Source organism: Oncorhynchus nerka, unplaced genomic scaffold (genome assembly GCF_034236695.1).
Source record: "Oncorhynchus nerka isolate Pitt River unplaced genomic scaffold, Oner_Uvic_2.0 unplaced_scaffold_715, whole genome shotgun sequence".
Classification (NCBI taxonomy): Eukaryota; Metazoa; Chordata; class Actinopteri; order Salmoniformes; family Salmonidae; genus Oncorhynchus; species Oncorhynchus nerka.
The window spans coordinates 117,651-189,739 of record NW_027040467.1 but is presented as its reverse complement, the minus strand read 5'-3'; the positions used below and the strand labels follow the sequence as shown (position 1 = coordinate 189,739).

At 42.1% G+C, this 72,089-nt stretch overlaps 2 protein-coding genes across 4 annotated transcripts; both read right to left on the bottom strand.

The window, feature by feature from the left end:
* Positions 1–38,979: 38,979 nt before the first annotated feature.
* LOC135571169 (erythroid membrane-associated protein-like) lies at positions 38,980–45,154 on the bottom strand. Its single transcript, XM_065016957.1, has 5 exons — positions 45,042–45,154; positions 41,602–41,796; positions 41,025–41,198; positions 39,896–39,942; positions 38,980–39,509 (listed from the first exon to the last, which is right to left on the bottom strand). Exons 1-5 carry the CDS (start codon positions 45,152–45,154, stop codon positions 38,980–38,982), a joined length of 1,059 nt encoding a protein of 352 aa, XP_064873029.1.
* Positions 45,155–47,502: 2,348 nt separating this feature from the next.
* LOC135571170 (NLR family CARD domain-containing protein 3-like) lies at positions 47,503–66,268 on the bottom strand. 3 transcript variants are annotated; one of them, XM_065016960.1, is made up of 6 exons: positions 65,313–66,268; positions 50,861–50,977; positions 50,505–50,589; positions 50,152–50,374; positions 47,978–49,770; positions 47,503–47,691 (listed from the first exon to the last, which is right to left on the bottom strand). In XM_065016960.1, exons 2-5 carry the CDS (start codon positions 50,926–50,928, stop codon positions 48,278–48,280), a joined length of 1,869 nt encoding a protein of 622 aa, XP_064873032.1. In that variant the 5' UTR covers positions 50,929–50,977; positions 65,313–66,268; the 3' UTR covers positions 47,503–47,691; positions 47,978–48,277. The 3 variants fall into 3 exon arrangements, 2 of the variants coding, with proteins under 2 accessions (XP_064873032.1, XP_064873031.1); XM_065016959.1 differs by lacking the exon at positions 65,313–66,268 and adding an exon at positions 57,643–57,729; XR_010463667.1 differs by lacking the exons at positions 47,503–47,691; positions 47,978–49,770; positions 50,152–50,374; ... (1 more) ...; positions 50,861–50,977; positions 65,313–66,268 and adding exons at positions 54,368–54,437; positions 55,236–56,208; positions 57,643–57,734.
* Between the last annotated feature and the right edge of the window lie 5,821 nt (positions 66,269–72,089).

Below are 72,089 nucleotides of genomic sequence, written 5' to 3'. Positions count from 1 at the left end.
AGCAGCCTCCTCTGGTATGTACTGTCCTATATGTGAGAGAGATCCAACAAGGAATTACAATGTATGTATTACTTTTAATACCTGCAAATGGCAAATAAACTACTTGAACACCTTATGAATGTCTGCAGCCGACTAGACTGTTGGCGTCTGACAAGAGGTGAAAATATTACAGGAATATTCTGCAAATGTTGATGAAGACGTCACTCAATCCACCCAAAACAACATGCAGTCTTTCCACAAGACTCCCATGAAGTTATAGTGTGACGTTATGAGTTGACGTTAAAGTAACATTCTCAGAACATACTGCACTGTTTTAGATGGATCCTCTGTTTATCATCTTGTTTTATACTGTTTTAGATGGATCCTCTGTTTATCATCTTGTTTTATACTGTTTTAGATGGATCCTCTGTTTATCATCTTGTTTTATACTGTTTTAGATGGATCCTCTGTTTATCATCTTGTTTTATACTGTTTTAGATGGATCCTCTGTTTATCATCTTGTTTTATACTGTTTTAGATGGATCCTCTGTTTATCATCTTGTTTTATACTGTTTTAGATGGATCTTGTTTAAACAATTAAACAATTAAACTCTTAAATGTAAACAATTTAAACAATAACACCGTTAAAATACCAATGTGATCATTTGTTGTATGTCTTTTATGTTGAATAACAAATAGTACAATTATATATGGACATACGCTCCACATACACTGCTGATGTCGCAGAAAGGCCATAAAGATCATCAAGGACAACATCCACCCGAGCCACTGCCTGTTCACCCCGCTATCATCCAGAAGGTGAGGTCAGTACAGGTGCTTCATCACCACCTGAGCCACTGCCTGTTCACCCCGCTATCACCCAGAAGGCGAAGTCAGTACAGGTGCTTCATCACCACCCGAGCCACTGCCTGTTCACCCCGCTATCACCCAGAAGGCGAAGTCAGTACAGGTGCTTCATCACCACCCGAGCCACTGCCTGTTCACCCCGCTATCATCCAGAAGGCGAAGTCAGTACAGGTGCATCATCACCACCCGAGCCACTGCCTGTTCACCCCGCTATCACCCAGAAGGCGAAGTCAGTACAGGTGCTTCATCACCACCCGAGCCACTGCCTGTTCACCCCGCTATCACCCAGAAGGCGAAGTCAGTACAGGTGCTTCATCACCACCCGAGCCACTGCCTGTTCACCCCGCTATCATCCAGAAGGAGAGGTCAGTACAGGTGCTTCATCACCACCCGAGCCACTGCCTGTTCACCCCGCTATCATCCAGAAGGCCACTGCCTGTTCAAGTCAGTACAGGTGCTTCATCACCACCCGAGCCACTGCCTGTTCACCCCGCTATCATCCAGAAGGAAGGTCATCATCACCACCCGAGCCACTGCCTGTTCAGCTATCATCCAGAAGGAAGGTCAGTACAGGTGCATCATCACCCGAGCCACTGCCTGTTCACCCCGCTATCATCCAGAAGGCCACTGCCTGTTCAGCCACTGCCTGTTATCATCCAGAAAGAGGTCAGTATAGGTGCATCATCACCACCCGAGCCACTGCCTGTTCACCCCGCTATCATCCAGAAGGAGAGGTCAGTACAGGTGCATCATCACCACCCGAGCCACTGCCTGTTCACCCCGCTATCATCCAGAAGGCGAAGTCAGTACAGGTGCATCATCACCACCCGAGCCACTGCCTGTTCACCCCGCTATCACCCAGAAGGCGAAGTCAGTACAGGTGCATCAAAGCAGGGACCGAGAGACTGAAAAACAGCTTCTATCTTAAGGCCACCAGACTTTTTATCAGCCACCACTAACATTGAGTGGCTGCTGCCAACATACTGACTCAACTCCAGCCACTTTAATAATGGGAATAGATGGAAAAAAAATAGCATCACTATGCCACTTAATATAATGTTTACATACCCTACATTACTCATCTCATATGTATATACTGTACTCGATACCATCTACTGCATCTTGCCTCTGCCGTTCTGTACCATTACTCATCTCATATGTATTCATGATACCATCTATGTTTATGTCATTCATATCTTTATGTACATATTCTTTATCCCTTTACACTAGTGTATATAAGGTAATTGTTGTGAAATCGTTAGGTTAGATTACCCGTTGGTTATTTCTGCATTGTCGGAACTAGAAGCACAAGAATTTTGCTAAACTCGCATTAACATCTCTAACCATGTGTATGTGACAAATAAAATGTGATTTTAGTTTATTTAGTTGTACAAGTATACAAGAAGATATTGTATGTTTCATATTAAAACATAATTGAAACAAGAAAAGGCATGTTAATTGTGAAACCAATTTCGTTTTTGATTTTACATTGCCTCTCCCAGTCGCAGGTTGATGTTTGTCATGAATCTTGACCTGGAGGCAGAACTGCGTGATTTCCTCCAGATATTAAGAACCTGTTGATGCTAGGGGGCAGCATTTTCACTTTTGGATGAAAGGCGTGCCCAGAGTGAACTGCCTCAAACTCAGTCCCAGATGGGAATATATGCATAATATCATTACTGGCGGATAGAAAACACTCTGGAGCTTCTAAAACTGTTTGAATTATGTCTGTGAGTATAACAGAACTCATATGGCAGACAAAAACCTGAGAAGAAATCCAAACAGGAAGTGAGAACTCAATTTAGAAAACAGTGCCATTGGATGTCCATCTTAGATATGGATGAGCATGCACTTCCTAGGGCTTCCACAAGATGTCACCGTCTTTAGATTCTGGTTGTATGATTCTACTATAAAGGTGGGGCTCATAATAGCTCTTTGAGTGGGTGGTCTGGCAGAAAGCCATCATTTGACTTGTTTCTACGACCTGTAACGGAACTTTTTGAGTTTTTGCCTGGAGGAATTGCTTTTTGAAGATTGAATGCTAGGCTGAACAAGCTAACAACAAGTGGCTAAATTATGGGCTTTTTGGAACTTTATGGAACAAATCAGTAATTTATTGTCGAACTGGGATTCCTGGGACTGCCTTCTGATGAAGATATTCAAAGGTAAGTGAATATTTATAGTGTTTTTTGTAGCTTCTGTTGACGCCAAAATGGCGGCTATTTCTTTGGGTTCTGAGCTCCATTCTCAGATTATTATTTTTCTGTACAGTTTTTTTAAATCTGACACAGCGGTTGCATAGGGGATACATTTATCTTTAATTCTGTGAATAACACTTGCATCTTTTATCAATGTTTATTGTGAGTATTTCTGCAAAATCACCGGATATTTTGGAATCAAAACATTACTGCACCAATGTAAACTGAGACTTTTATATATATATATATATATATATATATATATGCCTGCCTTCGAAGCTAGTGATGTGGGGGTTCGCTCATAACCCTCAGTCCCCAGGTGGGTAGATGGCAGGTTGAATAAAGAGAAGCTAGTGATGTGGGGGTTCGCTCATAACCCTCAGTCCCCAGGTGGGTAGATGGCAGGTTGAATAAAGAGAAGCTAGTGATGTGGGGGTTCTCTCATAACCCTCAGTCCCCAGGTGGGTAGATGGCAGGTTGTATAATGAGAAGCTAGTGATGTGGGGGTTCTCTCATAACCCTCAGTCCTCAGGTGTGTAGAAGGCAGGTTGAATAAAGAGAAGCTAGTGATGTGGGGGTTCTCTCATAACCCTCAGTCCCCAGGTGGGTAGATGGCAGGTTGAATAAAGAGAAGCTAGTGAAGTGGGGGTTCTCTCATAACCCTCAGTCCCCAGGTGGGTAGATGGCAGGTTGAATAAAGAGAAGCTAGTGATGTGGGGGTTCTCTCATAACCCTCAGTCCCCAGGTGGGTAGATGGCAGGTTGAATAAAGAGAAGCTAGTGATGTGGGGGTTCTCTCATAACCCTCAGTCCCCAGGTGGGTAGATGGCAGGTTGAATAAAGAGAAGCTAGTGATGTGGGGGTTCTCTCATAACTCTCAGTCCCCAGGTGGGTAGATGGCAGGTTGAATAAAGAGAAGCTAGTGAAGTGGGGGTTCTCTCATAACCCTCAGTCCCCAGGTGGGTAGATGGCAGGTTGAATAAAGAGAAGCTAGTGATGTGGGGGTTCTCTCATAACCCTCAGTCCCCAGGTGCGGACCATGAATGTATAAAACATTAAGGACACCTTTCTTTCCATGACAAACTGTGAATCCAGGTGAAAGCTATGATTCCTTATTTTTCACTTGTAGATGAAAGGGAGGAGAAAGGTTAACTTCTCTGGGATCTGTGGGACGCTAACGTCCCACTTGGCCAAAAGCCAGTAAAAATGCAGAGCGCCAAATTCAAATAAATTATTATAAAATCAATCTCATGAATTCACACATGAAAGACACCAAATTAAAGCTACACATGTTGTGTATCCAGCCAACATGTCTGATTTCAAAAAGGATTTATGGCGAAAGCACACCAAACGATTATGTTAGATCAGTACACAGCCACAGAAAAACACAGCCATTTTCCCAGCCAAAGATAGGAGTCACAAAAAGCAGAAATATAGATAACATTAATCACTAACCTTTGATGATCTTCATCAGATGACATTCATAGGACTTCATGTTACACAATACATGTATGTTTTGTTCGATAATGTGCATATTTATATCAAAAATCCCGGTTTACATTGGCGCCATGTTCAGAAATTGCAGAGAGCCACGTCAAATAACAGAAATACTCATCATAAACTTTGATGAAAGATACATGTTTTACATAGAATTAAAGATACACTTGTTCTTAATGCAACCGTTGTGTCAGATTTAAAAAAAAATTTGACGGAAAAAGCAAACCATGCAATAATCTGAGACGGCGCTCAGATATAAACAACATTTCTCCTGCATGTTGGAGTCAACAGAAATACGAAATTACATCATAAATATTCCCTTACCTTTGATGATCTTCATCAGAATGCACTCCCAGGAATCCTAGTTCCACAATAAATTGTTGTTTTGTTCGATAATGTCCATTAATTTAAAAAAGTAGCTACTTTTGCAAGCACGTTTAGTAAACATGTCCAAAAACTCGCGCAGGTCCAGGCGAACGTCGTACAAAAACTTCAAAAAGTTATATTACAGGTCGAATAAACTTGTCAAACTAAGTAGAGAATCAATCTTCAAGATGTTATCATAAATATTCAATAAGGTTCCAACCGGAGAATTCCTTTGTGTCTACAGAAGTAATGGAACGCAAGGCGATATCATGTGGAATGTGCATGACCAGGAACTGGCTTTCTGCCAGACCACTGACTCAAACACCTCCCATCCAGCCCCACATCACAGGAGAGGCTTCATTCAACGTTCTACAGACTGTTGACATCTAGTGGAAGGCGTAGGCAGTGCAAACAGATCTATATCTTACTGGGATTTGAATAGGCGATGAGTTGAAAATCGACCAGCCTCAGAATTCTCACTTCCTGTTTGGATTTTTTCTCAGGTGTTTGCCTGCAATATGGGTTCTATTATAGTCACAGACATCATTCAAACAGTTTTAGAAACTTCAGAGTGAAGAACTATTCTCTGGGGAAGTGGGTATCAATACCATAACTATTCTCTGGGGAAGTGGGTATCAATACCATAACTATTCTCTGGGGAAGTGGGTATCAATACCATAACTATTCTCTGGGGAAGTGGGTATCAATACCTTGGAAAACAGTTAATAAAAGACTTAGAGCTGGGAGTGAAGAAGATATAAACACCCTGGACACCGTCAGGAGAGCTTTCAGAATAATAACTACTGAAATGGAGACAGAAGGACCAGATTCTCCCTGTAAAGTGGGACTAGAGGAAGAGAAGAAACACCTGGACACCGTCAGGAGAGGTTTCAGAATAATAACTACTGAAATGGAGACAGAAGGACCAGATTCTCCCTGTAAAGTGGGACTAGAGGAAGATATAAACACCCTGGACACCGTCAGGAGAGGTTTCAGAATAATAACTACTGAAATGGAGACAGAAGGACCAGATTCTCCCTGTAAAGTGGGACTAGAGGAAGATATAAACACCCTGGACACCGTCAGGAGAGGATTCAGAATAATAACTACTGAAATGGAGACAGAAGGACCAGATTCTCCCTGTAAAGTGGGACTAGAGGAAGATATAAACACCCTGGACACCGTCAGGAGAGGTTTCAGAATAATAACTACTGAAATATAGACAGAAGGATCAGATTCTCCCTGTAAAGTGGGACAAGAGGAAGATATAAACACCCTGGACACTGTCAGGAGAGGTTTCAGAATAATAACTACTGAAATATAGACAGAAGGATCAGATTCTCCCTGTAAAGTGGGACTAGAGGAAGATATAAACACCCTGGACACCGTCAGGAGAGGTTTCAGAATAATAACTACTGAAATATAGACAGAAGGATCAGATTCTCCCTGTAAAGTGGGACAAGAGGAAGATATAAACACCCTGGACACTGTCAGGAGAGGTTTCAGAATAATAACTACTGAAATATAGACAGAAGGATCAGATTCTCCCTGTAAAGTGGGACTAGAGGAAGATATAAACACCCTGGACACCGTCAGGAGAGGTTTCAGAATAATAACTACTGAAATGGAGACAGACGGACCAGATTCACCCTGTAAAGTGGGACTAGAGGAAGATATAAACACCTGGACACCGTCAGGAGAGGTTTCAGAATAATAACTACTGAAACGGAGACAGAAGGATCAGATTCTCCCTGTAAAGTGGGACTAGAGGAAGATGAGTTTAATAAAGCCATAGAGGTGATGAAAGAGGAGCTCCAGCATTCTACTAATTTGGCTCCAATATGGGAACAATGTATCAAACTGGATCAAACTGGTCATCATTTCCCTGCTGACGGAACATTCCAATCAAATAAAGAACTCAGAGATGTTGTTGTGGTCTTGTAATGAATTTCCTCCTCCTCCTCCGAAGAGGAGAGGCGAAACGGATCTGAGGACCAATATGCGTCGTGGTAAGTGTCCATGGTTCTTTTTAATGCGTTAAGGTACACATGAACAACTGACTACAAAAACCAAGAAATGTGAAAACTCAAAACAGTCCTATCTGGTGCAAACACAGAGACAGGAACAATCACCCACAAACACACAGTGAAACCCAGGCTACCTAAGTATGATTCTCAATCAGAGACAACTAATGACACCTGCCTCTGATTGAGAACCATACTAGGCCGAAAACATAGAAATACCCAAAACCTAGAAAAACAAACATAGACTGCCCACCCAACTCACGCCCTGACCATACTAACTAAATACAAAACACAGGAAATAAAGGTCAGAACGTGACAGGTCTGGGACAATAAATAACATTAAGCTGGCACACACCAAGAAACATTATGTTGTGTAGAGGTGCTGACTAACGATGAATAAACTATAAACTATTGGGTTTTTACCAATGTTTCAGCATCACTGTGTCTTCTTCAGGGTGATGTCATGAATACTTGAACCAGGTTATGTAGACAAACAGTGCAATTAGTGCAACCAATGTCAATAGTGAGGGGTGTGTCATAATTACTAAACCAATGACAATAGTGAGGGGTGTGTCATAATTATTAAGTTAATTAGAATGAATTAGTGAAACTGTTAAAAAACAATAGTTTATGGCGTATTAAATATAGTAGGCTATATTATATATATCCCCCTCTCCTATTGTTAAATTCACTCAAACAACTTGGTATGAGTCACTGCCACAGTGCTGCTGCTTGGAGCTAGGGTTGGGTTGGGTTAGGGTTGGGTTGGTTTAGGGTTGGGTTGGGTTGGGTTAGGGATGGGTTAGGGTACGGTAGGGTTGGGTTAGGGTTGGGTTGGGTTAGGGTTAGGTTGGGGTTGGGTTAGGGTCTGGGTTGGGTTGGGTTAGGGTTGGGTTGGATTAGGGTTGGGTTGGGTTAGGGTTGGGTTAGGGTTGGGTTGGGTTAGGTTGCGGTTAGGGATGGGTTAGGGTTGGGTTAGGGTTAGGGTTGTGTTAGGGTTGGGATGGGGTTGGGGGTTGGATGGGTTAGGGTTGGTTTAAGGTTGGGTTGGGTTTGGTTAGGGTTGGTTTAGGGTTGGGTTAGGGTAAGGGTAAGTGTTGGGTTAGGGTTGGTTTAGGGTTGGGTTAGGGTAAGTGTTGGGTTAGGGTTGGTTTAGGGTTGGGTTAGGGTAAGTGTTGGGTTAGGGTTGGGTTAGGGTTGGTTTAGGGTTAGGGTTGGGTTGGGTTAGGGTTGGTTTAGGGTTGGTTTAGGGTAAGTGTTGGGTTAGGGTTGGGTTGGGTTAGGGTTGGTTTAGGGTTGGGTTAGGGTAAGTGTTGGGTTAGGGTTGGGTTAGGGTTGGTTTAGGGTTGGGTTTGGGTTGGTTTAGGGTTAGGGTTGGTTTTGAATTTGAGTAGGGTTAAAAGAGACTGATTTGTCTCGTGATGCACAGGTCTATTGATGTGTTCCCCTCCAATCGGAATACATTCTATTGATAAAATACACTAGACTGACTCCTAAAAACCTTAACAAACGTAAGTAGGTTCATATTGCTTCTAAAAATGATAGTCTGAGTGGTTATCTAGGACCATGAAGGGACTAAGATGTTAAAATATACAAAGGATCAAAGGATAGATGCTTTATTAGTACATAAACCAACACAGTTAAAAGCCCATATATCTATAAAAGTGCTATAAGATCAAGTGCTGAGTTGTTAAAACAAATTGAAAAACATCAAAACTAAATGAATAAAACTATTATAAATAAGCATCTGTTAAATATAATAAAAGCCACAAACTTTATTTATTGTGTTTATTGTTTTATGGGGCCTCCTTCTTCCAACTCCTTGAGAATCCTGTAAACAAGTGCTATGTCCTTCAATTGATCCTATCATTCAGACCGCTAGGTGTAATTGATCCTATCGTACCAGTTAAAAACGCTCATTCAGACCGCTAGGTGTAATTGATCCTATCGTACCAGTTAAAAACACTCATTCAGACCGCTAGGTGTAATTGATCCTATCTTACCAGTTAAAACGCTCATTCAGACCGCTAGGTGTAATTGATCCTATCTTACCAGTTAAACCGCTCATTCAGACCGCTAGGTGTAATTGATCCTATCTTACCAGTTAAAACGCTCATTCAGACCGCTAGGTGTAATTGATCCTATCTTACCAGTTAAAAACACTCATTCAGACCGCTAGGTGTAATTGATCCTATCTTACCAGTTAAAAACGCTCATTCAGACCGCTAGGTGTAATTGATCCTATCGTACCAGTTAAAAACGCTCATTCAGACCGCTAGGTGTAATTGATCCTATCTTACCAGTTAAAAACGCTCATTCAGACCGCTAGGTGTAATTGATCCTATCTTACCAGTTAAAAACCCTCATTCAGACCGCTAGGTGTAATTGATCCTATCGTACCAGTTAAAACGCTCATTCAGACCGCTAGGTGTAATTGATCCTATCTTACCAGTTAAAACACTCATTCAGACCGCTAGGTGTAATTGATCCTATCTTACCAGTTAAAACGCTCATTCAGACCGCTAGGTGTAATTGATCCTATCGTACCAGTTAAAAACACTCATTCAGACCGCTAGGTGTAATTGATCCTATCGTACCAGTTAAAACGCTCATTCAGACCGCTAGGTGTCATTGATCCTATCTTACCAGTTAAAACGCTCATTCAGACCGCTAGGTGTCATTGATCCTATCTTACCAGTTAAAACGCTCATTCAGACCGCTAGGTGTAATTGGTCCTATCGTACCAGTTAAAACGCTCATTCAGACCGCTAGGTAAACAAGTGCTATGCCCTTCAATTGATCCTATCGTACCAGTTAAAAACGCTCATTCAGACCGCTAGGTGTAATTGATCCTATCGTACCAGTTAAAACACTCACTCAGACCGCTAGGTGTAATTGATCCTATCATACCAGTTAAAAACGCTCATTCAGACCGCTAGGTGTAATTGATCCTATCGTACCAGTTAAAACGCTCATTCAGACCGCTAGGTGTAATTGATCCTATCTTACCAGTTAAAACGCTCATTCAGACCGCTAGGTGTAATTGATCCCATCGTACCAGTTAAAAACGCTCATTCAGACCGCTAGGTGTAATTGATCCTATCGTACCAGTTAAAACACTCATTCAGACCGCTAGGTGTAATTGATCCTATCGTACCAGTTAAAACGCTCATTCAGACCGCTAGGTGTAATTGATCCTATCTTACCAGTTAAAACGCTCATTCAGACCGCTAGGTGTAATTGATCCTATCGTACCAGTTAAAACCTTTTATGGAGCATGCGAATTTTCGCAGTCTTTAAAAAAGAATCGCGCAACATTTCAGCGCCCTGCTATTCATGCCAGGAATATAGTACGTTCATTTGGTTAGTGTGTGTGGCTAGGAAACAGTCGGACCTTTCCAAAACTGTTTAAATCACGCCTGTGCCATTTACAGAACGTGCGTTTCCGTCGAATAGTGCATGAAAATCTGTTCACTGAAAATGTAAAAATATATTCTTCCGCACCTGCAGGCAATTGTTTACAGAGAACAGAATTAAATAGAGCCGAGTTCTCATTGGCTACAGCTTCCCCATGCTGTCTAGAGTTACGTCATTAGTTTCGCAATTGATTCTTGGTCTAACCCAAACAAGGGACCTACTTTCCTACTGGCACCGCCCAGATTTTGGGACGACCATTTCCAAACATATTTTTCTCCACGGACAAAGCTAACGATTTCACACCGCCTCCTGAGGTATTTTATCGCTTATTAACGTGTACTAATACCTAAAGTTGCATTACAAAAGTATTTCGAAGTGTTTTGTGAAAGTTTATCGTCGACTTTTGGCATTTTAAAAAATGACGTTACGTTATGAAATGCTAATTTTTCCTCTAATTCCTAGGTATTCCTAGCTCGATATCTAGGCTATATATGGACCGATTTAATCGAAAAAAGACCCTAAATGATGTTTATGGGACATCTAGGAGTGTCAAGAAAGAAGCTCGTCAAAGGTAATAAATGTTTTATATTTTATTCAAAGCCTTTTCGCTTGTGACGCTACCGCAAAATCTGTCGTTAGGTGAAGTTGAAGTATTTTGAGGGTGCATGGTACCAGATAAAAGCTTCACATGCTTTCCCCGAAAAGCATTTTACAAAACTGACTTGGTGAATAGATTCACAACGAGTGTACCTTTAATTCAGTATATTGTATGTCAATTTTAATGAAAGTTTGAGTTTTATCAAAAACTATACGTGGCGCACTTGAAATGTCCGCTGATTTGATTCCCAAAAAGGAAGCGCTTCTCTAAGAAGTTTTAAAACGCTCATTCAGACCGCTATGTGTCATTGATCCTATCGTACCAGTTAAAAACGCTCATTCAGACCACTAGGTGTAATTGATCCTATCGTACCAGTTAAAAACGCTCATTCAGACCGCTAGGTGTAATTGATCCTATCTTACCAGTTAAAAACGCTCATTCAGACCGCTAGGTGTAATTGATCCTATCTTACCAGTTAAAAACGCTCATTCAGACCGCTAGGTGTAATTGATCCTATCTTACCAGTTAAAACGCTCATTCAGACCGCTAGGTGTAATTGATCCTATCTTACCAGTTAAAAACGCTCATTCAGACCGCTAGGTGTAATTGATCCTATCTTACCAGTTAAAACGCTCATTCAGACCGCTAGGTGTAATTGATCCTATCTTACCAGTTAAAACGCTCATTCAGACCGCTAGGTGTAATTGATCCTATCGTACCAGTTAAAAACACTCATTCAGACCGCTAGGTGTAATTGATCCTATCGTACCAGTTAACCTCTTGCTCCTACCTGACACGCAGGCGTCCCATCTAGACATCTGGAAATGCAAATGCGCTACGCTAAATGCTAATAGTATTAGTTAAAACTCAAACGTTCATTAAAATACACATGCAGGGTAGTGAATTAAAGCTACACTCGTTGTGAATCCAGGCAACAAGTCAGATTTTTTAAATTCTTTTCGGCGAAAGCATGAGAAGCTATTATCTGATAGCGTGTAACACCCCAAAAGACCCGCAGGGGACGTAAACAAAATAATTAGCATAGTCGGCGCTACACTAAACGCACCAATAAAATATAAAACATTCATTACCTTTGACCATCTTCTTTGTTGGCACTCCTAGATGTCCCATAAACATCACTATTGGGTCTTTTTTTTCGTTTAAATCGGTCCATATATAGCCTAGATATCAATATATGAAGACTGTAATCAAGGAAAAAAACATTGTTTTATAACGCGACGTCTTTTTTTTTTTTTTTTTAAAGTCGACGATAAACTTTCACAAAACACTTCGAAATACTTTTGTAATGCAACTTTAGGTATTAGTAAACGTTAATAAGCGATCAAATGAATCACGAGGCGAAGTATATTCTATAGGGGTACGTCTGGAAATAATGTCCGGGTAAATCTCAACCAAAATATCCGGTCGGAGACCTGAAGTAAAAGCCTGTCTCTTGTTCGTTTGACCAAGAAACAAAGACTAGGCAAATGACAAGACTGTTGACATCGTGTGGAAGCTGTAGGTATTGCAACCTCGGCCGCATTTATTGTGGTTGACCTTTATCAATCGGTTGAAGTCGCGCATGGATATATTTTTCCATTTTCAGTGATCAGATTTTCCTGCACTTTTCGATGAAACGCACGTTCTGTTATAGTCACAGCCGTGATTTAACCAGTTTTATAAACGTCTGAGTGTTTTCTATCCACACATACTAATCATATGCATATACTATATTCCTGGCATGAGTAGCAGGGCGCTGAAATGTTGCGCGATTTTTAACAGAATGTAAGTAATGTAAAAGTAAGCCCTAAGCTTAAGTGGTTAAAAACACTCATTCAGACCGCTAGGTGTAATTGATCCTATCGTACCAGTTAAAAACGCTCATTCAGACCGCTAGGTGTAATTGATCCTATCTTACCAGTTAAAAACGCTCATTCAGACCGCTAGGTGTAATTGATCCTATCTTACCAGTTAAAAACGCTCATTCAGACCGCTAGGTGTAATTGATCCTATCTTACCAGTTAAAAACCCTCATTCAGACCGCTAGGTGTAATTGATCCTATCGTACCAGTTAAAACGCTCATTCAGACCGCTAGGTGTAATTGATCCTATCTTACCAGTTAAAACACTCATTCAGACCGCTAGGTGTAATTGATCCTATCTTACCAGTTAAAACGCTCATTCAGACCGCTAGGTGTAATTGATCCTATCGTACCAGTTAAAAACACTCATTCAGACCGCTAGGTGTAATTGATCCTATCGTACCAGTTAAAACGCTCATTCAGACCGCTAGGTGTCATTGATCCTATCTTACCAGTTAAAACGCTCATTCAGACCGCTAGGTGTCATTGATCCTATCTTACCAGTTAAAACGCTCATTCAGACCGCTAGGTGTAATTGGTCCTATCGTACCAGTTAAAACGCTCATTCAGACCGCTAGGTAAACAAGTGCTATGCCCTTCAATTGATCCTATCGTACCAGTTAAAAACGCTCATTCAGACCGCTAGGTGTAATTGATCCTATCGTACCAGTTAAAACACTCACTCAGACCGCTAGGTGTAATTGATCCTATCATACCAGTTAAAAACGCTCATTCAGACCGCTAGGTGTAATTGATCCTATCGTACCAGTTAAAACGCTCATTCAGACCGCTAGGTGTAATTGATCCTATCTTACCAGTTAAAACGCTCATTCAGACCGCTAGGTGTAATTGATCCCATCGTACCAGTTAAAAACGCTCATTCAGACCGCTAGGTGTAATTGATCCTATCGTACCAGTTAAAACACTCATTCAGACCGCTAGGTGTAATTGATCCTATCGTACCAGTTAAAACGCTCATTCAGACCGCTAGGTGTAATTGATCCTATCTTACCAGTTAAAACGCTCATTCAGACCGCTAGGTGTAATTGATCCTATCGTACCAGTTAAAACCTTTTATGGAGCATGCGAATTTTCGCAGTCTTTAAAAAAGAATCGCGCAACATTTCAGCGCCCTGCTATTCATGCCAGGAATATAGTACGTTCATTTGGTTAGTGTGTGTGGCTAGGAAACAGTCGGACCTTTCCAAAACTGTTTAAATCACGCCTGTGCCATTTACAGAACGTGCGTTTCCGTCGAATAGTGCATGAAAATCTGTTCACTGAAAATGTAAAAATATATTCTTCCGCACCTGCAGGCAATTGTTTACAGAGAACAGAATTAAATAGAGCCGAGTTCTCATTGGCTACAGCTTCCCCATGCTGTCTAGAGTTACGTCATTAGTTTCGCAATTGATTCTTGGTCTAACCCAAACAAGGGACCTACTTTCCTACTGGCACCGCCCAGATTTTGGGACGACCATTTCCAAACATATTTTTCTCCACGGACAAAGCTAACGATTTCACACCGCCTCCTGAGGTATTTTATCGCTTATTAACGTGTACTAATACCTAAAGTTGCATTACAAAAGTATTTCGAAGTGTTTTGTGAAAGTTTATCGTCGACTTTTGGCATTTTAAAAAATGACGTTACGTTATGAAATGCTAATTTTTTCCTCTAATTCCTAGGTATTCCTAGCTCGATATCTAGGCTATATATGGACCGATTTAATCGAAAAAAGACCCTAAATGATGTTTATGGGACATCTAGGAGTGTCAAGAAAGAAGCTCGTCAAAGGTAATAAATGTTTTATATTTTATTCAAAGCCTTTTCGCTTGTGACGCTACCGCAAAATCTGTCGTTAGGTGAAGTTGAAGTATTTTGAGGGTGCATGGTACCAGATAAAAGCTTCACATGCTTTCCCCGAAAAGCATTTTACAAAACTGACTTGGTGAATAGATTCACAACGAGTGTACCTTTAATTCAGTATATTGTATGTCAATTTTAATGAAAGTTTGAGTTTTATCAAAAACTATACGTGGCGCACTTGAAATGTCCGCTGATTTGATTCCCAAAAAGGAAGCGCTTCTCTAAGAAGTTTTAAAACGCTCATTCAGACCGCTATGTGTCATTGATCCTATCATACCAGTTAAAAACGCTCATTCAGACCACTAGGTGTAATTGATCCTATCGTACCAGTTAAAAACGCTCATTCAGACCGCTAGGTGTAATTGATCCTATCTTACCAGTTAAAAACGCTCATTCAGACCGCTAGGTGTAATTGATCCTATCTTACCAGTTAAAAACGCTCATTCAGACCGCTAGGTGTAATTGATCCTATCTTACCAGTTAAAACGCTCATTCAGACCGCTAGGTGTAATTGATCCTATCTTACCAGTTAAAAACGCTCATTCAGACCGCTAGGTGTAATTGATCCTATCTTACCAGTTAAAACGCTCATTCAGACCGCTAGGTGTAATTGATCCTATCTTACCAGTTAAAACGCTCATTCAGACCGCTAGGTGTAATTGATCCTATCGTACCAGTTAAAAACACTCATTCAGACCGCTAGGTGTAATTGATCCTATCGTACCAGTTAACCTCTTGCTCCTACCTGACACGCAGGCGTCCCATCTAGACATCTGGAAATGCAAATGCGCTACGCTAAATGCTAATAGTATTAGTTAAAACTCAAACGTTCATTAAAATACACATGCAGGGTAGTGAATTAAAGCTACACTCGTTGTGAATCCAGGCAACAAGTCAGATTTTTAAATTCTTTTTCGGCGAAAGCATGAGAAGCTATTATCTGATAGCGTGTAACACCCCAAAAGACCCGCAGGGGACGTAAACAAAATAATTAGCATAGTCGGCGCTACACTAAACGCACCAATAAAATATAAAACATTCATTACCTTTGACCATCTTCTTTGTTGGCACTCCTAGATGTCCCATAAACATCACTATTGGGTCTTTTTTTTCGTTTAAATCGGTCCATATATAGCCTAGATATCAATATATGAAGACTGTAATCAAGGAAAAAAACATTGTTTTATAACGCGACGTCTTTTTTTTTTTTTTTTTTTTTTAAAGTCGACGATAAACTTTCACAAAACACTTCGAAATACTTTTGTAATGCAACTTTAGGTATTAGTAAACGTTAATAAGCGATCAAATGAATCACGAGACGAAGTATATTCTATAGGGGTACGTCTGGAAATAATGTCCGGGTAAATCTCAACCAAAATATCCGGTCGGAGACCTGAAGTAAAAGCCTGTCTCTTGTTCGTTTGACCAAGAAACAAAGACTAGGCAAATGACAAGACTGTTGACATCGTGTGGAAGCTGTAGGTATTGCAACCTCGGCCGCATTTATTGTGGTTGACCTTTATCAATCGGTTGAAGTCGCGCATGGATATATTTTTCCATTTTCAGTGATCAGATTTTCCTGCACTTTTCGATGAAACGCACGTTCTGTTATAGTCACAGCCGTGATTTAACCAGTTTTATAAACGTCTGAGTGTTTTCTATCCACACATACTAATCATATGCATATACTATATTCCTGGCATGAGTAGCAGGGCGCTGAAATGTTGCGCGATTTTTAACAGAATGTAAGTAATGTAAAAAGTAAGCCCTAAGCTTAAGTGGTTAAAAACACTCATTCAGACCGCTAGGTGTAATTGATCCTATCGTACCAGTTAAAAACGCTCATTCAGACCGCTAGGTGTAATTGATCCTATCTTACCAGTTAAAAACGCTCATTCAGACCGCTAGGTGTAATTGATCCTATCTTACCAGTTAAAAACGCTCATTCAGACCGCTAGGTGTAATTGATCCTATCTTACCAGTTAAAAACCCTCATTCAGACCGCTAGGTGTAATTGATCCTATCGTACCAGTTAAAACGCTCATTCAGACCGCTAGGTGTAATTGATCCTATCTTACCAGTTAAAACACTCATTCAGACCGCTAGGTGTAATTGATCCTATCTTACCAGTTAAAACGCTCATTCAGACCGCTAGGTGTAATTGATCCTATCGTACCAGTTAAAAACACTCATTCAGACCGCTAGGTGTAATTGATCCTATCGTACCAGTTAAAACGCTCATTCAGACCGCTAGGTGTCATTGATCCTATCTTACCAGTTAAAACGCTCATTCAGACCGCTAGGTGTCATTGATCCTATCTTACCAGTTAAAACGCTCATTCAGACCGCTAGGTGTAATTGGTCCTATCGTACCAGTTAAAACGCTCATTCAGACCGCTAGGTAAACAAGTGCTATGCCCTTCAATTGATCCTATCGTACCAGTTAAAAACGCTCATTCAGACCGCTAGGTGTAATTGATCCTATCGTACCAGTTAAAACACTCACTCAGACCGCTAGGTGTAATTGATCCTATCATACCAGTTAAAAACGCTCATTCAGACCGCTAGGTGTAATTGATCCTATACCAGTTAAAACGCTCATTCAGACCGCTAGGTGTAATTGATCCTATCTTACCAGTTAAAACGCTCATTCAGACCGCTAGGTGTAATTGATCCCATCGTACCAGTTAAAAACGCTCATTCAGACCGCTAGGTGTAATTGATCCTATCGTACCAGTTAAAACACTCATTCAGACCGCTAGGTGTAATTGATCCTATCGTACCAGTTAAAACGCTCATTCAGACCGCTAGGTGTAATTGATCCTATCTTACCAGTTAAAACGCTCATTCAGACCGCTAGGTGTAATTGATCCTATCGTACCAGTTAAAACCTTTTATGGAGCATGCGAATTTTCGCAGTCTTTAAAAAAGAATCGCGCAACATTTCAGCGCCCTGCTATTCATGCCAGGAATATAGTACGTTCATTTGGTTAGTGTGTGTGGCTAGGAAACAGTCGGACCTTTCCAAAACTGTTTAAATCACGCCTGTGCCATTTACAGAACGTGCGTTTCCGTCGAATAGTGCATGAAAATCTGTTCACTGAAAATGTAAAAATATATTCTTCCGCACCTGCAGGCAATTGTTTACAGAGAACAGAATTAAATAGAGCCGAGTTCTCATTTGCTACAGCTTCCCCATGCTGTCTAGAGTTACGTCATTAGTTTCGCAATTGATTCTTGGTCTAACCCAAACAAGGGACCTACTTTCCTACTGGCACCGCCCAGATTTTGGGACGACCATTTCCAAACATATTTTCTCCACGGACAAAGCTAACGATTTCACACCGCCTCCTGAGGTATTTTATCGCTTATTAACGTGTACTAATACCTAAAGTTGCATTACAAAAGTATTTGAAGTGTTTTGTGAAAGTTTATCGTCGACTTTTGGCATTTTAAAAATGACGTTACGTTATGAAATGCTAATTTTTTCCTCTAATTCCTAGGTATTCCTAGCTCGATATCTAGGCTATATATGGACCGATTTAATCGAAAAAAGACCCTAAATGATGTTTATGGGACATCTAGGAGTGTCAAGAAAGAAGCTCGTCAAAGGTAATAAATGTTTTATATTTTATTCAAAGCCTTTTCGCTTGTGACGCTACCGCAAAATCTGTCGTTAGGTGAAGTTGAAGTATTTTGAGGGTGCATGGTACCAGATAAAAGCTTCACATGCTTTCCCCGAAAAGCATTTTACAAAACTGACTTGGTGAATAGATTCACAACGAGTGTACCTTTAATTCAGTATATTGTATGTCAATTTTAATGAAAGTTTGAGTTTTATCAAAAACTATACGTGGCGCACTTGAAATGTCCGCTGATTTGATTCCCAAAAAGGAAGCGCTTCTCTAAGAAGTTTTAAAACGCTCATTCAGACCGCTATGTGTCATTGATCCTATCGTACCAGTTAAAAACGCTCATTCAGACCACTAGGTGTAATTGATCCTATCGTACCAGTTAAAAACGCTCATTCAGACCGCTAGGTGTAATTGATCCTATCTTACCAGTTAAAAACGCTCATTCAGACCGCTAGGTGTAATTGATCCTATCTTACCAGTTAAAAACGCTCATTCAGACCGCTAGGTGTAATTGATCCTATCTTACCAGTTAAAACGCTCATTCAGACCGCTAGGTGTAATTGATCCTATCTTACCAGTTAAAAACGCTCATTCAGACCGCTAGGTGTAATTGATCCTATCTTACCAGTTAAAACGCTCATTCAGACCGCTAGGTGTAATTGATCCTATCTTACCAGTTAAAACGCTCATTCAGACCGCTAGGTGTAATTGATCCTATCGTACCAGTTAAAAACACTCATTCAGACCGCTAGGTGTAATTGATCCTATCGTACCAGTTAACCTCTTGCTCCTACCTGACACGCAGGCGTCCCATCTAGACATCTGGAAATGCAAATGCGCTACGCTAAATGCTAATAGTATTAGTTAAAACTCAAACGTTCATTAAAATACACATGCAGGGTAGTGAATTAAAGCTACACTCGTTGTGAATCCAGGCAACAAGTCAGATTTTTTAAATTCTTTTCGGCGAAAGCATGAGAAGCTATTATCTGATAGCGTGTAACACCCCAAAAGACCCGCAGGGGACGTAAACAAAATAATTAGCATAGTCGGCGCTACACTAAACGCACCAATAAAATATAAAACATTCATTACCTTTGACCATCTTCTTTGTTGGCACTCCTAGATGTCCCATAAACATCACTATTGGGTCTTTTTTTTCGTTTAAATCGGTCCATATATAGCCTAGATATCAATATATGAAGACTGTAATCAAGGAAAAAAACATTGTTTTATAACGCGACGTCTTTTTTTTTTTTTTTTTAAAGTCGACGATAAACTTTCACAAAACACTTCGAAATACTTTTGTAATGCAACTTTAGGTATTAGTAAACGTTAATAAGCGATCAAATGAATCACGAGACGAAGTATATTCTATAGGGGTACGTCTGGAAATAATGTCCGGGTAAATCTCAACCAAAATATCCGGTCGGAGACCTGAAGTAAAAGCCTGTCTCTTGTTCGTTTGACCAAGAAACAAAGACTAGGCAAATGACAAGACTGTTGACATCGTGTGGAAGCTGTAGGTATTGCAACCTCGGCCGCATTTATTGTGGTTGACCTTTATCAATCGGTTGAAGTCGCGCATGGATATATTTTTCCATTTTCAGTGATCAGATTTTCCTGCACTTTTCGATGAAACGCACGTTCTGTTATAGTCACAGCCGTGATTTAACCAGTTTTATAAACGTCTGAGTGTTTTCTATCCACACATACTAATCATATGCATATACTATATTCCTGGCATGAGTAGCAGGGCGCTGAAATGTTGCGCGATTTTTAACAGAATGTAAGTAATGTAAAAGTAAGCCCTAAGCTTAAGTGGTTAAAAACACTCATTCAGACCGCTAGGTGTAATTGATCCCTACCAGTTAAAAACGCTCATTCAGACCGCTAGGTGTAATTGATCCTATCTTACCAGTTAAAAACGCTCATTCAGACCGCTAGGTGTAATTGATCCTATCTTGAGTTAAAAACGCCATTATCTTATCCAGTTAAAAACGCTCATTCAGACCGCTAGTTGTAATTGATCCTATCGTACCAGTTAAAAACACTCATTCAGACCGCTAGGTGTAATTGATCCTATCGTACCAGTTAAAACGCTCATTCAGACCGCTAGGTGTAATTGTTTGTAGGTCTCTTATCCACCTACGTTCCACTGCTTTTCACCGCCCACTGGTCCACCCAGAACACGACTGTAATCCTGATATATGGAGGTAAGTGATGCGGTGATCCTGGAAATGAGTCACTAGTTCTGTGTGTAAATGGGCCCGTTTGATATTGTATAGATGTTGTTTAAGTCTATTTTCTATTGTATACTGGGTTTCCCCAATGTAGTGTTTTTTTGCTAAATGTGCAAGTGATTATATATATGACATTTGGAGTGTATAGTGAAATGGAGTCTAAAACTGGTGTGGAGGTCTTGCTGTATGAGTTTGAAATTAATTGTCTTGGTCTGAAGTGGGCCGTGTAGGGTTTGGGTGGTTGTGGGGGCTTGGTACTGTATTTAGCTTGGAGGAGGATGTCTTTGAGGCTCTTATTCCTCCTAAATGCTGAGATTATTCTATACGGCTGGAGGGGTGTTTGTGCCTGTTGGGTGATGGAAAAATGGTGTTTGAACGCCTGATGTAAAGGTCTGATCCTATATGAGAATGTAGTAACTAGGATGATGAGTATTGTCTGCTGTTCGGAAGGGGAATGAGAGGAGGAAAGAAGATTGTGGTTCCGAGGGGGGTCAATTTCCAAATTGGTTGTTCTAGGAGGGGTAAGGTTAGGGGTAGGGTTATGATTAGGATTAGGGGTGGGGTTAAGGGTGGGGTTATGGTTAGGGTTAGAGTTAAGGTTAGTGGTGGGGTTAGGGTTAGTGGTGGGGTTAAGAGTGGGGTTAAGGGTGGGGTTATGGTTAGGGTTAGAGTTAAGGTTAGTGGTGGGGTTAAGGGTGGGGTTAAGGGTGAGGTTATGGTTAGGGTTAGAATTAAGGTTAGTGGTGGGGTTAGGGTTAGGATTAGGGTTAGTGGTGGGGTTAGGGTTAGTGGTGGGGTTAGGGGTGGGCTTATGCTTATGATTAGAGTTAGGATTAGGGTTAGTGGTGGCGTTAGAGTTAGGGGTGGGGTTAGGGTTAGGTGTTTTGTGGAACAAACAAAGAGACACGGAGGAAGACAGGAGAGAGAAGCTATGAGTAGCAGACCAATACGCGACTGTGGACTTTGTTGTAAACAGAATCTAGTGCGGCTAGATCGACATTTGAAGTGTGTACATGCACTTAAGTTCGGTACAATGGAATGGACGAATGCTATGCAATTTAGCCGGATTTCGACTGAGAGAAGGCGGGCCGAATCAGTGCTTGAACCGCGGCCGGAGGACCCTGCGATTTGGCAGTGTTCAGAAAGTGAGTTGTCCGTGGAGCAGCAGCTGGTGGACGAGGGTGTGCAGCAGCTGGTGTCCCAGGGTGAGCAGCAGCCGGTGGACGAGGGGGATGAGACGGCAGGTTCTTCGTCAGCGGTGCAGCCAACCAGTCAAGTCGGTAGTGAACTGTGCTCGGAACCGAGGGAGCAAGGCTGCGTCTTGGTGACTTCCACTGAGAGCAAGAGTGATGAAGACGGCGTTGTGCCGTCCCAAATTCAGGTTTGGAGTAATGCAATATTGACTGAGTATGAAAACTATATTGTGGGTATACACCCTTCAGTTAAACACATTGACAATAGTCGCACCAGTATGTCCCGAGTACGGCAATTCCTCTACATTATGTCGGAGGGAAAGGCCGATGAAGGACTGTCTTTTCTAGATGACTACAGACGTGTGTCTGATTGGTATGCTCAATGTGACGGCCGTGGTTTGGCACCATCCACGTTAAAAATGTACCGAGCCGATGTTAGAGTTTTCCTCAAATATCTTATTCAGTTCCGGCCAGATGGTATGCAAGCTAAGGTCGTTGCAATTCGAAAGATGTTACTCTGCTTGGCGAAGATGGACAGGGACTCGCGGCAGAGCCAGGCAACACATAGGGCAAAATTCCGCCAACGCTGCAGGGACGAGGTGCTCAGCGCTGCGGAGTTAAAACGCTTTGTTGAGCTAAGCAATCAAGCCATTCCTTCAGTCCTAAGTAGGCTGGAGGAACGTGCCACATGCTCTGACAGGCGTAGGTTTACAGCTCTCATGTCCAGCCGGTTGGCAATATTTAATGGCACTCGATGATCCCCAGTGACAATGTTTAGTGTGAGTGATTTCAGTGAAGTAACCCCGGAAGGTGGGGGTTATCAGATGTGTGTAGCTTCCCACAAAACTAACTATAGCTTCGGGGAGTGCAGAATTGTTCTATGTCAGGAGGAATACACTTGGCTTCAACGATTCCATCAAATCAGGCCTCATCTGAGTGGAATGACCTCAGACACAGAACTGTTCTTTTTCACATCCTGTGGTCAACCCTATGCTAATCTGTGTGAGTATGTGGGGCAAATCTTTGCAGAGTTTGGCATTGGAAGTAAAGTGACCTTCGGTACAATTCGACGCAGTGTTGCCACGTTGAACTTCAACCAAGGCTCAGTTACAGACCGTGGAACTGTTGCTGACCATATGTGTCACTCTCTGGAAACGCAGTCACGTTACTACCGGTACCATAATTTGCCCAAAAATGCCAGCCGGGCCCAGATTGGATGTGTACTTTTTGAATTATTCACGTTTTGGTGTCCCGGAATTTGACCCACAATTGCGCAGCACACATTCGCCCTTTCAGATTTTGGGATTCCATCGATAAATTGGCCTGCCCGGTAAATACACACTCAGTGCCGGGGTAAGCAGACAGGTACCGGCGCGAAATCAGAAACCTGGTTTTTGACAACAAGACTTCCATGTCCTAGAGAGACGGGGGTGGTGCCAAACTGCTCAGCCCGAATAGAAAATGAGTAATGGGCACTTTTGAGGGATGTGAGCCCCTCGGAACCATGGTACTTTGGACATTTGCCTTCGGCGACCGATTTAGTGGGTTTACAAGCCGCGCACCGTTCATGCGAGATCCAGCCGAACTGTCTGACCGAGTGGCCCTACATTGGTGTTCCGGTGCGGGGAGTGGCACACTCAGGCTGCGAAGCATGTGGTGATGGTCATCCCATAACGCATCGGCGCCAGAAACACGTATTTTCAAACCCTGTCTTTAACGTGGACCTACCCGGTTGACCCAAGCGGTCTGGCCGAGGTTGTGGTTCCTTTTTGCCCGGTTGATGGCGTTCTGAACGGACGCTCCAACTAGACAAGAGACCTCTCGAGCGGCGTCCCGGCACCTGTGGCTTCGGCCATGGGCAGTCCGGGCCTCCCGCTGGGCGCGCGGTGGATTGCGCCAGGGCCTCCTCCCCTGACGGGACCGGTCCCTGGTTGTTCTTTGCTTAGTGCGCCCAGGTACAACATCTACGTTGTGAGTGGCTACCTGGTTGATCCTGCCAGTAGCATATCCTTGTCTCAAAGATTAAGCCATGCAAGTCTAAGTACACACGGCCGGTACAGTGAAACTGCGAATGGCTCATTAAATCAGTTATGGTTCCTTTGATCGCTCCAACGTTACTTGCATAACTGTGGCAATTCTAGAGCTAATACATGCCAACGAGCGCTGACCTCCGGGGATGCGTGCATTTATCAGACCCAAAACCCATGCGGGCCAATCTCGGTTGCCCCGGCCGCTTTGGTGACTCTAGATAACTTCGAGCCGATCGCGCGCCCTTTGTGGCGGTGACGTCTCATTCGAATGTCTGCCCTATCAACTTTCGATGGTACTTTCTGTGCCTACCATGGTGACCACGGGTAACGGGGAATCAGGGTTCGATTCCGGAGAGGGAGCCTGAGAAACGGCTACCACATCCAAGGAAGGCAGCAGGCGTGCAAATTACCCACTCCCGACTCGGGGAGGTAGTGACGAAAAATAACAATACAGGACTCTTTCGAGGCCCTCGAAGTGTTTGATTGTCACAGACATCAGATTGGTTCATTGTAATGTGTTGTTTTACAGGGTCAGTCATAGTAGTATGATAGGTGTTGTTTTACAGGGTCAGACATAGTAGTATGATAGGTGTTGTTTTACAGGGTCAGTCATAGTAGTATGATAGGTGTTGTTGTACAGGGTCGTAGTAGTATGATAGGTGTTGTTGTACAGGGTCAGTCATAGTAGTATGATAGGTGTTGTTGTACAGGGTCGTAGTAGTATGATAGGTGTTGTTTTACAGGGTCAGTCATAGTAGTATGATAGGTGTTGTTGTACAGGGTCGTAGTAGTATGATAGGTGTTGTTGTACAGGGTCGTAGTAGTATGATAGATGTTGTTTTACAGGGTCATAGTAGTATGATAGGTGTTGTTGTACAGGGTCGTAGTAGTATGATAGGTGTTGTTTTACAGGGTCATAGTAGTATGATAGGTGTTGTTGTACAGGGTCGTAGTAGTATGATAGGTGTTGTTGTACAGGGTCGTAGTAGTTTGATAGGTTTTGTTGTACAGGGTCGTAGTAACCATGGTGACCATGGAGAAAATTAGATGTAAGTGTCTTGCTTAAGGGCACATCGACAGATTTTCACCTTGACGGGTCAAGTTTTCAAACCAGCGATACCAGTTACTGACCCACCACTCTAACCACTAGTCTATCTGACCATACCACTTACTGACCACCACTCTAACCACTAGTCAATCTGACCATACCAGTTACTGACCCAACACTCTAACCACTAGTCTATCTGACCATACCAGTTACTGACCCACCACTCTAACCACTAGTCTATCTGATCATACCAGTTACTGACCCACCACTCTAACCACTAGTCTATCTGACCATACCAGTTACTGACCCACCACTCTAACCACTAGTCTATCTGACCATACCAGTTACTGACCCACTACTCTAACCACTAGTCTATCTGACCATACCAGTTACTGACCCACCACTCTAACCACTAGTCTATCTGACCATACCAGTTACTGACCCACCACTCTAACCACTAGTCTATCTGACCATACCAGTTACTGACCCACCACTCTAACCACTAGTCTATCTGACCATACCAGTTACTGACCCAACAGTCTAACCACTAGTCTATCTGACCATACCACTGACCATGTGGACACCTCCTAGTGGTGGGGTTGTTAGGAGTGTTAATCAGACCATGTGGACACCTCCTAGTGGTGGGGTTGTTAGGAGTGTTTATCAGACCATGTGGACACCTCCTAGTGGTGGGGTTGTTAGGAGTGTTTATCAGACCATGTGGACACCTCCTAGTGGTCTGGTTGTTAGGAGTGTTTATCAGCCCATGTGGACACCTCCTAGTGGTCTGGTTGTTAGGAGTGTTTATCAGACCATGTGGACACCTCCTAGTGGTGGGGTTGTTAGGAGTGTTTATCAGACCATGTGGACACCTCCTAGTGGTGGGCTTGTTAGGAGTGTTTATCAGACCATGTGGACAGGTGGTCAGGTTGTTAGGAGTGTTTATCAGACCATGTGGACAGGTGGTCAGGTTGTTAGGAGTGTTTATCAGACCATGTGGACAGCTCCTAGTGGTGGGGTTGTTAGGAGTGTTTATCAGACCATGTGGACACCTCCTAGTGGTCTGGTTGTTAGGAGTGTTTATCAGACCATGTGGACACCTCCTAGTGGTCTGGTTGTTAGGAGTGTTTATCAGACTATGAGGACACCTCCTAGTGGTGGGGTTGTTAGGAGTGTTTATCAGACCATGTGGACACCTCCTAATGGTGGGGTTGTTAGGAGTGTTTATCAGACCATGTGGACACCTCCTAGTGGTCTGGTTGTTAGGAGTGTTTATCAGACCATGTGGACACCTCTTAGTGGTGGGGTTGTTCGGAGTGTTTATCAGCCCATGTGGACACCTCCTAGTGGTGGGGTTGTTAGGAGTGTTTATCAGACCATGTGGACACCTCCTAGTGGTGGGGTTGTTAATAGAACTACCCCTCCCGGATCCGGGAGAATTGTCATCAACTTACACTAATTAGCATAACGCAACGGACAAAAAATCTTACTAGAAAATATTCATATTCATGAAATCACAAGTGAAATATATTGAAACACAGCTTAGCCTTTTGTTAATCACCCTGTCATCTCAGATTTTGAAATTATGCTTTACAGCCAAAGCAAGACAAGCATTTGTGTAAGTTTATCGATAGCCTAGCATAGCATTATGCAAATGTTGGTCACGAAAATCAGAAAAGCAATCAAATTAACAAGAAGGTATTTAAATGGTAATAACCAGACTTTTTTCCAACAGATATTATTGGCAAATGTATTCCAGTAAGTTGTGACATAAGGAATGGATACAATCTCCCTTTGAAATGAAGCAGGTATAGATCTGTTGTTCTGAGGGAGCAAGGAGAGAAACAGTTTCCCTATTGGAGAGTCAACTGGATTATAAGCGAAGGTAGGTCAAGAAGGTGAGGTCTGGTTACACCTCTAAATAACATGAGAGTTCCAGATGGAATAGCATCAGAGACTATGGAGAACTCTCTAGGAGGGCAGGTCAACAAGGTGAAGTCTGGTTACACCTCTAAATAACATGAGAGTTCCAGATGGAATAGCATCAGAGACTATGGAGAACTCTCTAGGAGGGCAGGTCAACAAGGTGAGGTCTGGTTACACCTTTAAACAACATGAGTTCCAGATGGAACAGCATCAGAGACTATGGAGAACTCTCTAGGAGGGCAGGTCAACAAGGTGAGGTCTGGTTACACCTTGTTGAGCCTGTTAAGGCTACCCCTGATTACTGCCCCTTCTGGAGAAATTGGGTACCCATATAAAACATGATAAATTTTTGTCAAAAGTTGCTAATATATGCATATAAAAAAATGTATCGAATAGAAAACACTCTAAAGCTTCTAAAACCGTTTAAATTTTGTCTCTATGTAAAGCAGAAGTGTCAGGGCATGCATTCTCCCAAAGTCTCTCTTGTAATGGAAAAAGTTGGCACCACTTTGACGTCATCGTATACGCACTTACCAAGCAGTTACAACCCTGGGAAGAGTCTGTATGTGTTCAGCGCGAAGCCTGCTTTCAATGAGGCGTGTCACTGTGAGAATCGCGCACTCACAGGTCTCGGTCACGCCAAAAAAAGTGCACCACTATGCGCGCTCTGCACTTTTTCTCTCTTTCCCTCAGGATCGATTAAAAGACATGTGTGTGTCTGTTCGCCCTCACGATTGCTGTAGACCATTATAACATGTTAAAGCTTAATTATGAACATAGTTTGACAAGTTTACTCGACATATAATATATACTTTCGACGTTTTGGTGCGCATCCACTTGAAATTTGCCTACATTTCGACCGAAATGTGGCTAGTTTGAGAACCGAAAGACACAGACTTGAAAACTGAACGCTGATTTGGTAAGTATTAACCCTTCCAGGTCTTCTGATGGAAGAACAGCAAAGGTAAGGGAATATTTATGTGTTAATTGTGGGTTTCTGTCGACTCCAAGATAGAGGAGTCATTATGCTAATATGGGAGCGCCGACTCCCTATTATAGCCTAGTGAACGCAACCTGTAACGTTAAAAATAAATGTAACACAGCGATTGCATTTAGAAGAAGTTTATCTTGCCATACATATGTAAAACATGCATATTTAGTCAAAGTTTATGATGTGTATTCCTTGTTAGCTGACGTTATCTGCCGGAGCTATTTCATTTCTCCTGACATTGCAGTAGCATTTTTTGAACGATGCGTAATTGTAAACAGAGATTTATGGATATATATTGCAGATTATTGAAAAAAAAATGAATGTACTGTGTAACATGTTATATTACTGTCATCTGATGAAGATTTCAAAAGGTTAGTGAAATTATTTTCCTTTTAATCCTGCGTTTGTTGATTGCATATTTTTTCCTACTTGGCTATGCTAATGAGGTATGTCTGCGGTGGTGGTTGGACATAAATATGTGCTATGTTTTCGCCGTAAAACATTTTAGAAATCTGACTTGCTGGGTAGATAAACAACTTGTTTATCTTTCATTTGAGCAATTTTTCTTGCTAATCTGTGGAGGTTAAATATTTTTAGGATTATTTCTTGCGTTCCCTGCGCCACATTACAGCTCAGGGGGTGTGGGGGAGGTTCCCAAATGGGAACTAGTGTCCCCAAGAGGTCTCTATCCCAAACCTTAACCATTCATAATGAGGCCCTAATCTTAATGTTTAAACTCTATCCCAAAGCTTAACCATTCATAATGAGGCCCTAAACATTCTGTTATAACTCTATCCCAAACCTTAACCATTCATAATGAGGCCCTAATCTTAATGTTTAAACTCTATCCCAAACCTGAACCATTCATAATGAGGCCCTAATCTTAATGTTTAAACTCTATCCCAAACCTTAACCATTCATTATGAGGCCCTAATCTTAATGTTTAAACTCTATCCCAAACCTTAACCATTCATAATGAGGCCCTAATCTTAATGTTTAAACTCTATCCCAAACCTTAACCATTCATAATGAGGCCCTAATCTTAATGTTTAAACTCTATCCCAAACCTTAACCATTCATAATGAGGCCCAACACATTGTGTTAACACAGGCTTGGCCAACTATCATCACAACACATTGTGTTAACACAGGTGTGACCAACTACAGTGGGGCAAAAAAAGTATTTAGTCAGCCACCAATTGTGCAAGTTCTCCCACTTAAAAAGATGAGAGAGGCCTGTAATTTTCATCATAGGTACACTTCCACTATGACAGACAAAATGAGAAGAAAAAAATCCAGAAAATCACATTTTTAATTTATTTATTTGCAAATTATGGTGGAAAATAAGTATTTGGTCAATAACAAAAGTTTACACAGCAACTCGTATCTCTCAGAGAGTCACTATTCCACTAAGACCTCATTGAAACACAAAGCAGGAAATGGAATCAGAGCTGTGTGTGTCATTCTTATCAAAAGTCCTGTTAACTCTCACAAAAACACACGCTTGCACGCACACACACACACACACACACACACACACACACACACACACCCCTCTAGCTCAATCTAGCCATCTCTGGTCACGGTCAGCATCTAGTTAATGAGAAGGGGACTAAAATCAATATACACACATTGGGAGGAATTCCTGAATACCTAGCCCTCGTGTCTGTCTGTCTGTCTGTCTGTCTATGTGTGTGTGTGTGTTCTTTATCTTCCTCAGTGGGGAAAGAGAGAAATGAAGAAGTACATCTAAAGACGAACGTCGTCCTGAATCATTTCTGCTGACTAATCTTTCCCTCCTTCTCTCTCTCTCTCTTGCTCTCCCTCAATGATAGTCAATGATGTCACCCAGCCCATCAGGGCTCAAAGGCCCCCAATTACCAAACATAAAGCAAATTCCACACATCTACCCTCCCTCTCTCTCTTTCCCTCTGTTCTGACTCTCTATCCTCCCTCTCTCTCTCTTTCCCTCTGTTCTGACTCTCTACCCTCCCTCTCTCTCTCTTTCCCTCTGTTCTGACTCTCTACCCTCCCTCTCTCTCTCTTTCCCTCTGTTCTGACTCTCTACCCTCCCTCTCTCTCTCTTTCCCTCTGTTCTGACTCTCTACCCTCCCTCTCTCTCTCTTTCCCTCTGTTCTGACTCTCTACCCTCCCTCTCTCTCCCTTTCCCTCTGTTCTGACTCTCTCCCCTCCCTCTCTCTCTCTCTCTCTGTTCTGACTCTCTACCCTCCCTCTCTCTCTCTTTCCCTCTGTTCTGACTCTCTACCCTCCCTCTCTCTCTCTTTCCCTCTGATCTCACTCTCTCCCCCTCCCTCTCTCTCCCTTTCTCCCTTTCCCTCTGTTCTGACTCTCTCCCCTCCCTCTCTCTCCCTTTCCCTCTGTTCTGACTCTCTCCCCTCCCTCTCTCTCCCTTTCCCTCTGTTCTGACTCTCTACTCTCCCTCTCTCTCCCTTTCCCTCTGTTCTGACTCTCTCCCCCCTCCCTCTCTCTCTCTTCCCTCTGTTCTGACTCTCTCCCTCCTCTCTCTCCCTCTGTTCTGACTCTCGCTCTCTCCCTTTCCCTCTGTTCTGACACTCTACCCTCCCCTCTCCCTTTCTCTCTCTCTCTCTCTCTCTCTCCCTTTCCCTCTGTTCTGACTCTCTCTCCCTCCTCTCTCTCCTCTGTTCTGACACTCTCCCTCTCTTTCTGACTCTCTCCCCTCCCTCTGTTCCTCTCTCTCTTTCCCTCTGTTCTGACTCTCCCCTCCCCTCTCTCTCTTTCCCTCTGTTTTGACTCTCTACCCTCCCTCTCTCTCTCTTTCCATCTGTTCATACTCTCTACCATCCCTCTGTTATGACTCATTACCCTCCCTCTCTCTCTTTCAATCTGTTCTGACTCTCTACCCTCCCTCTGTTCTGACACTCTCCCCTCCCTCTCTCTCTCTCTCTTTCCTCTGTTCTGACTCTCCCCTCTCTCCCTTTCCCTCTGTTCTGACACTCTCCCCTCCCTCTCTCTCTCTCTCTTTCCCTCTGTTCTGACTCTCTCCCCCCTCCTCTCTCTCTCTCTTTCCCTCTGTTTTGACTCTCTACCCTCCCTCCCTCTCTCTCTCTTTCCCTCTGTTCTGACTCTCTCTCCCTCCCTCTCTCTCTCTTTCCCTCTGTTTTGACTCTCTACCCTCCCTCTCTCTCTCTTTCCATCTGTTCATACTCTCTACCATCCCTCTGTTATGACTCATTACCCTCCTCTCTCTCTTTCCCTCTGTTCTGACTCTCTACCCTCCCTCTCTCTCTATTTCCCTCTGTTCTGACACTCTCCCTCCCTCTCTCTCTCTCTTTCCCTCTGTTCTGACTCTGTTCTACCCTCCCTCTCTCTCTCTTTCCCTCTGTTCTGACTCTCTCCCTCCCCCTCTCTCTCTCTCTTCCCTCTGTTCTGACTCTCTACCCTCCCTCTCTCTCTCTCTTTCCCTCTGTTCTGACTCTCTACCCTCCCTCTCTCTCTCTTTCCTCTGTTCTGACTCTCTACCCTCCCTCTCTCTCCCTTTCCTCTGTTCTGACTCTCTCCCCCCTCCTCTCTCCCTCTCTCTCTCTTTCTCTGTTCTGACTCTCTCCCTCCCTCTCTCTCTCTCTTTCCCTCTGTTCTGACTCTCTACCCTCCCTCTCTCTCTCTTTCCCTCTGATCTCACTCTCTCCCCTCCCTCCTCTCTCTCCCTTTCCCTCTGTTCTGACTCTCTCTCCCCTCTCTCCCTCCCTCTCTCTCCCTTTCCCTCTGTTCTGACTCTCTCCCCTCCCTCTCTCTCCCTTTCCCTCTGTTCTGACTCTCTACTCTCCCTCTCTCTCCCTTTCCCTCTGTTCTGACTCTCTCCCCTCCCTCTCTCTCTCTCTCTTCCCCTCTGTTCTGACTCTCTCCCCTCCCTCTCTCTCTCTCTCTTTCCCTCTGTTCTGACTCTCTCCCCTCCCTCCCTCTCTCTTTTTCCCTCTGTTCTGACTCTCCCCTCCCCTCTCTCTCTTTCCCTCTGTTCTGACTCTCTCCCCTCTCTCTCTCTCTCCCTTTCCCTCTGTTCTAACACTCTCTCCCCTCTCGCTCTCTCTCTCTCTCTCTCTCTCCCTTTCCCTCTGTTCTGACACTCTCTCCCCCCCCTCTCTCTCTCTCTCTCTCTCTTTCCCTCTGTTCTGACTCTCTCCCCCTCCCTCCCTCTCTCTCTTTCCCTCTGTTCTGACTCTCCCCTCCCCTCTCTCTCTTTCCCTCTGTTTTGACTCTCTACCCTCCCTCTCTCTCTCTTTCCATCTGTTCATACTCTCTACCATCCCTCTGTTATGACTCATTACCCTCCCTCTCTCTCTTTCAATCTGTTCTGACTCTCTACCCTCCCTATGTTCTGACACTCTCCCCTCCCTCTCTCTCTCTCTCTTTCCCTCTGTTCTGACTTTCTCCCCTCCCTCCCTCTCTCTCTCTTTCCCTCTGTTCTGACTCTCTCCCCTCCCTCTCTCTCTCATTCCCTCTGTTTTGACTCTCTACCCTCCCTCTCTCTCTCTTTCCCTCTGTTCTGACTCTCTCCCCTCCCTCCCTCTCTCTCTCTTTCCCTCTGTTCTGACTCTCTCCCCTCCCTCTCTCTCTCTTTCCCTGTTTTGACTCTCTACCCTCCCTCTCTCTCTCTTTCCATCTGTTCATACTCTCTACCATCCCTCTGTTATGACTCATTACCCTCCCTCTCTCTTTCCCTCTGTTCTGACTCTCTACCCTCCCTCTCTCTCTCTTTCCATCTGTTCATACTCTCTACCATCCCTCTGTTATGACTCATTACCCTCCCTCTCTCTTTCCCTCTGTTCTGACTCTCTACTCTCTCCCTCTCTCTCTTTCCATCTGTTCTGACTTTCTACCCTCCCTCTCTCTCTTTCCCTCTGTTCTGACTCTCTACTCTCCCTCTCTCTCTCTTTCCCTCTGTTCTGACTCTCTACTCTCCCTCTCTCTCTCTTTCCCTCTGTTCTGACTTTCTACCCTCCCTCTCTCTCTTTCCCTCTGTTCTGACTCTCTCCCCTCCCTCTCTCTCTCTTTCCCTCTGTTCTGACTCTCTACTCTCCCTCTCTCTCTCTTCCCTCTGTTCTGACTCTCTACTCTCCCTCTCCCTCTGTGATATCTAAGTTTTTTTTAAATAAAAATGTTCACACATAAAGTGAACCGTTTTTGCTTTGTAATTCTGGGTTAATGTATGTAGATTGATGAGGGGAAAAACACATTTAATCCATTTTAGAATAAGGCTGTAACGTGACAAAATGTGTAAAAAGTCAAGGGGTCTGAATACTTTCTGAATGTTAGTGTATATCAGTATATTAGACTCTCTCTCTCTCTGCAGTGATGTTGTTTTCATCACTTCTGGTTTAACACTGCCATCAAGTGGTGATTGTCCAAACTGCACCACTGTTACGATAGAGAAAGTGAGAGATAGAGAGAGAAGAAAGTGTGAGAGAGAGAGAGAAGAAAGTGGGAGAGAGAGAGAGCAGAGTGTGGGAGAGTGTGGGAGAGAGAGCAGAGAGAGAGAGCAGAGAGAGAGCAGCGTGTGTGGGAGAGAGAGAGCAGAGAGAGAGCAGAGTGTGTGGGAGAGAGAGAGAGAGCAGAGTGTGTGGGAGAGGGAGCAGAGAGAGAGCAGGCTGAGAAAGCAAAGAAAGAGTGAGAGAGCAAAGAGTGAGATAGCAGAGAGAGAGAGAGAGCAGAGAGCAAAGAGAGAGCAGAGAGCAGAGAAAAGAGAGAGCAGCAGAAAGAGAGCAGAGAAGAGAGAGAGAGCAGAAAGAGAGCAGAGAAGAGAGAGCAGAGAACAGAGAGAGCAGAGCAGAGAGAGCAGAGGGAGAGAGAGCAGAGAACAGAGAGAGCAGAGAACAGAGAGAGAGTAGAGAGAGAGAGGGCAGAGAGAGCAAGCAGAAAGAGAGCAGAGAAGAGAGCAGTGAGAACTCTGTTACTATAGTGACCCTGCATTACAACTCTGTTGCTATAGTAACCCTGCATCACAACACTATGTTGCTATAGTAACCCTGCATTACAACACTCTGTTGCTATAGTAACCCTGCATTACATCACTCTGTTGTACAATTTGTTTAATTCTATTCCACATATTTAATTGTTTTGTATTTTATTTCATATTTGTTTCATGTTTCAACCAGTCGCAGGTTAACATCAACCTGACAGAGGAAACGTAAAATCAATAAACAAACTGTTTTCACAATTAACAAGCTTTTCTTGTTTCAAGTATGTTTTATTATGAAAAGTACAATATATCCTTGTATACTTGTACAACTATGGAGCGTATGTCCAGATATAATTATACAATTTGTTTTTCAACATAAAAGACAACACATGATTACATTGGTATTTTAACAGTGTTGTTGTAAGAGGTCCTCACAACTATAGAAAGACGCGCATGTGTGTGTGTGTGTGTCCAGAATGTGTGTGTGTGTCTAGAGTGTGTGTGTGTCCAGAGTGTGTGTGTGTCCAGTGTGTGTGTGTGTGTGTGTCCAGAGTGTGTGTGTGTGTGTCCAGAGTGTGTGTGTGTCCAGAGTGTGTGTGTGTGTCCAGAGTGTGTGTGTGTGTCCAGAGTGTGTGTGTGTGTCCAGAGTGTGTGTGTGTGTCCAGTGTGTGTGTGTGTCTAGAGTGTGTGTGTGTGTCCAGAGTGTGAGTGTGTGTGTGTGTGTCCAGAGTGTGTGTGTGTGTGTGTGTGTGTCCAGAGTGTGTGTGTGTGTGTGTGTCCAGAGTGTGTGTGTGTCCAGAGTGTGTGTGTGTGTGTGTGTGTGTCCAGTGTGTCCAGTGTGTGTGTGTCCAGAATGTGTGTGTCCAGTGTGTGTGTGTGTCCATAGTGTGTGTGTCCAGTGTGTTGAGTGTGTGTGTGTCCAGAATGTGTGTGTGTCCAGTGTGTGTGTGTGTGTGTGTGTGTGTGTGTCCAGTGTGTGTGTGTGTGTGTGTGTGTGTGTGTGTGTGTGTCCAGAGTGTGTGTGTGTCCAGTGTGTGTGTGTGTGTCCAGAGTGTGTGTGTCCAGTGTGTCGAGTGTGTGTGTGTCCAGAGTGTGTGTGTGTCCAGTGTGTGTGTGTGTCCAGTGTGTGTGTGTGTCCAGTGTGAGTGTGTGTCCAGTGTGTGTGTGTGTGTGTGTCCAGTGTGTGTGTGTGTGTGTCCAGTGTGTGTGTGTCCAGAGTGTGTGTGTGTGTCCAGAGTGTGTGTGTGTGTCCAGTGTGTGTGTGTCCAGTGTGTGTGTGTGTGTCCAGTGTGTGTGTGTGTCCAGAGTGTGTGTGTGTGTCCAGTGTGTGTGTGTGTCCTGTGTATGTGTGTGTCCTGTGTGTGTGTGTGTCCTGTGTGTGTGTGTGTCCTGTGTGTGTGTGTGTCCAGAGTGTGTGTGTGTCCAGAGTGTGTGTGTGTCCAGAGTGTGTGTGTGTGTCCTGTGTATGTGTGTGTCCAGTGTGTGTGTGTGTCCTGTGTGTGTGTGTGTCCTGTGTGTGTGTGTGTCCAGAGTGTGTGTGTGTCCAGTGTGTATGTGTGTGTCCTGTGTGTGTGTTTGTCCAGTGTGTGTGTCCAGAGTGTGTGTGTGTCCAGAATGTGTGTGTGTGTGTGTCCAGAGTGTGTGTGTGTCCAGAGTGTGTGTGTGTGTCCAGTGTGTGTGTGTGTCCAGAGTGTGTGTGTGTGTGTGTGTCCAGAGTGTGTGTGTGTCCAGAATGTGTGTGTGTGTGTGTCCAGAGTGTGTGTGTGTCCAGAATGTGTGTGTGTCCAGAGTGTGTGTGTGTCCAGAGTGTGTGTGTGTGTGTAGAATGTGTGTGTCCTGAGTGTGTGTGTCCAGTGTGTGTGTGTGTGTCCAGAGTGTGTGTGTCCAGTGTGTGTGTTGTGTGTGTGTGTGTGTGTATTTGTCCAGTGTGTGTGAGTGTGTGTGTTTGTCCAGTGTGTGTGTGTGTCCAGAGTGTGTGTGTCCCCAGTGTGTGTGTGTGTGTCCAGTGTGTGTGTGTGTGTCCAGAGTGTGTGTGTGTCCTGTGCTTGTGTGTCCTGTGTGTGTGTGTATTTGTCCAGTGTGTGTGTGTGTGTCCAGAGTATGTGTGTGTCCAGTGTGTGTGTGTGTGTCCAGTGTGTGTGTGTGTGTCCTGTCTGTGTGTGTGTGTCCTGTCTGTGTGTGTGTGTCCTGTCTGTGTGTGTGTGTCCAGAGTGTGTGTGTGTGTCCAGAGTGTGTGTGTGTGTCCAGAGTGTGTGTGTGTGTCCAGAGTGTGTGTGTGTCCAGAGTGTGTGTGTGTCCAGAGTGTATGTGTGTCCAGAGTGTGTGTGTCCGTCCAGAGTGTGTGTGTGCGTGTGTATTTGTCCAGTGTGTGTGTGTCCAGTGTGTGTGTGTGTGTCCAGTGTGTGTGTGTGTGTCCAGTGTGTGTGTGTGTGTGTCCAGAGTGTGTGTGTGCGTCCAGTGTGTGTGTGTGTGTGTGTCCACTGTGTGTGTGTGTCCAGTGTGTGTGTGTGTCCAGTGTGTGTGTGTGTCCAGTGTGTGTGTGTCCAGTGTGTGTGTGTGTCCAGTGTGTGTGTGTGTGTCCAGTGTGTGTGTGTGTGTCCAGTGTGTGTGTGTGTGTCCAGTGTGTGTGTGTGTGTCCAGTGTGTGTGTGTGTCCAGTGTGTGTGTGTGTCCAGTGTGTGTGTGTGTCCAGTGTGTGTGTGTGACCATTGTGTGTGTGTCCAGAGTGTGTGTGTGTCCAGTGTGTGTGTGTGTCCAGTGTGTGTGTGTGTGTGTCCAGTGTGTGTGTGTGTGTGTCCAGTGTGTGTCCTGTGTGTGTGTGTCCTGTGTGTGTGTGTCCTGTGTGTGTGTGTGTGTGTCCTGTGTGTGTGTGTGTGTGTGTGTCCTGTGTGTGTGTGTGTCCTGTGTGTGTGTGTGTCCTGTGTGTGTGTGTCCTGTGTGTGTGTGTGTGTGTGTGTGTGTGTGTGTCCTGTGTGTGTGTCCTGTGTGTGTGTGTGTCAGGTTATTATTGACACTGATTCACCATCACCCCAAAGCCTAAACCCTGGATAGAGTGTGTCCAGTGTGTGTGTGTGTGTGTGTCCAGGTGTGTGTGTGTGTGTGTGTCCAGAGTGTGTGTGTGTGTCCAGAGTGTGTGTGTGTCCAGAGTGTGTGTGTGTGTGTGTGTGTGTCCAGTGTGTCCAGTGTGTGTGTGTCCAGAATGTGTGTGTCCAGTGTGTGTGTGTGTCCATAGTGTGTGTGTCCAGTGTGTTGAGTGTGTGTGTGTCCAGAATGTGTGTGTGTCCAGTGTGTGTGTGTGTCCAGTGTGTGTGTGTGTGTGTGTGTGTGTGTGTCCAGTGTGTGTGTGTGTGTGTCCAGTGTGTGTGTGTGTGTGTGTCCAGAGTGTGTGTGTGTCCAGTGTGTGTGTGTGTGTCCAGAGTGTGTGTGTCCAGTGTGTCGAGTGTGTGTGTGTCCAGAATGTGTGTGTGTCCAGTGTGTGTGTGTGTCCAGTGTGTGTGTGTGTCCAGTGTGTGTGTGTGTCCAGTGTGAGTGTGTGTCCAGTGTGTGTGTGTGTGTGTCCAGTGTGTGTGTGTGTGTGTCCAGTGTGTGTGTGTCCAGAGTGTGTGTGTGTGTCCAGAGTGTGTGTGTGTGTCCAGTGTGTGTGTGTCCAGTGTGTGTGTGTGTCCAGTGTGTGTGTGTGTCCAGTGTGTGTGTGTGTCCAGTGTGTGTGTGTGTCCAGTGTGTGTGTGTGTCCTGTGTGTGTGTGTGTCCTGTGTGTGTGTGTGTCCTGTGTGTGTGTGTGTCCTGTGTGTGTGTGTGTCCAGAGTGTGTGTGTGTCCAGAGTGTGTGTGTGTGTCCTGTGTATGTGTGTGTCCAGTGTGTGTGTGTGTCCTGTGTGTGTGTGTGTCCAGAGTGTGTGTGTGTCCAGTGTGTATGTGTGTGTCCTGTGTGTGTGTTTGTCCAGTGTGTGTGTCCAGAGTGTGTGTGTGTCCAGAATGTGTGTGTGTGTGTGTCCAGAGTGTGTGTGTGTCCAGAGTGTGTGTGTGTGTGTGTCCAGTGTGTGTGTGTCCAGAGTGTGTCCAGTGTGTGTGTGTGTGTGTGTCCAGAGTGTGTGTGTGTCCAGAATGTGTGTGTGTGTGTGTCCAGAGTGTGTGTGTGTCCAGAATGTGTGTGTGTCCAGAGTGTGTGTGTGTCCAGAGTGTGTGTGTGTGTGTAGAATGTGTGTGTCCTGAGTGTGTGTGTCCAGTGTGTGTGTGTGTGTGTCCAGAGTGTGTGTGTCCAGTGTGTGTGTTTGTGTGTGTGTGTGTGTATTTGTCCAGTGTGTGTGAGTGTGTGTGTTTGTCCAGTGTGTGTGTGTGTCCAGAGTGTGTGTGTCCCCAGTGTGTGTGTGTGTGTCCAGTGTGTGTGTGTGTGTCCAGAGTGTGTGTGTGTCCTGTGCTTGTGTGTCCTGTGTGTGTGTGTATTTGTCCAGTGTGTGTGTGTGTGTCCAGAGTATGTGTGTGTCCAGTGTGTGTGTGTGTGTCCAGTGTGTGTGTGTGTGTCCTGTCTGTGTGTGTGTGTCCTGTCTGTGTGTGTGTGTCCAGAGTGTGTGTGTGTGTCCAGAGTGTGTGTGTGTGTCCAGAGTGTGTGTGTGTGTCCAGAGTGTGTGTGTGTCCAGAGTGTGTGTGTGTCCAGAGTGTGTGTGTGTCCAGAGTGTGTGTGTGTCCAGAGTGTGTGTGTGTGTGTGTGCGTGTGTATTTGTCCAGTGTGTGTGTGTCCAGTGTGTGTGTGTGTGTGTGTGTGTGTGTGTGTGTGTGTGTCCAGAGTGTGTGTGTGTGTCCAGTGTGTGTGTGTGTGTGTGTCCACTGTGTGTGTGTGTCCAGTGTGTGTGTGTGTGTCCAGTGTGTGTGTGTGTGTCCAGTGTGTGTGTGTGTCCAGTGTGTGTGTGTGTGTCCAGTGTGTGTGTGTGTCCAGTGTGTGTGTGTGTCCAGTGTGTGTGTGTGTCCAGTGTGTGTGTGTGTGTGTCCAGTGTGTGTGTGTGTGTGTCCAGTGTGTGTGTGTGTCCTGTGTGTGTGTGTGTGTCCTGTGTGTGTGTGTCCTGTGTGTGTGTGTGTGTGTCCTGTGTGTGTGTCCTGTGTGTGTGTGTGTGTGTGTGTGTGTGTGTGTGTGTGTGTGTGTGTGTGTCCTGTGTGTGTGTGTGTGTGTCCTGTGTGTGTGTGTGTCCTGTGTGTGTGTGTGTCCTGTGTGTGTGTGTGTCCTGTGTGTGTGTGTCCTGTGTGTGTGTCCTGTGTGTGTCCTGTGTGTGTGTGTCCAGTGTGTGTGTGTGTGTGTCCAGGTGTGTGTGTGTATCACTGACACAGAGATACTGAGGATTCATAATAAACCCTAAACCCTGGATAGAGGGGCTCAGTGAATGTGGAGGTGAATGTGATCAGGTGGGTCAGTGTGTCAGAGGAGGCTCTATAGAAGGACAGTGTGCCGGCTGACCAGTCCAGATACACTCCTACTCTGTGGGATCTGGAGGAGGGGACGTCTATGGTAGTGGGATTATTATTGTGACAGGCAGAGTAACTGTTGTCAGAGCAGGACAGACTCCAGGACTTGTCATTGTGTCCAAGACAACAGTCATTACCCCCTCCTCTCCTGCTGATTCCTTTATATGTCACTCCTATAACAGCCCCTCTTCCACTCCACTCTACCTCCCAGTAACAGCGCCCAGTCAGACCCTCTCTACACAGCACCTGTCCACAGCCCTCAAATCTCTCTGGGTGATCAGGATACGGCTGCTTCTCTCTCCTACATGTCACCTTTCTGTTCTCCTCAGACAGAGAGAGGCGTCTGTTTACTGTGTTTGGGTCCAGTGTGAGATCACAGACATCTGATGGATGAAACCAGACACAATATTAGAAATCATCATCATTCACATTAGAATGTTAACTCACTTTTCACTAATTCATTTAATGTAGATGTTTCTAGGTATCAAAAGGAGAAATTAAGGTAACTTGAGACTTGTTGAATGATCATATGTTATACTGTATGGTAATATAAAACACACTTATTCCCATTAACACACACACACACACACACACACACACACATTTTCAAAACAACTCTGTAATCTTTGGTGTCCCTGATTTCTGCTTCTGTAGAACTACAGCTGATATTTAATATGACCAAGTCAGTAATGATGTTGGTCTTTGACTTTGACTTAACTTGAATTAAGACTTATTCTTAGTCATATTCTTCACATCAGTCAACACTCACATTTTCTAAGTCCAGGTTTCATTCTGTTCTCTCCACCATGTTCCACACTGTAGCGGTAAGCAGAAGAACAGACAGTCATTGAGGGATGCAAATGTTTGTCTGTGTGTGTGTGTTTGTGTGTGTGTGTGTGTCCAGCGTGTGTGTGTCCAGTGTGTGTGTGTCCAGTGTGTGTTTATCCAGCGTGTGTGTTTATCCAGTGTGTGTGTGTGTCCAGTGTTTGTTTGTCCAGTGTGTATGAGTGTCCAGTGCTTGTGTGTGTGTCCTATGTGTGTGTCCAGTGTGTGTGTGTGTCCAGTGTGTGTGTGTCCAGTGTGTGTGTGTCCAGTGTGTGTGTGTCCAGTGTGTGTGTGTGTGTGTCCAGTGTGTGTGTCCAGTGTGTGTGTGTGTGTCCAGTGTGTGTGTGTGTGTCCAGTGTGTATGTGTGTGTGTTTGTGTGTGTGCACTGCGTGTGTGTACTGTGTGTGTGTGTGTGTGTGTGTGTCCAGTGTGTGTGTGTCTAGTTTGTCTGTGTGTGTCCAGTGTGTGTGTGTGTGTCCAGTGTCCAGTGCTTGCATGTGTGTGTGTGTTTGTGTGTACTGTGTGTGTGTGTATGTGTGAGTCCAGTGTGTTTGTCCAGTGTGTGTTTGTGTGTGAATGTTTGTGTGTGTGTGAGTGTTTGTGTGTGTGTGTGTGAGTCCTGTGTGTGTCCAGTGTGTGTGTGAGTGTGTGTGAGTGTGTACTGTGTGTGTGTGTGTGTGTGTGAGTCCAGCGTGTGTGTGTCCAGTGTGTGTCTGTATGTGTGTGTCCAGTGTGTGTTTGTCCAGTGTGTGTTTGTGTGTGAGTGTTTGTGTGTGTGAGTCCTGTGTGTCCAGTGTGTGTCCAGTGTGTGTGTGTGTCCAGTGTGTGTGTGTCCCCAGTGTGTGAATCCAGTGTGTGAGTCCAGTGTGTGTGTGTTTGTCCAGTGTGTGTGTGAGTGTTTGTGTGTGTGAATCCAGTGTGTCCAGAGATTGAGAGATTTACACACTGAACTCACTGAACACTGAACACACACACACATACTTTGTCCAAGTGGTGGTCAGAATGTTTGTCTTAACTAGCCTGATAAGTCCAACATGTCTGATATGAACATTGACATAAACCCTCTACATACTTGAGTTTCTTCAGTCTGCAGTGTGGATCCTCCAGTCCAGCAGAGAACAGTCTGACTCCTGAGTCTCCTGGGTGATTGTAGCTCAGGTCCAGCTCTCTCAGGTGTGAGGGGTTTGACCTCAGAGCTGAGACCAGAGAAGCACAGCCTTCCTCTGTGACTAGACAGCCTGACAGCCTGCAAAGAGTCAAATCATATTAAAATCACACTGATATTCATTTAATGGTGTGAAAATAGTGGCAGTATATTTTTTCAACATATTCAGATATATCAGTGTCCTGAAACCTTCCATATCTATTCGTAAAATAGTGTATCATCATAAAAAATGACAATTGATCAAAGTATTGCCTGCAGATAGAAACATGTATAGTACAAATATTATAGTAGACTGACCAGACCAGTTTAAAAAGCAGTATCAGTCAGAAGACAGACAGTGAGGAATCAGATTTAGCAAAGCACCACATTTAAAACTGTAAGCTTCACTGTCCAAACACATATGGTGTGGACTATGTGTGTCTGGTAAACACATGTGGATCTGGTGAACAGTTATCACTTGTTGACCAACTACAGGAATACTGACCTCAGAGTCTCCAGTTTACAGTGGGGATTCCCCAGTCCAGCAGAGAGCAGCTTCACTCCTGAATCCTTCAGGTCATTGTTACTCAGGTCCAGCTCTCTCAGGTGTGAGGGGTTTGAACTGAGAACTGAGGCCAACTCTTCACAGGATGTGTCTGTGAGTAGTTTATGTGTCGTGTTGAGTTTACAGCCAGTGAGTCTGAAACACAGAAGAAATACAATGACAGACAGGATGTATTAAAATATTTCGCTTAGCTTTCTCTGCTTACACTGTAACCTGTGCACAAATAACGTGTTGGGTTTAGCCTCAGACCAGAGAGGTACAGCCTAGAAATGACACATTTTCCAAGTATTGCTTGTAGATAGAAAGATGCATATTAACAAATATTATAGTAGACTGACCAGACCAGTTTAAAAATCAGTATCAGTCAGAAGACAGACAGTGAGGTATCAGATTTAGATTGTATTGAGTATACAGTCCACACCATATCTATTTAGACAGTGAGGAATCAGATGTAGATTGTATTGAGTATACAGTCCACACCATATCTATTTAGACAGTGAGGTATCAGATTTAGATTGTATTGAGTATACAGTCCACACCATATCTATTTAGACAGTGAGGTATCAGATTTAGATTGTATTGAGTATACAGTCCACACCATATCTATTCTGACAGTGAGGTATCAGATTTAGATTGTGTATTGAGTATACAGTCCACACCATATCTAATACCTCCAGTATTTATGCTGCAGTAGTTTATGTGTCGGGGGGCTAGGGTCAGTTTGTTATATCTGGAGTACTTCTCCTGTCCTATTCGGTGTCCTGTGTGAATCTAAGTGTGCGTTCTCTAATTCTCTCCTTATCTCTTTCGTTCTCTCTCTCGGAGGACCTGAGCCCTAGGACCATGCCCCAGGACTACCTGACATGATGACTCCTTGCTGTCCCCAGTCCACCTGGCCATGCTGCTGCTCCAGTTTCAACTGTTCTGCCTTACTATTATTCGACCATGCTGGTCATTTATGAACATTTGAACATCTTGGCCATGTTCTGTTATAATCTCCACCCGGCACAGCCAGAAGAGGACTGGCCACCCCACATAGCCTGGTTCCTCTCTAGGTTTCTTCCTAGGTTTTGGCCTTTCTAGGGAGTTTTTCCTAGCCACCGTGCTTCTACACCTGCATTGCTTGCTGTTAGGGGTTTTAGGCTGGGTTTCTGTACAGCACTTTGAGATATCAGCTGATGTACGAAGGGCTATATAAATACATTTGATTTGATTTGATAGACAGTGAGGTATCAGATTTAGATTGTATTGAGTATACAGTCCACACCATATCTATTTAGACAGTGAGGTATCAGATTTAGATTGTATTGAGTATACAGTCCACACCATATCTATTTAGACAGTGAGGTATCAGATTTAGATTGTATTGAGTATACAGTCCACACCATATCTATTTAGACAGTGAGGTATCAGATTTAGATTGTATTGAGTATACAGTCCACACCATATCTATTTAGACAGTGAGGTATCAGATTTAGATTGTATTGAGTATACAGTCCACACCATATCTATTTTGACAGTTAAGCTGACATTTTAAATGTGTCTCTATTCTCCAACATTTTGGATTTCAGATCAAATGTTTCATATGAGGTGACAGTATATAATGTCACCTTTTATTTGAGGATATTTTAATACATTTCTGTTTCAACATTTAGAAAAATAAAAGCACTTTATGTATCCAGCCCCCTTTTGAAGAAGTCTTAAGTATTCTGACCAATTCACGTATAGTGTATTAAAGTAGTCAAAGGTAATTGGTCCCATATTCATTGAAATTTGGTCGTAAAGTCATTGTTTGCATTTGCAGTGTGTTTTGGTTGTGTTTTTGGTTGTGTTTTGAGCAATAATAAAATGGTGGATGATGAGTGGAGTAACTTTTCTGTCTAAGAGAGTAGATAACATGTTTCTAAACAATAATAAATTAATCCTGATGATGTCATGATTAAGAAAAATCATGAAAGAATCATGAATAATAATGAGTGAGAAAGTTACAGAGGCTACAACAAAACATGCTAACCTCTCACCATTACCAATAACAGAGACTACAACAAAACATGCTAACCTCTCACCATTACCAATAACAGAGGCTACAACAAAACATACTAACCTCTCACCATTACCAATAACAGAGACTACAACAAAACATGCTAACCTCTCACCATTACCAATAACAGAGGCTACAACAAAACATGCTAACCTCTCACCATTACCAATAACAGAGGCTACAACAAAACATGCTAACCTCTCACCATTACCAATAACAGAAGCTACAACAAAACATGCTAACCTCTCACCATTACCAATAACAGAGGCTACAACAAAACATGCTAACCTCTCACTATTACCAATAACAGAGGCTACAACAAAACATGCTAACCTCTCACTATTACCAATAACAGAGGCTACAACAAAACATGCTAACCTCTCACCATTACCAATAACAGAGGCTACAACAAAACATGCTAACCTCTCACCATTACCAATAACAGAGACTACAACAAAACATGCTAACCCAGACATGGGCAAACTACGGCCCGCGGGCCACATACGGCCCGTTAGGCTTTTTAATCCGGCCCGCTGAACTTGTCCAAATTATAGTAAAAACCTCCTTTTTTCCCCTTTCCCTGCAATGCCGACGTTTCCCCAATAGATGGCGCACTCAAAACACATTGACCGTTGTTGGAGTGGCGCGTATTTCTCTTTATTTCACTTTAATTTTCACTTCGTTTCACGTCACCATTAAGCCCTTCTGTGAAAATGAGCGGACCAAAGAGAAGGAAAGTGGACAGCGAATGCCGAGTGTTTAATAAGGAGTGGACAACAAAATACTTCTTCACTGAAGTCCGATCAACGGCTGTATGTCTGATATGCCAAGAAGCTGTTGCGGTTTTCAAAGAGTACAATATCAGCCGTCACTTTGCCACGAAGCATGCAAACTATGCTAGCAAGCAGTCAACACAAGAACGGGCGGCTACTGCTCAGAGGTTGGCAGGACAGTGACTCGCCGCGTGGAACTGATTGACGAAGATATAGTCAGCGAGTTAAACAAAAGGCGGAGTCCTTTAAGTTATATTCACTAGCACTGGATGAAAGTAACGACATAAAAGACACTGCTCAGCTCCTAATTTTTATCCGAGGGATTAACGACAGTTTTGAGATAACGGAGGAGCTTTTGAGCATGGAATCACTGAAAGGGAAAACGCGAGGAGAGGACTTATATGAACAGGTGTCTGCTGTCATCGAGAGAATGAAGCTACCTTGGAGTAAACTTGCCAATGTCACCACGGATGGATCGCCAAATTTAACTGGAAAAAACATCGGGCTGCTGAAAAGAATCCAGGATAAAGTGAAAGAAGAAAACCCTGACCAGGATGTTATTTTACTTTACTGCATCATTCATCAGGAGTCTCTGTGTAAGTCTGTATTGCAGCTTAATCACGTCGTGGATCCAGTTGTAAAACTTGTTAACTTCATACGAGCAAGGGGACTTAATCATCGTCAGTTCATTACGTTCCTGGAAGAAACTAATGCGGATCACCAGGACCTAATTTACCACTCTCGCGTCCGCTGGTTAAGTTTGGGGAAAGTGTTTCAACGAGTCTGGGAGCTCAAAGACGAGATTCGCTCATTTTTTAATTTAATGGGAAATCCGAAGAATTCCCGAGCTGAGCGACACAAACTGGCTTTGTGACTTTGCGTTTGCTGTGGACATATTTTCACACATGAATGAGCTGAACGTGAAGCTACAGGGGAAAGATCAGTTTGCGCACGACATGTACACAAATGTGAGAGCCTTCAAATCCAAGCTGGTTTTATTCTCCAGGCAAATGTCAAACAAATCTTTCGCACATTTCCCCACACTAGCCGTGCAGAAAGAGGCCGCCCGAAATGCGAAGAAATACTGCAAATCACTGGACGATCTGCACAGAGAATTTTGCCGTCGGTTCTGTGATTTTGAAAAAATTGACAAGTCACTTCAACTGGTGTCCTGTCCCCTGTCACAAGACCCCGAATCAGCACCGCAGGAGCTGCAATTGGAACTGATCGATCTTCAGTCTGACTCCGTCTCAAAGGAGAAGTTCAAGTCTCTTAAACTGAATGACTTTTACGCTTCACTTAACGAGACCGCGTTTCCAAACCTCCGGAGGACTGCGCAGAAGATGCTGGTATTGTTTGGCTTGAGCAGACGTTTAGCGTCATGAAAATCAACAAAGCCCATCACAGATCCAAGTTAACTGACCAACACCTCAGATCTGTCCTGAGAATTGCCACAACAAAACTAACTCCAGACTTTGATGCACTGGCAAAAAAGGGAGACCAACAACACTGTTCCCACTGAAATGGTGAGTTTTTCTGCTGTGTTATGAAAAAATGCATATGGAAAGTTTGGAAGTGCGTCTTTTAATTAAGAGCCATGCGCATTTACGCACAGCAGCGGTACAGTAGCTTAATTAACACGCCGCACATCGCTCTTAATTTAAATTTAAATTTTCAGCTGCAGGTAGGATATTTAATACAGCCTATGTCTGTGTGCTTGGCAACGATACACGTGTACTGTTTGCGCGTGAAGGCGAGGGCGTCCGTGGCGAGTTTGTAGAGCGCGCGGTCAGGACAATCCATCCATGATTTTGCGGAGTTTAACACAAGTAGATATTATTGAGCTTGAGCATTTCGTTGTGTAATAATATGTTTTGAATGTTGAAAGTGATTCCATTTTTCAATAAATGTTGATTTCTTTAACTTTGCACCTTCGATTGAAACTTATTAAAAACAGACGCAATCTTGATAAATCACAGTGCGTATGTTATTTTAATCTATTTACATTTCCTCCTCCCAGTATCTGCGAAATAGTATGTAAATGCCATATCTTGCATATTCCTTGAGACAAATTTATTAACTGATAAGGGCTATTTTTCACATTTGAAAGACAGTTAATAAATTGGGTTGTAGTGTTCTTACTGTGCTATGAGGTTTGCACACACTACATTTAATGCTTTAGTATATCCGGCCCAAACACTCCCTCCAAATGCTCCTGGCCCGGCCCCTCTGTCAAATTTTAGAACCCATTGTGGCCCGCGAGTCAAAAAGTTTGCCCACCCCTGTGCTAACCTCTCACCATTACCAATAACAGAGACTACAACAAAACATGCTAACCTCTCACCATTACCAATAACAGAGGCTACAACAAAACATGCTAACCTCTCACCATTACCAATAACAGAGACTACAACAAAACATGCTAACCTCTCACCATTACCAATAACAGAAACTACAACAAAACATACTAACCTCTCACCATTACCAATAACAGAGGCTACAACAAAACATGCTAACCTCTCACCATTACCAATAACAGAAACTACAACAAAACATGCTAACCTCTCACCATTACCAATAACAGAGGCTACAACAAAACATGTTAACCTCTCACCATTACCAATAACAGAAACTACAACAAAACATACTAACCTCTCACCATTACCAATAACAGAGGCTACAACAAAACATACTAACCTCTCACCATTACCAATAACAGAGACTACAACAAAACATGCTAACCTCTCACCATTACCAATAACAGAGGCTACAACAAAACACGCTAACCTCTCACCATTACCAATAACAGAGACTACAACAAAACATGCTAACCTCTCACCATCAACCTCAAATAAAAGGTGACATTCTGTACTGTCACCTAATATGAAACATTGTATCTCAAATCCAAAATGCTGGAGCACCAACTGTAAAACTGTAAGCTTCACTGTCCAAACACATATGGTGTGGACTATGTGTGTCTGGTAAACACATGTGGATCTGGTGAACAGTTATCACTTGTTGACCAACTACAGGAATACTGACCTCAGAGTCTCCAGTTTACAGTGGGGATTCCCCAGTCCAGCAGAGAGCAGCTTCACTCCTGAATCCTTCAGGTCATTGTTACTCAGATCCAGCTCTCTCAGGTGTGAGGGGTTTGACCTCAGAGCTGAGACCAGAGAAGCACAGCCTTCCTCTGTGACTCCACAGCCTGACAGCCTGACAAAGAGATCATCATGACTTCACAAACACACTGTTAATTTAACACCAGTAGTGTAGAAGGACAATGGCAGATGCATTTGGTTTATTCTCTCAAACAACATATAGATTCATCTTCCGTCTCCTAGAATTGTATGGTCATATTGTTATACTAATGTGAAAATCAATGAATTTATTCAATATGTTTTTCAATATAATATTATATACATATTATAATACATATTTTTCTCTAAACTGAATATTTCTTCCTGATGATTAGTTCTTAAATGTCATTTTATTTACTCACAGAACAGCTCTGGAGGCTTTGACCACTGGCAGCAGCCTCAGAAGACCTTCCTCTGATCTGGAGTATTTCTTCAGGTCAAACACATCCAGCTCCTTTTCTGAAGTCAGCAACACAAAGACCAGAGCTGACCACTGTGCAGGTGACAGTTTGTCTTCTGAGAAACTTCCTGATCTCAGGTAGCTTTGGATCTCCTCCACTAGAGAATGGTCATTCAGTTCATTCAGACAGTGGAACAGATTGATGCTCCTCTCTGGAGAGAGATTCTTCCTGATCTTCTCCTTGATGTACTTGACTGTTTCTTCATGGCTCTGTGAGCTGCTTCTTGTCTTTGTCAGTAGACCTCGTAAGTGCTTCTGATTGGACTCCAGTGAGAGGCCCAGAAGGAAGCGGAGGAAAAGGTCCAGGTTTCCCCGTCTCACTTTGTAAGGCTTTATCCACAGCACTCTTGTAGAAAGTAACTTTACGCCTTTGTTTGATCCTCACAGAAAAGTTCCTGGACGTTGTTTGCAGTTCATCCATTAGATTCTCATTGTTGTTGATGAATGAGAGGAACACATATACAGCAGCCAGAAACTCCTGAATGCTCAGATGAACAAAGCAGTACACCTTGTCCTGGTACAGCACACATTCCTCTTTAAAGAGCTGTGTGCACAATCCTGAGTACACTGAGGCTTCATTGACATCAATGCCAGCCTCCTTCAGGTCTTCTTCATAGAAAATCAGATTGCCATTCACAAGCTGTTGAAAAGCCAGTTTTCCCAGTGACAGAATGCTCTCTTTATTCCAGTGTGAACCTGTGTCTTCTTTCTCAAAATACTTTTCATTCTTCTGTTTGGTATGAAACACCACAAGGTGTGTGTACATCTCAGTCAGAGTCTTGGGCATCTCTTCTCTCTTATGTTTCAGCATGTGTTCAAGGACTGTTGCAGAAATCCAACAGAAGACTGGAATGTGGCACATGATGTGGAGGCTCCTTGATGTCTTTATGTGTGAGATGATTCTGCTGGCCAGGTCCTCATCACTGAATCTCTTCCTGAAGTACTCCTCCTTCTGTGGGTCATTGAACCCTCGTACCTCTGTCACCTGGTCAACACACCCTGAAGGGATCTTATTGGCTGCTGCAGGTCGGGTAGTTATCCAGAGGAGAGCAGAGGGAAGCAGATTTCCCTTGATGAGATTTGTCAGCAGAACATCCACTGAGGTTGACTCTGTGACGTCCCAACAGATCTTGTTCTTCTGGAAGTCTAGGGGCAGTCTGCACTCATCCAGACCATCAAAGATGAACAGAACTTTGTACTTGTCATAGTTGGAGATTCCTGATTGTTTAGTTTCCATTGAGAAGTGATTAAGAAGTTCAATGAAAGTGTGTTTGTCCCCTTTCATCAAATTCAGCTCCCGAAAAGGGAATGAAAATACAAATTGGACATCCTGATTTGCTTTTCCTTCAGCCCAGTCCAGAATGAACTTCTGCACAGAGACTGTTTTTCCAATGCCAGCGACTCCCTTTGTCAGCACAGTTCTGATAGGTTTGTCTTGTCCAGTTAAGGGTTTGAAGATGTCGTTACATTTGATTGCAGTCTCTGGTCTTGCTTGTTTCCTGGTTGTTGTCTCAATCTGTCTCAGCTCATGTTCATTATTGACCTCTCCTGTTCCACCCTCTGTGATGTAGAGCTCTGTGTAGATCTTATTGAGAAGTGTTGGGTTTCCTTGTTTAGCGATCCCCTCAAATACACATTGAAACTTCTTCTTTAGATTAGATTTGAGTTCACGTTGGCAAATCACAGCGAGCTCATCTGAATGAAGAAATAACACAGAGGATATTAATATTATGTCTGTTTTAATGTCTACAGTATTGTAGGACTGTTATAAAGTTGTACATTATAATAATTTATTCTCTTAACTGACGGTATAAATGTGTAAATGTTTTCATAATGCATAACAGACTGGTGTGACTGATTATATTATTATTGGTATTATTGATGGTATTATTAATGTTCTCTCTCTCTAAATGAATCAACACAACACATCCCTGCTGCTACTTGATGAGGTCACTAGGTGTTGTGTTAATAAGGCTGCTACAATATCATTGAGTTACACAGCTACTTTAGCTGTACTTTAGCTACAGCTTTTAAATGTTATAAAACATCATTCAACATGAGGCAGACAGATCTTACATTTCTCCAGTGTGTCAGCAAGCTCCTTCTGGTTCATTTTCCTCAGGATGTGCAGTGTGATCTTCAGAGCCCCCTCTCTGGCACTGCTCTCCTGCTGCTCATCTTCAGGGTCCACCACTTCCTGTTTCTGACTCTCAAAGCCTTCTGGGAATTCTGGACTAAGAATCCTCTTGAACATCTTCAGCTCGTTCTTCACAAATGTCATAATTTTATCTTCAAGCATCTGGAATAAATCAAGTAAATAAGTTAAGCAAGAGAATAAAATGCTTTCTCATTAACACATTAATGAATGATTGACAGATCAACTTTACTTGAGGTAAACAAAAACAAATGTACATAACAGGACCACATACACTGAATATGGAGGCCAGGTCTGTTTGATGACTCTGGGAAGACTGACAACTGAGAATCTCTGACTCTGATCTCTCCTGTTGGTTTCTGTGGACAAAACATTAGATTACATCTCCTCATCCAGGGAGTACACACACACACACACGCACACACACACACACACACACACACACACACACACACACACACACAGTGAGGGAATGTTGTGTTTGTTTAATTGTTTTAGGACTATGAGAATGGACAAAAGGATTAGCATATGGATTATGAAAACAACAACAATAAATGGGAAAATGGGAGGAGAAATGACTAGAGACAGTGTTGTTTAACTCACTGACCAGGACCCATGAGTTCTTCTTACCTTTGTTCAGTAGAAAAGTCTCCCTCTCTAAACACTATAGGTTGATCCATAGACTTATCACTCTTCATAGACACACAGCTGGGAACAGGGGAGGCTGGTCTCTCCTGCTTGATTGGTCTTCAACACAACAGATACAAACATTACATCTCTCATCTACTCTGAGCTCAGATGGGGAAACATAAGAGTTTCATTCCAAAACACTATATATCACTTTTCAGAAATGTTAGTAAATTAGCTTTTATTGTTCAAAGCATTTCTGAAAGAGATTGGTGTGTTTTTTCTCTATCTAATCATGGGGTTGTTCACTATCTAATCATGGGGTTGTTCACTATCTAATCATGGGGTTGTTCACTATCTAATCATGGGGTTGTTCACTAGCTAATCATGGGGTTGTTCACTATCTAATCATGGGGTTGTTCTCTATCTAATCATGACATGGGGTTGTTCACTATCTAATCATGGGGTTGTTCACTATCTAATCATGGGATTGTTCACTATCTAATCATGGGGTTGTTCACTATCTAATCATGGGGTTGTTCACTATCTAATCATGGGGTTGTTCACTATCTAATCATGGGGTTGTTCACTATCTAATCATGGGATTGTTCACTATCTAATCATGGGGTTGTTCACTATCTAATCATGGGGTTGTTCACTATCTAATCATGGGATTGTCCACTATCTAATCATGGGGTTGTTCACTATCTAATCATGGGGTTGTTCACTATCTAATCATGGGGTTGTTCACTATCTAATCATGGGGTTGTTCACTATCTAATCATGGGGTTGTTCACTAGCTAATCATGGGGTTGTTCACTATCTAATCATGGGGTTGTTCACTATCTAATCATGGGGTTGTTCACTATCTAATCATGGGGTTTTTCACTATCTAATCATGGGGTTGTTCACTATCTAATCATGGGGTTGTTCACTATCTAATCATGGGGTTGTTCACTATCTAATCATGGGGTTGTTCACTATCTAATCATGGGGTTGTTCACTATCTAATCATGGGGTTGTTCACTATCTAATCATGGGGTTGTTCACTATCTAATCATGGGGTTGTTCACTATCTAATCATGGGGTTGTTCACTATCTAATCATGGGGTTGTTCACTATCTAATCATGGGCTTGTTCACTATCTAATCATGGGGTTGTTCACTATCTAATCATGGGGTTGTTCACTATCTAATCATGGGGTTGTTCACTATCTAATCATGGGGTTGTTCACTATCTAATCATGGGGTTGTTCACTATCTAATCATGGGGTTGTTCACTATCTAATCATGGGGTTGTTCACTATCTAATCATGGGGTTGTTCACTGTCTAATCATGGGGTTGTTCACTATCTAATCATGGGATTGTTCACTATCTAATCATGGGGTTGTTCACTATCTAATCATGGGGTTGTTCACTATCTAATCATGGGATTGTTCACTATCTAATCATGGGGTTGTTCACTATCTAATCATGGGGTTGTTCACTATCTAATCATGGGGTTGTTCACTATCTAATCATGGGATTGTTCACTATCTAATCATGGGGTTGTTCACTATCTAATCATGGGGTTGTCCCCTATCTAATCATGGGGTTGTCCCCTATCTAATCATGGGGTTGTTCACTATCTAATCATGGGGTTGTTCACTATCTAATCATGGGGTTGTTCACTATCTAATCATGGGGTTGTTCACTATCTAATCATGGGGTTGTTCACTATCTAATCATGGGGTTGTTCACTATCTAATCATGGGGTTGTTCACTGTCTAATCATGGGATTGTTCACTATCTAATCATGGGGTTGTTCACTAGCTAATCATGGGGTTGTTCACTATCTAATCATGGGGTTGTTCACTATCTAATCATGGGGTTGATCACTATCTAATCATGGGGTTGTTCACTATCTAATCATGGGGTTGTTCACTATCTAATCATGGGGTTGTTCACTATCTAATCATGGGGTTGTTCACTATCTAATCATGGGGTTGTTCACTATCTAATCATGGGGTTGTTCACTATCTAATCATGGGGTTGTTCACTATCTAATCATGGGGTTGTTCACTATCTAATCATGGGGTTGTTCACTATCTAATCATGGGGTTGTTCTCTATCTAATCATGGGGTTGTTCACTATCTAATCATGGGGTTGTTCACTATCTAATCATGGGGTTGTTCACTATCTAATCATGGGGTTGTTCACTATCTAATCATGGGGTTGTTCACTATCTAATCATGGGGTTGTTCACTATCTAATCATGGGGTTGTTCCCTATCTAATCATGGGGTTGTTCACTATCTAATCATGGGGTTGTTCACTATCTAATCATGGGGTTGTTCACTATCTAATCATGGGGTTGTTCACTATCTAATCATGGGGTTGTTCACTATCTAATCATGGGGTTGTTCACTATCTACATGGGGTTGTTCACTATCTAATCATGGGGTTGTTCACTATCTAATCATGGGGTTGTTCACTATCTAATCATGGGGTTGTTCACTATCTAATCATGGGGTTGTTCACTATCTAATCATGGGGTTGTTCACTATCTAATCATGGGGTTGTTCACTATCTAATCATGGGGTTGTCCACTATCTAATCATGGGGTTGTTCACTATCTAATCATGGGGTTGTTCACTATCTAATCATGGGGTTGTTCACTATCTAATCATGGGGTTGTTCACTATCTAAATGGGGTTGTTCACTATCTAATCATGGGGTTGTTCACTATCTAATCATGGGTTGTTCACTATCTAATCATGGGGTTGTTCACTATCTAATCATGGGGTTGTTCAATCTAATCATGGGGTTGTTCACTATCTAATCATGGGGTTGTTCAATGACAGATATGTATTTGTTTAAAATCACTTGATGTCTTCATTTCAGAGAGACAAATAATCATGTTTTTTTTCAAAATGCTATATATTTGCCTCACTCTCAAATGTTACCGTAGTTGACCGGAATATTGAGGCTATAAGGAGTACCAGTACTGAGTCAATGTGCAGGGTACCAGGTAGTTGAGGTAATAATGAGACTATAAGGAGAACCAGTACTGAGTCAATGTGCAGGGTACCAGGTAGTTGAGGTAATAATGAGACTATAAGGAGTACCAGTACTGAGTCAATGTGCAGGGTACCAGGTAGTTGAGGTAATAATGAGACTATAAGGAGAACCAGTACTGAGTCAATGTGCAGGGTACCAGGTAGTTGAGGTAATAATGAGGCTATAAGGAGTACCAGTACTGAGTCAATGTGCAGGGTACCAGGTAGTTGAGGTAATAATGAGACTATAAGGAGTACCAGTACTGAGTCAATGAGGGAATGTTGTGTTTGTTTAATATTGTTTTAGGACTATGAAAATGGACAAAATGATTAAGGATTTGAAAACAACAACAAAAATGGGGAGGAGAAATGACTAGAGACAGTGTTGTTTAACTCACTGACCAGGACCCATGAGTTCTTCTTACCTTTGTTCAGTAGAAAAGTCTCCCTCTCTAAACTGTATAGGTTGATGCATAGACTGGTCACTCTTCATGGACACACAGCTGAGAACAGGGGAGGCTGGTCTCTCCTGCTTGATTGGACTTCAACACAACAGAGACAAACATTACATCTCTCATCTACTCTGAGCTCAGATGGGGAAACATAAGAAGAGTTTCACAAATAGAACTGACTTCCAGACGTTAGTTAACACGCGCGAGCAGTGTGTCATTTTTAATGACGAGATTAATTTATCGACGCGAGCGTTGTAGTCAGTCTGTCAGCCCCGCTAAAAGGCTGGTGTCGTTACTCTGCCTTCTCCGGGGGATGTTGAGGTAAATTTACTAACCGGGAGGGTTGAATGATGTAATTTATTGGAGGGCTGGAAGACGCACTCTCGAGGTTGTTTACTCACAATATCAGATATTAAATGATTTTTATAATGAATGTATACTGAGGTTGAAGTTCTGACTAGTGATTATTTACCCGGTGTTCAATACCTGCTATTGAGGCGTCCTGAAAATAATATTCAAAAGTTCGGTCCTTGGACACAGAGGGTTTAAACACTAAAGAAACAACCGGGGAGCCGGTGATGATGTAGTGGTAGCTATGGTAACTAGGATGCTGCTGGTAGAGTAGCTAGCTAGCTTACCGAGCTGTACCGACTAGCTAGGATAACTAGGATGCTGCTGGTAGAGTAGCAAGCTAGCTTACCGAGCTGTACCGACTAGCTAGGATAACTAGGATGCTGCTGGTAGAGTAGCTAGCTAGCTTACCGAGCTGTACCGACTAGCTAGGATAACTAGGATGCTGCTGGTAGAGTAGCTAGCTAGCTTACCGAGCTGTACCGATGCTAGCTAGGATAACTAGGATGCTGCTGGTAGAGTAGCTAGCTAGCTTACCGAGCTGTACCGACTAGCTTGGTTAGTTAGCAGGTCGTTCGTCTGTCCCTCGTCTCGATGATGAATCCGGTGAACCACAAAATGAAACGAGGATAGAGAGTGAAAAGGATCTGGCTACACTCATAATGTCCCTCACCGTAAAGAAAAAAGCAAATTGAACAATAAACTTCGGTGTCTCAACACTAAAACAAACTGTCGTTATTCCCCAAGATCACCTCAGTCCACTCTGCGCGTAACCGGACAATATCCACACCGAACGTGGACGCGGACAGTTCTGTACGGGGACGCGGACAGTTCCAGAACGCGGACATGAGCAGTGCAACACAATAACCTAAACCCAGTCTTTACAGTGGGTTACATTAGTAATATTCATTTTTTATTATTATGTTTAACAAACATTTTTACAAAATTATAACAACATTTTGAGATCAAACATTCAGTTTTTTTATGACAATATGTTGAGATCTGGGTCCATATGGCCAAAGTGTCTGAGTAGAAAATTGGTCGTACAAGTGCTGAGAATAAAGACATTTTACACTTATGGGTATAAATGACCTAGTTACCTACCCATTGCCTAAATTACCTACCCACCTAGTCAGTAGATATTTAGGACACCTGGTGAGCTGTCCTAAGTAGTTAAGAGTTAACAGCAGGTGTCTTGATAATACTATAGAATAATGCAGTGAGTCAGTGGTTCCTGAGCCACATGTAATTGCATTGCAGTAGTTAAAAATAATGTTTTTATATTTCTATGTGATCAACCCATAAATAATACAGACCTACATGCAACAGTATGTCTTGTGCTTTTGGCGATGAGTTATGTATGATAATTATGCATAACAAGTGATACCATGTATGCATAGCATTTTGTCTTCATTTTGGCAGATTAACTCATGCTTATTTCTGAAGATTAACTCAGGTTGGAGTTGGAGCTGTGACCGAAGGGTGGCTGGTTCGAATCCCGGGCCGGGCGCTGGAAAAAACAGGTGGAATTGATCTGACCACTGGATGGCTGCTGGGTTCACATCCTCAAAACATGAACCTTTTGTTGATCAGAACTCTAGAGGTTCTTCTTCACTGAACCCAAAAATATATATAACTTTTATTGATTTCATATTTTAAGGAAGTGATAGAAGCCTTTTTATAAGGAACCTTGTTTTCTAAACACGTTTTTCTTTTGATGATTTAATTATCTACATCATGTTATTTCAAGTTCTCTCTTTGGAGCGCAACATCATATTGTTAAAAAATACTCCTAAATTGGGGATGGATATAAATTGGGCAATTGAAGGTATCTGGGGTGTAATATGTGTTCAATGAAAATGAACATGAAACGTTGTAGGCAACATTATTGGAAGGGACTTGATGCCTACTATGCCAAAGATATTTAGAGTTGTTAAACGGGTGTGAAGAGAGTGTTGATATAACGGTTATATTGTCAATATTCTGCTGGTAACAACCATCACAATTGGTTAAAAAAACATGCATTCCATTATATTAGGCAATAATTAAGAGTAGGCAAAGTGGTTTTGTCATGTAAAAATCCTATCAAATGTCTTACATTGCAACGAGTACAGTCAGGGTGCCGCGGAACCCCTGCAGTACCTCCACAGACCCCGGATTGAGAACCCCTGCAGTACCTCCACAGACCCCATTGAGAACCCTGCAGTTCCTCCACAGACCCCGGATTGAGAACCCCTGCAGTACCTCCACAGACCCCGGATTGAGAACCCCTGCAGTACCTCCCCAGACCCCGGATTGAGAACCCCTGCAGTACCTCCACAGACCCCGGATTGAGAACCCCTGCAGTACCTCCACAGACCCCGGATTGAGAACCCCTGCAGTACCTCCACAGACCCCGGATTGAGAACCCCTGCAGTACCTCCACAGACCCCGGATTGAGAACCCCTGCAGTACCTCCACAGACCCCGGATTGAGAACCCCTGCAGTACCTCCACAGACCCCGGATTGAGAACCCCTGCAGTACCTCCACAGACCCCGGATTGAGAACCCCTGCAGTACCTCCACAGACCCCGGATTGAGAACCCCTGCAGTACCTCCACAGACCCCGGATTGAGAACCCCTGCAGTACCTCCACAGACCCCGGATTGAGAACCCCTGCAGTACCTCCACAGACCCCGGATTGAGAACCCCTGCAGTACCTCCACAGACCCCGGATTGAGAACCCCTGCAGTACCTCCACAGACCCCGGATTGAGAACCCCTGCAGTACCTCCACAGACCCCGGATTGAGAACCCCTGCAGTACCTCCACAGACCCCGGATTGAGAACTCCTGATTTAGCAGATGCTCTTATCCAGAGTGATTTACAGTAAGTGCATTCATCTTAAGATAGCTATTTATTTTGGAAATAAACTTTATAAATTATTCATTAAATTATCATCTTACCTCTTATCTTTGGTGTCATGTCCCTCAGAGAGATGAATTTTAGAGGCAGGGCCCCCCTCCTCTCTCTCCCCAGAGAGACTCATTTTAGAGGCATAAACTTCTCCCCAGAGAGACTCATTTTAGAGGCAGGGCCCCCTCCTCTCTCTCCTCAGAGAGACTCATTTTAGAGGCAGGGCCCCCTCCTCTCTCTCCCCAGAGAGACTCATTTTAGAGGCAGGGCCCCCTCCTCTCTCTCTCCCCAGAGAGACTCATTTTAGAGCAGGGCCCCCTCCTCTCTCTCCCCAGAGAGACTCATTTTAGAGCACTGACCCCTAAACAGAGATCCAGCATGTTGGTTGTGATTAACACAGTGACAACTAATTCTTGTTCTCATGTATTCATTATCTCTTTGAGAAATAAAACATTTACTAACAGACATAGAAACAGTCAGGTGATTTAATGCATCACATGAACATGTAGTTGTGATATTTCATCTCCATGGTAACTGTCAATAATAATAATAAGTCACTGTTTGTTAAGGTAGTTCTAGACAGTGCAGCAACACAAGGCCATGTCTCACACTTATTTGTATTCACTAACAGTAGGATATTTATTGTCTTTCAATCTGTTATTTTCTAAACTAATCTGAGAATGTAGACAGAAGGGCTAAAACGGACATTATTGATCTGAGGGGGGAAATGATTGATTTCAGTTTCAACTGTTCTGCCTTGTTATTATTCAACCATACTGGTCATTTATGAACATTTGAACATCTTGGCCATGTTCTGTTATAATCTCCACCCGGCACAGCCAGAAGAGGACTGGCCACCCCACATAGCCTGGTTCCTCTAGGTTTTTTCCTAGGTTTTGGCCTTTCTAGGGAGTTTTTCCTAGCCACCGTGCTTCTACACCTGCATTGCTTGCTGTTTGAGGTTTTAGGCTGGGTTTCTGTACAGCACTTTGAGATATCAGCTGATGTACGAAGGGCTATATAAATAAATTTGATTTGATTTGATTGATCCATTCAGAAAGGTTTTTTGCAACAAGTGAGAGATGTTATATTATGTAAAGTAGACTAGGTTATAATGTATAGTAGTGGGTTGTTAGTGATATGTTATATTATGTAAAGTAGACTAGGTTATAATGTATAGTAGTGGGGTTGTTAGTGATATGTAGATTTTATATTATGTAAAGTAGACTAGGTTATAATGTATAGTAGTGGGTTGTTAGTGATATGTAGATTTTATATTATGTAAAGTAGACTAGGTTATAATGTATAGTAGTGGGGTTGTTAGTGATATGTTATATTATGTAAAGTAGACTAGGTTATAATGTATAGTAGTGGGGTTGTTAGTGATATGTAGATGTTATATTATGTAAAGTAGACTAGGTTATAATGTATAGTAGTGGGGTTGTTAGTGATATGTAGATGTTATATTATGTAAAGTAGACTAGGTTATAATGTATAGTAGTGGGGTTGTTAGTGATATGTAGATTTTATATTATGTAAAGTAGACTAGGTTATAATGTATAGTAGTGGGTTGTTAGTGATATGTAGATAGGTTATATAGTAGTGGGTTGTTAAAGTAGACTAGGTTATAGATGTATAGTAGTGGGGTTGTTAGTGATATGTAGATTTTATATTATGTAAAGTAGGCTAGGTTATAATGTATAGTAGTGGGGTTGTTAGTGATATGTAGATGTTATATTATGTAAAGTAGACTAGGTTATAATGTATAGTAGTGGGTTGTTAGTGATATGTAGATTTTATATTATGTAAAGTAGACTAGGTTATAATGTATAGTAGTGGGGTTGTTAGTGATATGTAGATTTTATATTATGTAAAGTAGACTAGGTTATAATGTATAGTAGTGGGGTTGTTAGTGATATGTAGATTTTATATTATGTAAAGTAGACTAGGTTATAATGTATAGTAGTGGGTTGTTAGTGATATGTAGATTGTTATATTATGTAAAGTAGGACTAGGTTATAATGTATAGTAGTGGGGTTGTTAGTGATATGTAGATTTTATATTATGTAAAGTAGACTAGGTTATAATGTATAGTAGTGGGGTTGTTAGTGATATGTAGATGTTATATTATGTGTAGACTAGGTTATAATGTATAGTAGTGGGGTTGTTAGTGATATGTAGATTTTATATTATGTAAAGTAGACTAGGTTATAATGTATAGTAGTGGGGTTGTTAGTGATATGTTATATTATGTAAAGTAGACTAGGTTATAATGTATAGTAGTGGGGTTGTTAGTGATATGTAGATGTTATATTATGTAAAGTAGACTAGGTTATAATGTATAGTAGTGGGTTGTTAGTGATATGTAGATTTTATATTATGTAAAGTAGACTAGGTTATAATGTATAGTAGTGGGGTTGTTAGTGATATGCAGATTTTATATTATGTAAAGTAGACTAGGTTATAATGTATAGTAGTGGGGTTGTTAGTGATATGTAGATTTTATATTATGTAAAGTAGACTAGGTTATAATGTATAGTAGTGGGTTGTTAGTGATATGTAGATGTTATATTATGTAAAGTAGACTAGGTTATAATGTATAGTAGTGGGGTTGTTAGTGATATGTTATATTATGTAAAGTAGACTAGGTTATAATGTATAGTAGTGGGTTGTTAGTGATATGTTATATTATGATGTTATAAAGTAGACTAGGTTATAATGTATAGTAGTGGGTTGTTAGTGATATGTAGTTATATTATGTAAAGTAGACTAGGTTATAATGTATAGTAGTGACTAGGGTTGTTAGTGATATGTAGATGTTTATTATGTAAAGTAGACTAGGTTATAATGTATAGTAGTGGGGTTGTTAGTGATATGTAGATGTTATATTATGTAAAGTAGACTAGGTTATAATGTATAGTAGTGGGTTGTTAGTGATATGTTATATTATGTAAAGTAGACTAGGTTATAATGTATAGTAGTGGGTTGTTAGTGATATGTTATATTATGTAAAGTAGACTAGGTTATAATGTATACTAGCAGTTTGTTAGTGATATGCAGATGTTATATTATGTCAAGTAGGCTAGGTTATAATGTATAGTAGTGGTTTGTTAGTGATATGTAGATGTTATATTATGTAAAGTAGACTAGGTTATAATGTATAGTAGTGGGTTGTTAGTGATATGTAGATGTTATATTATGTAAAGTAGACTAGGTTATAATGTATAGTAGTGGGGTTGTTAGTGATATGTAGATGTTATATTATGTAAAGTAGACTAGGTTATAATGTATAGTAGTGGGTTGTTAGTGATATATGTTATATGTAAAGTAGACTAGGTTATAATGTATAGTAGTGGGTTGTTAGTGATATGTTATATTATGTAAAGTAGACTAGGTTATAATGTATAGTAGTGGGTTGTTAGTGATATGTAGATGTTATATTATGTAAAGTAGACTAGGTTATAATGTATAGTAGTGGGGTTGTTAGTGATATGTAGATGTTATATTATGTAAAGTAGACTAGGTTATAATGTATAGTAGTGGGTTGTTAGTGATATGTTATATTATGTAAAGTAGACTAGGTTATAATGTATAGTAGTGGGGTTGTTAGTGATATGTTATATTATGTAAAGTAGACTAGGTTATAATGTATAGTAGTGGGGTTGTTAGTGATATGTAGATGTTATATTATGTAAAGTAGACTAGGTTATAATGTATAGTAGTGGGTTGTTAGTGATATGTAGATTTTATATTATGTAAAGTAGACTAGGTTATAATGTATAGTAGTGGGTTGTTAGTGATATGTAGATTTATATTATGTAAAGTAGACTAGGTTATAATGTATAGTAGTGGGTTGTTAGTGATATGTAGATTTTATATTATGTAAAGTAGGCTAGGTTATAATGTATAGTAGTGGGGTTGTTAGTGATATGTAGATTTTATATTATGTAAAGTAGACTAGGTTATAATGTATAGTAGTGGGGTTGTTAGTGATATGTAGATTTTATATTATGTAAAGTAGACTAGGTTATAATGTATAGTAGTGGGTTGTTAGTGATATGTTATATTATGTAAAGTAGACTAGGTTATAATGTATAGTAGTGGGTTGTTAGTGATATGTAGATTTTATATTATGTAAAGTAGACTAGGTTATAATGTATAGTAGTGGGTTGTTAGTGATATGTAGATTTTATATTATGTAAAGTAGACTAGGTTATAATGTATAGTAGTGGGGTTGTTAGTGATATGTAGATTTTATATTATGTAAAGTAGACTAGGTTATAATGTATAGTAGTGGGTTGTTAGTGATATGTAGATTTTATATTATGTAAAGTAGGCTAGGTTATAATGTATAGTAGTGGGGTTGTTAGTGATATGTAGATTTTATATTATGTAAAGTAGGCTAGGTTATAATGTATAGTAGTGGGGTTGTTAGTGATATGTAGATTTTATATTATGTAAAGTAGACTAGGTTATAATGTATACTAGCAGTTTGTTAGTGATATGCAGATGAAAGTCTATACCTCAGATATAGCCTACATGTCATCGATGACCAGCCTAAACCTGTTCAGATCAGTTCACATAATGTTATAGTCCTACCAGTAGCAGGACAGAGAATCTACACTGTATATGCAAACATATGTGGACACCCCTTCAAATTAGTGGATTCTATTTCAGCCACACCTGTTGCTGACAGGTGTATAAAGTCGGACAGCCAGCCATGCAATCTCCATAAACAAACATTGGCAGTAGAATGACCTAACTGAAGATCTCAGTGCCTTTCAACGTGGCACCGTCATAGGATGCCACCTTTCCAACATGTCAGTTCGTCAATTTCCTGCCCTGCTTGAGCTGCCCCTGTCAACTGTAAGTGCTGTTATTGTGAAGTGGAAACATCTTGGAGCAACAACGGCTCAACAGTGAAGTGGTAGGCCACTCAAGCTCAGAGGACTGGCTCGCCAAGTGCGGAAGCGCATAAAAATGGTCTGTCCTCGGTTGCAACACCCAATACCGAGTTCCAAACTGCAATGTCAGCAAAATAACTGTTAGTCGGGAGCTTAAAATGAAATGGGTTTCTATGGCCAAGCAGCCGCACACAAGATCACCATGCGCAATGCCAAGCATCGGCTTGAGTGGTGTAGAGCTCGCTGCCATTGGACTCTGGAGCAGTGGAATCTGGGTTTGGTGGATGCCAGGAAAACGCTTCCTGTCCGAATGCATTGTGCCAACTGTAAAGTTTGGTGGCGGAGGAAATTGTCTTGGGCAGTTTGGGGAAGGCCCTTTCCAGTTTTAGCATGACAATATCCCCGTGCACAAAGCGAGGTCCATACAGTAATGGCTTGTCGAGATCGGTGTGGAAGAACTTGACTGGCCTGCACAGAGCCCTGACCTCAACTCCATTGAACACCTTTGGGATGAATTGGAATACCGACTGCGAGCCAGGCCCAATCACCCAACATCAGTGCCCGACCTCCCTAATGCTCTTGTGGCTGAACGGAAGCAAGTCCCCGCAGCAATGTTCCAACATCTAGTGGAAAGTCTTCCCAGAAGAGTGGAGGCTGTTATAGCAGCAAAGGGGGACCAACTCCATAGGAATGCCTATGATTTTGGAATGAGATGTTCGACTAGCAAGTGTCCACATACTTTTGGTCATGTAGTGTATATCACCTAATCTAAATCCAAAATCAAATGTTATTGGTCACAATGTCAGAGCGGCATAGACTAAAATACAGTAGAATAGTATAGAATACAGTATATACATATGATATGAGTAATACATAGACTAAGATACAGTAGAATAGAATAGAGTATATACATATGAGATGAGTAATACATAGACTAAGATACAGTAGAATAGTATACAGTATATACATATGAGATGAGTAATGCATAGACTAAGATACAGTAGAATAGAATAGAGTATATACATATGAGATGAGTAATACATAGACTAAGATACAGTAGAATAGTATAGAATACAGTATATACATATGAGATGAGTAATGCATAGACTAAGATACAGTAGAATAGTATAGAATACAGTATATACATATGAGATGAGTAATGCATAGACTAAGATACAGTAGAATAGATTACAGTATATACATATGAGATGAGTAATGCATAGACTAAGATACAGTAGAATAGAATTTCCTTCAAATCAACACATTTATCTGTCTTCTAATGCAGTGGTGTAAAGTACTTCAGTAAAATACTTTAAAGTACTACTTCAGTAGTTTTTGTGGGTATCTGTCCTTTACTTTACTATTTATATTTTTGAACAACTTTTACTTTCACTTCACTACATTCATAAATAGAATGATGTACTTTTTACTCCGTACATTTTCCCTGACAGCCAAAGGTACTCATTACATTTTGAATGCTTAGCAGGACAGAAAATTGTCCAATTTGCACAATTATCAACAGAACATCGCTGGTCATCCCTAATGCCTCTGATCTGGAGGACTCACTAAACACAAATGCTTTGTTTTTAAATGGTGTCTGAGTGTTGGAGTGTGACCCTGGCTATCCATAAATTAAAATAACAAGAACATTGTGCAGTCTGGTTTTCTTAATATAAGGAGTTTTCAATTATTACAACTTTACTTTTACTTTTGATATTTAATTATATTTAAAACCAAATACTTCTAGACTTTTCCTGAAGTAGTATTTTACTGGGTGACTTTCACTTTTACTTGAGTCATTTTCTATTAAGGAATCTTTACTTTTACTCCAGTTTGAGAACTGAGTTCTGTTTCCACCACTGTTCTAACGTTCCATATGAGACACAGTTTCAACAGACATTCTGGAACTGAGTTCTGTTTCCACCACTGTTCTAACGTTCCATATGAGACACAGTTTCAACAGACATTCTGGAACTGAGTTCTGTTTCCACCACTGTTCTAACGTTCCATATGAGACACAGTTTCAACAGACATTCTGGAACTGAGTTCTGTTTCCACCACTGTTCTAATGTTCCATATGAGACACAGTTTCAACAGACATTCTGGAACTGCGTCAGCTACAAAATTACTTTCCATTTCATATCAGGAAATAAAGTAACAATCACTGGGGGAATTAGTTTTGCATTGCCCGGCTCCCCGGGGGAGCAGAGTTTAAGCATTTTAGACCATTCCATTGGTCCTTAAAATATATGTCCACTCAGCTGTAGCACCGGGCCATGCAAAACAAACCTCCCACTGTCGCAGGGCACTGAGACACTGAGTTCTAAACCCAGACGCGTTTCTTCAAGACATCTCTCTTACATTATTTTTGATAAACATATAATTTACTCGAAACCAAGTTTAGCTGTGTTTTTTTTCTCCAAGATGTGAGTTACTGTAGGACTTTAATAATTGTAAGCAGGCCTACAAACCCATAAGGTTTTAATTTGAGAATGTTCATTTGTATGCCTCGAATATTAACTTATTTTAAAATATATGATGATTAGTTGAATCAGGTGTGTAAGTGCTGGTAAGAACAAAAGGATGGAGAAACCCTGAGATAAACATAAAACCATATCATTGAAAAGCTCCTCCACCATCTTTACCAGACGTTTTACTGATAACATGTAGGACTACTGATTAGTTTACACTTTGAAAACTGCTGTCTGTCAGCAACTCAGCTCAAGTAGCAGTTCTACTAACTAGTAATATCTCATTCCAGGTATTCATGCACGTACTCTGTCCATTAGAATAGATTATTGTTCAGAAATACTTACTTTATTTTTCAATAATCTCCATATAGTCTTTTCTGCTCTGTCGTCTCAAAATGGATCCTGAACAAAAGAACAACTTTACTTTCAGTTTCAGCTCAGCCGCCTCCCCACCCTGATAATAAAGTGTTATATTGGTATCTTCCACTAGATGGCAGTAAACACCTGCTGTAACTAGAATTTACAACTGTGTGTTCTGTTTCATACAGGTAGTGTCCCAGAGCTGAAGTGCTGATCTAGGATCAGGTCCTCCTCTCCATGTAATCTGATTCATTATGACCTAGGATCAGGTCCCCCTCTCCATGTAATCTGATTCATTATGATCTTGGATCAGGTCCCCTCTCCATGTAATCTGATTCATTATGATCTAGGATCAGGTCCCCCCTCTCCATGTAATCTGATTCATTATGATCTAGGATCAGGTCCCCCCTCTCCATGTAATCTGATTCATTATGATCTTGGATCAGGTCCCCTCTCCATGTAATCTGATTCATTATGATCTAGGATCAGGTCCCCCCTCTCCATGTAATCTGATTCATTATGATCTAGGATCAGGTCCCTCCTCTCCCTGTAATCTGATTCATTATGATCTAGGATCAGGTCTCCTTCTCTCCATGTAATCTGATTCATTATGATCTTGGATCAGGTCCCCCTCTCCATCTAATCTGATTCATTATGATCTAGGATCAGGTCCCCCCTCTCCATGTAATCTGATTCATTATGATCTAGGATCAGGTCCCACCTCTCCATGTAATCTGATTCATTATGATCTAGGATCAGGTCCCCCTCTCCATGTAATCTGATTCATTATGATATAGGATCAGGTCCCCCCTCTCCATTTAATTTAATTAACTATTATCTAGGATCAGGTCCCCCCTCTCCATGTAATCTGATTCATTATGATCTAGGATCAGGTCTCCCTCTCCATGTAATCTGATGCATTATGATCTAGGATCAGGTCCCCCCTCTCCATGTAATCTGATTCATTATGATCTAGGATCAGGTCTCCCTCTCCATGTAATCTGATTCATTATGATCTAGGATCAGGTCCCCCCTCTTCATGTAATCTGATTCATTATGATCTAGGATAAGGTCTCCCTCTCCATGTAATCTGATTCATTATAATCTAGGATCAGGTCTCCCTCTCCATGTAATCTGATTCATTATGATCTAGGATCAGGTCCCCCCTCTCCATGTAATCTGATTTGTTATGATCTAGGATCAGGTCCCCCCTCTCCATGTAATCTGATTCGTTAAGATCTAGGATCAGGTCCCCCACTACTGGATCAGACCGTCTGCTAAATGACTCACTACTGGATCAGAGCATCTGCTAAATGATTCACTACTGGATCAGAGAGTCTGCTAAATGACTCACTACTGGATCAGAGCATCTGCTAAATGACTCACTACTGGATCAGAGCATCTGCTAAATGATTCACTACTGGATCAGAGAGTCTGCTAAATGACTCACTACTGGATCAGAGCATCTGCTAAATGACTCACTACTGGATCAGACCGTCTACTAAATGACTCACTACTGGATCAGAGCACCTGCTAAATGACTCACTGCTGGATCAGAGCGTCTGCTAAATGACTCACTACTGGATCAGAGCGTCTGCTAAATGACTCATTACTTGATCAGAGCGTCTGCTATATGACTCATTACTGGATCAGAGCGTCTGCTATATGACTCATTACTGGATCAGAGCGTCTGCTAAATGACTCACTACTGGATCAGAGCGTCTGCTAAATGACTCACTACTGCATCAGAGCGTCTGCTAAATGACTCACTACTGCATCAGAGCGTCTGCTAAATGACTACAATGTAAATGTAAATGATGCAGCCACCACTATGCTTCAACATATGGAGAATGGCAGTCAGTAAGGGGTTGTATTGGATTTGCCCCAAACAGCCACCACTATGCTTCAACATATGGAGAATGGCAGTCAGTAAGGGGTTGTATTGGATTTGCCCCAAACATAACACTTTGTATTCAGGACAAAAAGTGAACTGCTTTGCCACAGGCTTCCTTCTTTTCACTCTGTCAGTTAGGTTAGTATTGAGGAGTAACTATAATGTTGTTGATCCATCCTCAGTGTTCTCCTATCACAGCCATTAAACTCTGTCAGTTAGGTTAGTATTGAGGAGTAACTACAATGTTGTTGATCCATCCTCAGTGTTCTCCTATCACAGCCATTAAACTCTGTCAGTGAGGTTAGTATTGAGGAGTAACTACAATGTTGTTGATCCATCCTCAGTGTTCTCCTATCACAGCCATTAAACTCTGTCAGTTATGTTAGTATTGAGGAGTAACTATAATGTTGTTGATCCATCCTCAGTGTTCTCCTATCACAGCCATTAAACTCTGTCAGTGAGGTTAGTATTGAAGAGTAACTATATTGATCCATCCTCAGTGTTCTCCTATCACAGCCATTAAACTCTGTCATTTAGGTTAGTATTGAGGAGTAACTATAATGTTGTTGATCCATCCTCAGTGTTCTCCTATCACAGCCATTAAACTCTGTCAGTGAGGTTAGTATTGAGGAGTAACTATACTGTTGTTGATCCATCCTCAGTGTTCTCCTATCACAGCCATTAAACTCTGTCATTTAGGTTAGTATTGAGGAGTAACTATAATGTTGTTGATCCATCCTCAGTGTTCTCCTATCACAGCCATTAAACTCTGTCAGTGAGGTTAGTTGAGGAGTAACTATTGTTGTTGATCCATCCTCAGTGTTCTCCTATCAACATTAAACTCTGACAATGTTGTATTGATCTATACTGTTGTTGATCCATCCTCAGTGTTCTCCTATCACAGCCATTAAACTCTGACAATGAGGTTAGTATTGAGGAGTAACTATAATGTTGTTGATCCATCCTCAGTGTTCTCCTATCACAGCCATTAAACTCTGTCAGTTAGGTTAGTATTGAGGAGTAACTACACTGTTGTTGATCCATCCTCAGTGTTCTCCTATCACAGCCATTAAACTCTGTAACTGTTTTTAAGTCACAATTGGCCTCATGCTGAAATCAATGAGAGGTTTCCTTCGTCTCCGGCAACTAAGTTAGGAAGACGCCTGTATCTTTGTAGTGACTGGATGTATTGATTCACCATCCAAAGTGTAATTAATAATAACGTCACCAGGCTCAAAGGCAAATTCAATGTCTGCTTTTGTTTTTCCCATCTACCAATAAGTGCCCTTCTTTGTGAGGCATGGAGATGGAGATGGGAATTTGGACTTGTGTTTTTACTTAATTCTCCATACTGGCTAATGATTATAAAGCTGATTCTGAACTAATCATTAATTCATACATTGCGCCCCTGACCTGAGAGGATGGAAGTTCAATATGTAGCTAGATGTAGACGGCTAATGTTTAATAGTTAAGTAGTGAACGTTGCGAACCAAGCTTTTTAGCCAAGTAGCCGAGGACATAAAATAAAGTATGTACAGTATTTATTACCTCTCTCATCCTGCCTCATTTACACATGCTGTATATAGATCTACTGTATTTATTACCTCTCTTATCCTGCCTCATTTACACATGCTGTATATAGATCTACTGTATTTATTACCTCTCTCATCCTGCCTCATTTACACATGCTGTATATAGATCTACTGTATTTATTACCTCTCTTATCCTGCCTCATTTACACATGCTGTATATAGATCTACTGTATTTATTACCTCTCTTATCCTGCCTCATTTACACATGCTGTATATAGATCTACTGTATTTATTACCTCTCTTATCCTGCCTCATTTACACATGCTGTATATAGATCTACTGTATTTATTACCTCTCTCATCCTGCCTCATTTACACATGCTGTATATAGATCTACTGTATTTATTACCTCTCTCATCCTGCCTCATTTACACATGCTGTATATAGATCTACTGTATTTATTACCTCTCTCATCCTGCCTCATTTACACATGCTGTATATAGATCTACTGTATTTATTACCTCTCTCATCCTGCCTCATTTACACATGCTGTATATAGATCTACTGTATTTATTACCTCTCTCATCCTGCCTCATTTACACATGCTGTATATAGATCTACTGTATTATTGCTTGTATGTTGGTTCATTCCATGTGTAACTCTGTGTTGTTGTCTGTGTCGAACTGCTTTGCTTTATCTTGGCCAGGTCGCAGTTGCAAATGAGAACTTGTTCTCAACTAGCCTACCTGGTTAAATAAAGGTGTTCTCAACTAGCCTACCTGGTTAAATAAAGGTGTTCTCAACTAGCCTACCTGGTTAAATAAAGGTGTTCTCAACTAGCCTACCTGGTTAAATAAAGGTGTTCTCAACTAGTCTACCTGGTTAAATAAAGGTGTTCTCAACTAGCCTACCTGGTTAAATAAAGGTGTTCTCAACTAGCCTACCTGCTTAAATAAAGGTGTTCTCAACTAGCCTACCTGGTTAAATAAAGGTGTTCTCAACTAGCCTACCTGGTTAAATAAAGGTGTTCTCAACTAGCCTACCTGGTTAAGTAAAGGTGTTCTCAACTAGCCTACCTGGTTAAATAAAGGTGTTCTCAACTAGCCTACCTGGTTAAATAAAGGTGTTCTCAACTAGCCTACCTGGTTAAATAAAGGTGTTCTCAACTAGCCTACCTGGTTAAATAAAGGTGTTCTCAACTAGCCTACCTGGTTAAATAAAGGTGTTCTCAACTAGCCTACCTGGTTAAATAAAGGTGTTCTCAACTAGCCTACCTGGTTAAATTAAACAGTATGACAGGGTGATAGACCGTTTTGTTCTTCTGGAATTTTGTTGCTGAAGAGAATCTCTTCTCTCACTCTGATTTGGTTCATGCAGGTGACTGTGACAGGGTGCCATCTCTTCTCTCACTCTGTTTTGGTTCATTTGACTGTGACAGGGTGCCATCTCTTCTCTCACTCTGTTTTGGTTCATGCAGGTGACTGTGACAGGGTGCCATCTCTTCTCTCACTCTGTTTTGGTTCATGCAGGTGACTGTGACAGGGTGCCATCTCTTCTCTCACTCTGTTTTGGTTCATGCAGGTGACTGTGACAGGGTGCCATCTCTTCTCTCACTCTGTTTTGGTTCATGCAGGTGACTGTGACAGGGTGCCATCTCTTCTCTCACTCTGTTTTGGTTCATGCAGGTGACTGTGACAGGGTGCCATCTCTTCTCTCACTCTGTTTTGGTTCATGCAGGTGACTGTGACAGGGTGCCATCTCTTCTCTCACTCTGTTTTGGTTCATGCAGGTGACTGTGACAGGGTGCTATCTCTTCTCTCACTCTGTTTTGGTTCATGCAGGTGACTGTGACAGGGTGCTATCTCTTCTCTACTGTGGTGCATTGAGGTGGTTTAAATCTCTCCAGTTACTAAATGATTCATTTAAGTTTGACTTCGAGTGTCCGTGTGTTGAATATCAACATCAACAACAAGTAGAGAAATCTGCTGACACACACACACACACACACACACACACACACACACACACACACACACACACACACACACACACACACACACACACACACACACACACATAAATCAGAACCATGGACTGCCACATATGTAGCTTACGTTGATGAGACTAAATAGTTGTTGGTATCTTTTAGATGTAACTGTCTGTTAAATGCAATATGTGTTGTGGACTCCACCGGACAGACTCTCTGATTTAGTGATGAAACAAAGGTGTGGTTGAATTTAATCTGCCACTGTGTCTTCTTATTGTCTGGGCTTTAGGCTTATATATCATGGTTGCAAAATGAACAGCAGGTTATGCAAACAATGCAATTATCACAACACATGTGGTGTAACATGTCTTCCCCAGTGTTATTAGCAAACAATGCAATTATCACAACACATGTGGTGTAACATGTCTTCCCCAGTGATATTACCCACTATATTATATTACCACTATTATCACAACACATGTGTGTAACATGTCTTCCCCAGTGATATTACCCACTATTAACACAACACATGTGTTGTTGTACCATGTCTTCCCCAGTGATATTACCCACCCACTATTATCACAACACATGTGGTGTAACATGTCTTCCCCAGTGATATTACCCACTATATTACCCACTATTATCACAACACATGTGTTGTACCATGTCTTCCCCAGTGATATTACCCACTATTATCACAACACATGTGTTGTACCATGTCTTCCCCAGTGATATTACCCACTATTATCACAACACATGTGTTGTAACATGTCTTCCCCAGTGATATTACCCAGGCACCACTGCAGCACCACTGCAGCACCACTGCTGATTATTGTGTGACTTGTTAAGCTCATTTCTCCTCCTGAACCTCTTTAGACTTGGGGCCATAACAAAGGGGCTGAATACTTAATGATTCAAGACATTTCAGCTTTTCATTTTAAATACATTTTGTAAAGACTTCATAAAACATAATTCCACTTTGACATTATGGGGTGTTGTGTGTTCAGGCCAGTGACCCCAAAACATCTGAATGAATCCATTTTAAATTCAGGCTTTGACATTATGGGGTGTTGTGTGTTCAGGCCAGTGACCCCAAAACATCTGAATGAATCCATTTTAAATTCAGGCTTTGACATTATGGGGTGTTGTGTGTTCAGGCCAGTGACCCCAAAACATCTGAATGAATCCATTTTAAATTCAGGCTTTGACATTATGGGGTGTTGTGTGTGTGTTCAGGCCAGTGACCCCAAAACATCTGAATGAATCCATTTTAAATTCAGGCTTTGACATTATGGGGTGTTGTGTGTTCAGGCCAGTGACCCCAAAACATCTGAATGAATCCATTTTAAA

Coding starts and splice junctions, on each gene's coding strand:
- LOC135571169 (XM_065016957.1), bottom strand. CDS start 45,154: ATGATTAAGTCCCCTTGCTCGTATGAAGTTAACAAGTTTTACAACTGG. Junction 41,797..45,041: donor CTGATGAATGATGCAGTAAA/GTAAAATAACAT, acceptor TCTGTGTTTCAG/ACTCACTGGCTGTAAACTCA. Junction 39,510..39,895: donor GAAACCTGGACTTAGAAAAT/GTGAGTGTTGAC, acceptor TTCATCCATCAG/ATGTCTGTGATCTCACACTG.
- LOC135571170 (XM_065016959.1), bottom strand. CDS start 57,725: ATGAGTCTCTCTGGGGAGAGAGAGGAGGGGGGCCCTGCCTCTAAAATT. Junction 50,978..57,642: donor CATGACACCAAAGATAAGAG/GTAAGATGATAA, acceptor GTTGTGTTGAAG/ACCAATCAAGCAGGAGAGAC. Junction 50,590..50,860: donor GACTTTTCTACTGAACAAAG/GTAAGAAGAACT, acceptor TTTTGTCCACAG/AAACCAACAGGAGAGATCAG.